We start from the raw sequence: 70,575 nt of genomic DNA, 5'->3' as shown, positions 1-70,575 counted from the left end.
TCCCTACTGTGCAGCTGTACTGTCTACTTTCAGAAAAGGTTTTTGCTGAGAGACATTCCACACAGTCATTGACGGAGAAAGACAAGGTGTAATTCTGAAGATGAGGATCAGCCTGGTGTTTGCCACTCTCTTGCCACTCTGCTTCACCATGTGGATGAGCATACGTGAGTACCTGAAAAAGTACCAGATTTTCGACTGAGCATAACTCTGAGTGTTTGGCAGGGTAAAATTGAGGTAATTTAATCCGTCCTTCTCTCCCTCTTTGTCTGTTTAGCGGATACATGTTGTTTTTCGGCAATCCAGTCCAGGATCCCAATGAAATATATCGCGAGTTATACATTTCTGGATGATCGCTGTTCAATCAAAGCCATTCTGTAAGTGGTCCTGCAACTTTACACCATATATTATTAAAACGTATGTATGTACATGTACTTAAAAGAAATTACATTTTAAAGGGTAGGTTTACCCATATCACAAGCTAACCCCCCCCCCCCCCCTCCCACTCCCCAACACATTTATTCATTGACCTCGAGTGCAGGTGTGCAGACAGATTTTGTTTTATTTGCCCAAGTTTTCAAATGCAGTTTTTGTCCGTGAAAATTCTGCAGGCACAACATACGAGGCAGTTCAGAGCATTTATTATGAAGGACTAAAACTTCTAAATACACCAAAAATGAATTTAGAAGTAAATGTAGACGTGGACAATCACCAAAATGTGATGTAAATTGATATTTAAGCTGTTATTTGATTTTTTGTTTATTTACCTTCAATTAATTCCCCAATTTGTTTATTTTACCATTTAGTTTTCCATTTTATGATACGTTTTTTTATTACTCTCATAGACTGAATTAAAACTACTGCCAGACATATTCAAAACTGATCCTCTTTCGACTGCTGTTTTCGTCTGTAGACACATTTGACAGTGACAAGACATTTAATTTCCTGTAGCTACTCCTGGTCTACCTCGAAACATTTTTTAATAGAATTGTATTTCACTTGCATATGAAGTCTAGTTTAAATGAGTGTGAAGCAACTGAGATTTTTTTTTCTTTTTTAAAATATTTTCTGTCGGTTTGATTATGTTAAATACTTTAAAGCAGGACTGAGGGAGAGGGCTGGTCGGCAGTTTGATACCGATCTGTTAGCTGAAGGCTAATAGTGACCGACGACAGTGGCCACTGTTGTGGAAGCAAAGCATATATGTAGACGATCTCTGTGCTCTGATGTTAATAAACAAAAGTCAAAAAATCGACCATATGACACATCTTAAATTTATGAGACGCTTTTGTCCAAAGTGAGTAACAGTAATTCACACACTGGTGGCTGCCATGCAAGGTGGTGACAAGCACATCAGGAACAGTTTGGGGTTCAGTATCTTGCCCAAGGACACTTCAACATCCAGACCAGGGAATCGAACCAGCTACCTTCCAATAACTAGATGCTGACTCTACCCCTGAGCCACAGCCGCTCCTTGATTTCAATAATGAAGCAAAAAAAAGGAATATAAAAGGTAAATATAGAAATAAATAAAGTTTGTGGAAATAAATAGAAGAAAAATGCAAGGAGATGAGAATAAAGTAATAAATTCTCAAATAGATAAATAAATAAAATGGGGAAATAAGTAAGAACTTCAATTAGTACAAGGGTTATAAATTCAGAGACAAATTAAAGCATGAACATCAATGTATGTTACATTTTATAAATTAATACCTACATTTATTTTCACTCTTAAATTTTAATTTTTAATTAAGTTTAATTTTGCAGTTTCAGTCCTTAAATGGAGTATTGAATGTTTTTTTTAACTACAAAATTTCAGCGCTGTGATATTTTAAAACCTATCCAAACAATCTATGTGCATGATAGGTGAGAAAACATGCTTTTCTTCAAACAGCCGTGAACCTCACCTTTCAGAAATTATTTGTCTGGCCTTCATAATAACAATGTTAATGAAAAGCATTACAAGACTGTTAACAGATACCAAACAACTGCAGGTTGCGCACAAAGCGAGGAAGAGAAATTTGCGCCGACCCGAACAGTGACTGGGTAAAAGAAGCCATGCAGAAGTTGGATGGAACATGGCATCGGAATGGACCACAGAGGTAAGGCAAATAAGGAAGGAGACAGCTGGGGAAGAAAAATCTAAAAATTATTTGTCAGAACTAAATAAAAAAACTGTTAGAAAATAAATTCACAACAGGTTTCGCACAAACACTGGAGGGACGATTTGCTCTGACCAGAATGGCGACTGTGCAAAAGAAGACGTGCTGAAGGTGGACGAGGAGGACAGAAAAAACACATTGCAAGAGAATGGACAGAACGACGAGGAAGCAACGAGCGACATCACACCAGCAACAGTCACGACATCAACACACACAACGCAGAGGTAAGGCCAATAAAGAAAGAGACAGCTGGGGGAAAGCATCATGCTTACATTGATGAACTACAGCTATAAATATGCAGGAAGTGATTCTGGAGAAAGATAGTTGATTGTTGAGTCTCATTCCAGCTCGTCAAATAACTAAACTTACTGTTGATGTCTTGGATCGAACCTGCCAGTGCTCAATCTGAATCCAAAATAATCGATCTGTTCTACGTATGTGTGAGTAGAGAGAATGGACAGAACGACGAGGGAGCAACAAGCGACATCACACCAGCAACGGCCACCACATCAAAACTGCACCTCACAGAAAAGACGAAAGTCCAATGGGAGAACGGGCCAAAGACATTTTGTCTGAGGATTCACAACACAAGTCACAGTTACCACAGTCAGCAAACATTGCTCTTTACCATTGTACTTCTCCTGCTGTACTGCATCAACAGCAAACACATGTGAAACAAAGTCAGGCTTTTATATATTTGTTCTGTCGATGATTAAATATATCATATATATTCAAACGAATGTTCACCATGCCTTGAGACTGGAGTTCAAATGTTAACTGTATACACTGTGGTTGGGTTAGTGGCTTTACTGTGGAAGTAGTGCAAATAATAAAGTATATTTGACATGTACACAGGTGACTTTCTGAATCTTTATTGAGAGACTGCTTTGTAAGAACCACGTTGTTATATTAACACTGGTCACTGCAGGGTGACTGTATCTTATAGAAAGTGTGAGTCCTGGAACTGAACAGTTCAGCATCATTACTCGTTAAAGTCTGATCTGTCGGTGCCCCAGCAGCTGAGTAGGTGGAGTGTGAGTCCCATGTACAGGTACTGTGTCCTCACCACCTGGCCCATGATTTGTATCCGACGTGTCATCCTCTCTCTTTCAACTCTTAACCTGTCCCATCCAATACGGCCACCGAAAAATGCCAGATAATAATAATAAAAAGTCTTGACTGTCAGTCGCTGTCTGCCTCTTATGATATGTTTGATATTATTGTCTTTCTGTTTCATTGCTGGGTTTACTTGAAACTGTGGGGCAGCCACCACATCCTGAACGCTCAGAGGAGGATGAATGTGCGCATGTGTGAGGGGCTGCATGTCACCTAACTCAGCAGGAGATTATAAGTGAGACTGTTTCCTCTCTTCTAAGAGAATTAAACAGCGTCTGAATTATCTTTTTTACTTGAAGCAATCGAGTAGCACTGGACATTTATGACAGAAGTGTTCACCACAAACACAAATCCTAATTAAAATTTGTGCACGAACTTAAAAATTATCAATTGCTGCAAAAATGGCACCTTGATGTTCTGTGTACTATAGAAAAGTCTTCAAGTCACATAAAACATGTTCCCACTGTGACTGAAAACTGAGACTGTTCTCTTAAATACCTGGAGAATGTAAATTCAATAGGTCAAGAACTCTTCCTACACACAGGACATGAACTCTGTACAAGATCCATTCACCCAGGGACACTTGTTGAGGGAGCAGTCTCTGTCTGTCTTTGATCCGAATCACCTGACTTCCTAAAGGGTCACCGGTAGAAAACGTCTCACAAAACCACCAGAACAGCTTCACAGGTAAATGTGGCTAGGATGAACTAAGTCATGAAAAACAAACGTTAACAGTGGTAAGAAACAACTGCACTGATGTTATGTTAAAGACGTGTGTGTATTGTGTTCTGGACATGTCTACTTAGGCCCATGTTGCCAAAAAAACAATATTAGTGCAGCTTTTAAGACTTTTAGCTGTTCTTAAAGCTGGTTTTGGTTAGATTGTAGAATAACTACAATAAAAAAACCAACTCCTCCATTCAGGCCTCCCACCACAGCCACTCCTCCAAAACACATGAACATGCACGGCATGACTACAACTGCCTTGTCGCTCTCGCTTGCCAACAACGAGATCTGTTTGTTAGTGGCTAGTTTGCTATATCCACCAGCTCTCTGACCTGGTTTAGCCTAATAAAAATAAATACATAAATGAATAACTCTGTGCCACAATCCTATAAACACAAGCAAAATAGCTATCATAACTGTAACCCAGTCAGAATCAGCTACCCTGCACAACAGTTACTCCTCACTGCTGTAGGTGTGTGCTTTGTGCTCACTGGGTTACAAGTCTGTTGCTGCCTGTTTGCATGTAACCATTAGTACTCTTATTGAAACCATATTTTCCTTCGTTTCAAGCCTCAAACTGAGTACATTGTCATTTTGCCATGCTTCACAGTTGGTTAAGACTTGAAAACCTGCATTGAAGCCACTGAAGAACAGAGGAGCCCCACAACAAGAATGTATCTGGAAGAAATTCTTCATAAAGTAAATGAAAAAATTGATCCTATGGGGGATAGTGATGCCTGAGACAGGGAATTAACCAGCTGTGTTTCATGAGACATCAAGCATGTTTAGCCTATCAAAAATACAATTAATCTGGAGTTTAACAGTAGGGCCTTCACACTGGCCAATGCTCAAGCCCTTTAGAAAATAGCCAGTCTTTAACTTTGCTCATGTAGGTCAGAGTTCATATATGAGTGCATTAAGAGACGGCTACCCCATTCTGAGTCCTAACCATCAATTTAATAACAGAAGTCTGGATGCAGCGTCGGAGGCGGAGCCCCTTGTATTTATATTGAAGCTGCTCAGTGGCGCTTGTGAACAAAAAGCTTGACTTCCCAGGTGTAAGAATACCTGGACTCTCCACATTGTAAGGCCCATAGAGTGTGTGTACCAGAGACGTCCGGCAGCCGAGACAGCTAACTATTGATTTAGTCCCTGGCTAACTTCAATAAACTAACAAATAGAAGTTATGAAAGTGAAACAAGTCATTTCTACAGAGTTTTGATAGTGAAAAAGTTATCCAATGTTTTACAGCCGCTTCTGTCACAGTGTAAGGTGATTATTTTCCATTATATCAGACTGACTTTAAAGCCCAGTGCTTACCTTATCCTCCATCCCTCCTACATCATCTAAGCTCTCCTCCGTCCCTAATAAGCAATGCTCTGGCAGAGCGGGGTGACATGAAATCAGATGGTGCAATGCTGCTAATCATAAGTTCCTTCTTGGTGGAAAAGTTTAAGATCAGTACTGTCCAGAGGGTTTAAAGCTCTCAAACAGCCAGAATTCACATGTCAACATTCACCAAAGTCCACTTCCATGTTGACTTTGCCTCTGTAAGCGAATCTAATAGTCACACTGAAACAAACTGATACACTTTAACATCCATCTAAAGTGATTAGCCTGAAGAAATGTCCACTTAATGTCAGATTTATTTATTCAGTAACGTTTCAGACTATCAAGGACTGTAAAACAAAGGCAATGAGTGGCTCTCAGTGTAAGTGCAAAGGAGAGTGTTAGGAGAGTACCTGCGTGTCTATGCATACACATGATGTGTTTTTGCTTCTAGGTGATGCTACAGGTTACATGCTGTGGGCAGGTTTGTGGTGAACTGTTTTTGCTGTCGTTGGCTTGTGATGGGTGAACTCTCCCTACTGTGCAGCCGTAGTGTCTACATTCAGAAAAGGTTTTTGCTGAGAGATATTCCACACAGTCACTGACGGACAAAGTCGAAGTGTAATACTGAAGATGAGGGTCAGCGTCAGCCTGGTGTTCGCCACTCTTCTCTGCTTCACCACGTGGATGAACAGCGACCATAAACGTGAGTACCGTAAAAAAGTACCAGATTTTTGTCTGAGCGTACGTCTGAATGTTTGGCAAGGTAAAATGAATGTAGCTTAATCTGTCTCTCTCTGTTTTTGTCTTGTTTAGCACATACGCCGCTAGTAATGTGTTGTGCGTATTGGTCCAAAACCAAAATCCCACTGACAAGAATTGCAAATTATACCATTCAGTCTGAAGGCATCTGTCCAATCGCAGCCATACGGTGAGTGGTCCTGATATTTTACAATGTAAATTGTACAATGTCTCAACTGAGAACAAATATTGACATGTACTCCAAAATACTTCATCCTGTACATCCAAAGCACAAAAATACATATTTTTGGCAACACTTTTTTTATTTTCCCTGTAGTCAGTATGTAGCCGTACTGACAGTTTTGGTTTGATTTTTGGTTGGAAAAGTGAGAAGATGTTGTCTGAGTTTTTCCAAAACCAAAATCCAGATAGGACGGATGCAGATTATACAGTTCAGATTAAAAGGCCTCTGTCCAATTAAAGCCATTGTGTAAGTGGTCCTGCAACTTTACACCATATATAATTAAATCACCAAAATGTGATGTTGATTGATATTTATGCTGTAATTTGATTAGTTTAGTTTTCCATTTTATTTATACACTTTTTATTACTCTCATAGACTGAATAAAACTACTGCCTATTGATTTCGACCGCTGTTTTGCTCTGTAGACACATTTTTGTGCAAAGTGACATTTCTAAGTGACAAGACATTTAATTTCCTGTAACTAGTCTACTTCAAAACTTGTTTTAGTAGAATTGCATTTCACTTGCATATGAAATCTAGTTTAAATGAGTGTGAAGCAACTAAGATTTATTTTTATTTGTATATATGTATATGTATTTTTGTGGGTTGCATTATGTTATATGTTTTAAAGCAGGACTGAGGGGGAGGGCGGGTCAGCAGTTTGAGACCCCTGTTTTAGGCCGATAGTGACCCAGGACAGTGGCCACTGATGTGGAAGCAAGAGATATATGTAGACGATCTCTGCGCTCTGATATTAATAAATGTCAAGTCAAAAAGTCGACCGTATGACAAATCATTTATCAGACGCTTTTGTCCAAAGTGACTTATAGTAATTCATACACTGATGGCGGTGGCTGACATGCAAGATGTCGACCAGCACATCAGGAGCAGTTTGGGGTTCAGTATCTTGCCCGAGTTCAATTCGACATCCAGACCAGGGGAATCGAACCAGCAACCTTCCAATAGGATAACACTGGCTCTACCCCTGAGCCACAGCCACTCCCTATCTTTAATGACAACCCCCTGATTTCAATAATGAAGCAAAAAAAGGAATACAAAAGGTAAACACAGAGATAAATAAAGTTTGTGGAAATTAATAATAAATAATAATAAATAAGAAGTTCAGTTAATACGAGGGTAATACATTCAGGGGTATGTTACATTTTATAAATTAATACCTACATTTATTTTCACCATTATGTTTTTATTTTTATTCAAGTTTAATTTTTGCAGTTTCTGTCCTTAAATGGAGTATTGATTGTTTTTTTTAACTACACATTTTCAGCGCTGTGATATTTTAAAACCTATCCAAACAATCTATGTGCACCATAGGTTCTTCAAACAGCTGTGAACCTCACCTTTCAGAACTGATTTGTCTGGACTTCATAAAAAAAAATGTCAATAAAAAGTATTACAATACTGTTAACAGATACCAATCAATTGCAGGTTTGTAACAACGATCGGAAAAATTATTTGCTCTGACCCGGACAGTGGCTGGGCAAAAAAGGCCAAGCTGAAGGTGGACAAGGAGGAGAGAAAAAACAAATTGCCAGAGAATGGACAGAACGACGAGGGAGCAACAAGCAACATCACACCAGCAACGGTCACCACATCAACATACACAATGCAGAGGTAAGACCAGTAAAGAAGGAGACAGCTGGGGTGAAGTATCATGCTTACATTTATGAACTACATCTATGAATATGCAGGAAGTGATTCTGGAGAAAGATAGTTGATTGTTGAGTCTCATTCCAGCTCGTCAAATAACCAAACTTGTTGTTGATGTCTTGGATCGAACCTGCCGGTGCTCAATCTGAATCTGCAAAAAACGATCTGTTCTATGTATGTGTTAGTAGTTGGGAGTGAGTTTAGTAACAAGTACCTGTTGGTCAGCCATTAACATCTGACTTCCTCACATGTAGAATAGATCTGCAGCCAGCATGGACTATTTTTTCTAGAATCCCTAGGGTAGCTTCAAGAAATTATTTGTCAGAACTAAATAAAAAAAATATATAAAAACAGCATTACAATGCCATTAGCATTTCACAATTAATTGCAGGTTTCACACAAACACTGGAGGGACGATTTGCTCTGACCAGGATGGCGACTGCGCAAAAGAAGACGTGCTGAAGGTGGACGAGGAGGACAGAAAAAACACATTGCTAGAGAACGGACAGAATGACGAGGAAGCATCGGGGGACATCGCACCAGCAACGGTCACCACGTCAACATACACAACGCAGAGGTAAGGCCAGTAAAGGAGGAGACAACTGGGGGAAAGCATCATGCATAGTATGAATATGCAGGAAGTGATTCTGGAGAAAGATAGTTTATTGTTGAGTCTCATTCCAGCTCATCAGATAACTAAATTTGTGGTTGATGTCTTGGATCGAACCTGCCAGTGCTCAATCTGAATCCAAATAATCAATCTGTTCTATGTATGTGTTAGTAGAGAGAATGGACAGTACTACGAGGGAGCAACAAGCGACATCACAACAGCAACGGCCACCACATCAACATACACAACTGTTACGTGTGCTTCTGGTGTGTGTTCTGGACACGTAACAACAACGCAGAGGTAAGACCAGTGAAGAAGGAGACAGCTGGGGGAAAAAAGTATCATGCTTACGTTGATGAACTACCCCTATGAATATGCAGGAAGTGATTTTGGAGAAATATAGTTGATTGTTGAGTCTCATTCCAGCTTGTTAAATAACTAAATTTGTGGCTGATGTCTTGGATCGAACCTGCCAGTGCTCAATCTGAATCTGAAAAAAATCAATCTGTTCTATGTATGTTTTTAGTAGTTGGGAGTGAGATTAGTAACAATTACCTGTCGGTCAGCCATTCACATCTGACTTCCTCACGTGTAGAATGGATCTGCAGCCAGCATGGACTATTTTTTTCTAGAATCCCTAGGGTACCTTCAAGAAATTATTTGTCAGAACTGAATAAAAAATGGTTAAAAACAGCATTACAATGCCATTAGCATTTCACAATTAATTGCAGGTTTCGCACAACGACTGGAGGGACGATTTGCTCAGACCAGAATGGCGACTGTGCAAAAGAAGACGTGCTGAAGGTGGACGAGGAGGACAGAAATTACACATTGCAAGAAAATATACAGAACGACGAGGAAGCAACGAGCGACATCACACCAGCAACGGTCACCACGTCAACACACACAATGCAGAGGTAAGGCCAATAAAGAAAGAGACAGCTGGGGGAAAGCATCATGCTTACATTGATGAACTACCTCTATAAATATGCAGGAAGTGATTCTGGAGAAAGATAGTTGATTGTTGAGTCTCATTCCAGCTTGTCAAATAACTAAACTTACTGTTGATGTCTTGGATCGAACCTGCCAGTGCTCAATCTGAATCCAAAATAATCAATCTGTTCTACGTATGTGTTAGTAGAGAGAATGGACAGAACGACGAGGGAGCAACAAGCGACATCACAGCAGCAACGGCCACCACATCAAAACTGCACCTCACAGAAAAACCGAAAGTCCAATGGCAGAACGGGCCAAAGACATTTTGTCTGAGGAATCACAACACAAGTCACAGTTACCACAGTCAGCAAACATTGCTCTTTACAGTTGTACTTCTCCTGCTGTACTGCATCAACAGTAAACACATGTGAAACAAAGTCAGGCTTTTATATATTTGTTCTGTCGATGATTAAATATATCATATATATTCAAACGTGTGTTCACCATGCCTTGAGACTGGAGTTCAAATGTTAACTGTATACACTGTGGTTGGGTTAGTGGCTATACTGTGGATGTAGTGCAAATAATAAAGTATATTTGACATGTACACAGGTGACTTTCTGAATCTTTATTGAGAGACTGCTTTGTAAGAACCACGTTGTTATATTAACACTGGTCACTGCAGGGTGACTGTATCTTATAGAAAGTGTGAGTCCTGGAACTGAACAGTTCAGCATCATTACTCGTTAAAGTCTGATCTGTAGGTGCCCCAGCAGCTGAGTTGGTGGAGTGTGAGTCCCATGTACAGGTACTGTGTCCTCACCACCTGGCCCATGATTTGTATCCGACGTGTCATCCTCTCTCTTTCAACTCTTAACCTGTTCCGTCCAATACGGCCACCGAAAGATGCCAGATAATAATAATAAAAAGTCCTGACTGTCAATTGCTGTCTGCCTCTTATGATATGTTTGATATTATTGTCTTTCTGTTTCATTGCTGGGTTTACTTGAAACTGTGGGGCAGCCACCACATCCTGAACGCTCAGAGGAGGATGAATGTGCGCATGTGTGAGGGGCTGCATGTCACCTAACTCAGCAGGAGATTATAAGTGAGACTGTTTCCTCTCTTCTAAGAGAATTAAACAACGTCTGAATACTTTTTTTTAGTTTAAGCAATCGAGTAGCACTGGACATTTATGACAGAAGTGTTCACCACAAAAACAAATCCTAATCATTTTATATTGTGCATGAACTTAAAACAGATATATTGCTGCAAAAATGGCACCTTGATGTTTTGTGTACTATAGAAAAGTCTTCAAGTCACATAAAACATGTTCCAAGCTTGCGCCGGCCCACTGTGACTGAAAACTGAGACTATTCTCTTAAATACCTGGAGAATGTAAATTCAATAGGTCAAGAACTCTTCCTACACACAGGATATGACCTCTGTACAAGATCCATTCACCCAGAGACACTTGTTGAGGGAGCAGTCTCTGTCTGTCTTTGATCCCAATCACCTGACTTCCTAAAGGGTCACCGGTAGAAAACGTCTCACAAAACCACCAGAACAGTTTCACAGGAAAATGTGGCTAGGATGAACTGAGTCATGAAAAACAAACGTTATCAACAGTGGGAAGAAACAACTGCATTGATGTTATGTTAAAGACGTGTGTGTATTGTGTTCTGGAGATGTCTACTTAAGCCCATGTTACCAAAAAAACAATATTAGTGCAGCTTTTAAGACTTGTAGCTGTTCTTAAAGCTGGTTTTGGTTAGATTGTAGAATAACTACAATAAAAAAAACAACTCCTCCATTCAGCCACTCCTCCAAAACACATGAACATGCACGGCATGACTACAACTGCCTTGTTGCTCTCGTGTGCCAGCAAGGAGACGTGTTTGTTAGTGGCTAGTTTGCTATATCCACCAGCTCTCTGACCTGTTTCAGCCTAATAACAAGAAATGCATAAATGAATAACTCTGTGCCACAATCCTATAAACACAAGCAAAATAGCTATCATAAGTGTAACCCAGAATCGGCTACCCTGCACAACAGTTACTCCTCACTGCTGTAGGTGTGTGCTTTCTGCTAACCGGGTTACAAGTCTGTTGCTGCCTGTTTGCATGTAACCATTAGTACTCTCACTGAAACCATTTTTTCCTTCGTTTCAAGCCTCAAACTGAGTACATTGTCATTTTGCCATGCTTCACAGTTGGTTAAGACTTGAAAACCTGCATTGAAGCCACTGAAGAACAGAGGAGCCCCACAACAAGAATGTATCTGGAAGAAATTCTTCATAAAGTAAATGAAAAAATTTATCCTATGGGGGATAGTGACACCTGAGACAGGGAATTAACCACCTGTGTTTCATGAGACATCAAGCATGTTTAGCCTATCAAAAATACAATTAATCTGGAGTTTAACAGTAGGGCCTTCACACTGGCCAATGCTCAAGCCCTTTAGAAAATAGCTAATCTTCTACTGTATAGAGTTCATATATGAGTGCATTAAGAGACGGCTACCTCATTCTTAGTCCTAACCATCAATTTAATAACAGAAGTCTGGATGCAGCGTCGGAGGCGGAGCCCCTTTTATTTATATTGAAGCTGCTCAGTGGCGCTTGTGACCAAAAAGCTTGACTTCCCAGGTGTAAGAATACCTGGACTCTCCACATTGTGGGGCCCATAGAGTGTGTGTACCAGAGACATCCGGCAGCCGAGACACCTAACTATTGATTTAGTCCCTTGCTAATTTGAATAAACTAACAAATGGAAGTTATGAAAGTGAAACAAGTCATTTCTACATAGTTTTGATACTCTAAAAGTTTTCCAATGTTTTACAGCCGCTTCTGTCACAGAGTAAGGTAATTGTTTTTCATTCTATCAGACTGACTTTAAAGCCCAGTGCTTACCTTATCCTCCATCCCTGTTACATCATCTAAGCTCTCCTTCGTCCCTAATAAGCAATGCTCTGGCAGAGCGGGGTGACATAAAATCAGATGCCACCAATCATAACTTCCTTCTTGGTGGAAAAGTCAAAGATCAGTACTGTCAAGAGGGTTTTAAAGCTCTCAAACTGCCCAAATTCACATGTCAACATTTACCAAAGTCCACCTCCATGTTGACTTTGCCTCTGTGAGCAAATCTAATAATCACGCCGAAACAAATTGATACACTTTAACATCCATCTAAAGTGATTAGCGGCAAGAAATGTCCACTTAATGTAAGATGTATTTATTCAGTAACGTTTCAGGTTATCAAGGACTGTAAAACAAAGGCAATAAGTGGCTCTCAGAGTAAGTGCAAAGGAGAGTGTTAGGAGAGTACCTGCGTGTATATGTGTACACATGATGGTTTTTGCTTCTATGTGATGCTACAGGTTACATGTTGTGGGCAGGTTTGTGGTGAACTGTTTTTGCTGTCGTTGGCTTGTGATAGGTGAACTCTCCCTACTGTGCAGCTGTACTGTTTACTTTCAGGAAAAGGTTTTTGCTGAGAGATATTTCACACAGTCACTGATGGACAAAGAGGAGGTGTAATTCTGAAGATGAGGGTCAGCCTGGTGTTTGCCACTCTTCTCTGCTTCACCACGTGGTAGAGCAGCGATCATTTATGTGAGTACCTGAAAAAGAACCAGATTTTTTACTGAGCATACATCTGAGTGTTTGGCAGTGTAACATTGAGGTAATTTAATCTGTCTTTCTCTCTCTCTTTGTCTGTTTAGACAATTTTGACTGTTGTTTGAGCTATTCCCGGGCCAGAATCCCAATACAACAGATTAGCGGTTATACAGTTCAGACATTTAAGACAAAAATTTTCTGTCGAATCAACGCCATTGTGTAAGTGGTCCTGCAACTTTACACCATATGTTATTAAAACACGTCTCAACTGAGAACAAATGTCGACATGTACTTCAAAATAAATTATATTTTTTAAAGGGTAAAGTTAAAACGGCCATACAGTAAATGTCTGTGAGAATTCTGCCAGCACAACATATGAGGCTGCTCAGAGCATTGTATATGAAGGGCTTGAGCTTCTAAACGCATCAAAAATGAATTTAGAAGTAAATACATTTTTGCATTTTCAGTCCTTAAACGGAGTATTGAATGTTTTTTTTAACTACACATTTTCAGCGCTATGATATTTTAAAACCTATCCAAACAATCTGTGTGCATCACAGGTGAGAAAACAAGCTTTTCTTCAAACAGCCGTCAACCTCACCTTTCAGAAATTATTCGTCTGGACTTCATAAAAACAATGTTAATAAAAAGCATTACAAGACTGTTAACAGACACCAATCATTTGCAGGTTTGAAACAACGAGCGGAGGAAGAATTTGCGCCGACCCGAACAGTCGCTGGGTAAAAGAAGCCATACTGTTGTTGGATGAGAGATCGCATCAGATTGGAGGCCAATAAAGAAGGAGACAGCTGGGGGAAAACGATCATGCTTATTTTGGTGAACTACCCCTATAGAGATGCATTAATTGATTCCGGAGTAAGATAGTTGATTGTTGAGACTCATTCCAGCTCATTAAATAACTAAACTTGTGGTTGGTGTCTCTGATCGAACCTGCCAGTGCTCAATCTGAATCTGAAACTCAATGTGTTCTACGAATGTGTTAGTGGAGGGAATGGACAGAACGACGAGGGAGCGACAAGCGACATCACACCAGCAACGGCCACCACATCAACATACACAACTGTTACATGTGCTTCTGGTGTGTGTTCTGCACACGTAACAACAATGCAGAGGAAAGACCAGTAAAGAAGGAGACAGCTGGGGGAAAGCATCATGCTTACATTGATGAACTACCTCTATAAATATGCAGGAAGTGATTCTGGAGAAAGGTAGTTGATTGTTGAGTCTCATTCCAGCTCGTCAAATAACTCAACTTGTTGTTGATGTCTTGGATTGAACCTGCCAGTGCTCAATCTGAATCTGAAAATCGATCTGTTCTACGTATGTGTTAGTAGAGAGAATGGACAGAACGACGAGGGAGCAACAAGCGACATCACACCAGCAACGGCCACCACATCAAAACTGCACCTCACAGAAAAACCGAAAGTCCAATGGCAGAACGGGCCAAAGACATTTTGTCTGAGGAATCACAACACAAGTCACAGTTACCACAGTCAGCAAACATTGCTCTTTACCGTTGTACTTCTCCTGCTGTACTGCATCAACAGTAAACACATGTGAAACAAAGTCAGGCTTTTATATATTTGTTCTACTGATGATTAAATATATCATATATATTCAAATGTGTGTTCACCATGCCCTGTAGTCTTGGATATCATTGCAATTAATAAGGAAACAACAGACACACAGCTCAATAAAGATCACAAATCTAGACAAAGATGAACAGCTGGACAAACACACATTCAGAGTCTATATATAGAGTTCAAATGATAACCATATACACTGTGGTTGGGTTAGTGGCTTTACTGTGGAAGTATATAAGACATGTACAGAGATGACTGTCTGAATCTCTATTGGGAGATTTGAGCGACTGCTTTCTAAGAAACACTTTGTTATTTTAACAATGCAGGGTTATTGTATCTTATAGAGAGTGTGATTCCTGGAACTGAGCAGGTCTCAGCGTCATTAATCGTTCGAATCGTCACAAAATGTGGAAAAGCTCAAAGGGGGGTGAATACTTTTGCAAGGCACTGTATCTGGTGCCCCAGACGCGTCCTCTCTTCTGTGACCCATGATTCATAGCCGATGCGTAGCCCTTTGCCTAATGTCATCCACTCTCTCTCAACTCTTAACCTGTCCCGTCCAATACAGCCATGGAAAAATGCCAAACGATAATAGTGAAAATAAAAAATAATAAAAAGTTGACTGTCAGTTGCTGTCCTTCTCTGTTATGCTCAGAGACTTATTGATAAAGTATCTTTCATCTAATCTATGTTACATCAAACATGTCAACATTTCATCCAACGAACTGTGACGCACACAACAAACCACAAAAACCCCTGAATGTGAATGTCAACAACATCACAGCACACGAACTCTGAAGTCGGACAAGTTGTGCTAACAAAAAAGAAGCATCGCAGAATGAATTATTCCGTAATAATTGTTATATTTTATAGTAAATATATCTCGTTCTACTCTCTCGATAACCCTAACCCCAATATTCTCTAATGGAAACCTGTAGGTCATCAGCCGAACAGTTAAAGAGTCATTTGCTCGGTGACACAAGGGCAGTTTTTTTTCTCCCCTTCTCAGCCCCCAAACGGAAGCAATATTTAAAGGTGATATTTTAAGATGCAAAGTACGTGTAACACATAAGTTCACAAACAGTTAAATGCAGAAAAAAGGCTCGCACGTTTGTGCCTGGTGTCTAAAAGTGGGGCACTCTTTTATATGTGTGTGTTTATTTTGATATCATCTCCTCTCTGTTTCAGGGCTGAGTTTACCTGAAACTGTCAGGGCGGCCATGGTGCCACAGCGACCACATCCTGAACGTTCAGAGGAGCATGAATACGTGAATGTGTGAAGGGCTGCATGTCTGTGGTCAGCGATTTAGCAGAAGAGTATTATCAAGACTGTTTCCTCTCTTCTAAGAAAATGATGCCCGAAGCAACAAAATGCCAAAGCAGTCATGTAACAAGCAACATGTATGACGGATGTGTCAACCACATACACGCCATTTGTATTGGTGCATTTGTACCAATGCAAATATGCCGCACTTATTTATTTCAACAGGGAAATTATGATTAGTCATGTCAAATGTGTTGCTTGGAGTGATAAAGTATTTTCCGACTCTGTAGTTCCAAGACGTTTGCTCATTTAGCATCTTTCAGCTGACTGTTTTGGATTTACAGCCCTGCAGCTTTAATGTCTTGGTTCCTTCTCTCTGCTCTTATCTGCCCCGTTTCCAGCTGCATCAGTCAAAGGAAGCTCTGATGAAAACACTGCACGTCATGCTACCATCCCTGCAACAAACAGCAGACACAGAAAGTGAGCAACTAGCTGGTAAACATAGCATATAGCAGCTAAAGAGCCTGAAATTAAAGCCTGAAGAGTTGGTATAGAGTTAATAATACATTTAGATTGATCAGGTGGACAGAAACAAAACTCCACCGACGTTATAAGAGAGCGAACAAACTACTTAAAGCAACATTAAGCAGAACATGTTGTGTGATTTGGCCCTCCTCACAGGTTTTGAGTGAAACACCACTGTTGTAAACACAAATCCCAGGTGTGTAACAGGTTGTCAGACGTGATGTAGGTGCTCACTCAAAACAAAATCATTATCCCAAAACAGTGTCATGTGTTGAGAACCTGTATGTTGAAGTAAACATGTGTGTAACGCTGTGATAAGTTCACGTAGTCCAGAAACAAGTGACAGACAGAGACACGAGTCATTATTAGTCTTATTATGAGACACTGAACCATCAAAATGACTGAGGTAACATGATGTCTCCTTAAAGCCTTTTAATTAAGGAAACTCTTGGTGGTCTTGGCGCCTGAAATAACTGCCCGTAGGCGTTGCCAAGATCAGTGGAAAGATTTGCTCTTAAAGGACTCTGATGACTGTCCTTGAATTCTCATGTTTCTCCATGTCTGGTGGATGAATAAACACTGAACTTGTAATGTGGTTATGGGTTGTGTTTACTGCACTGCCCCCATGTTGCCGTAAACAGTCATTAATGCAGGTTTACAGATTATTTTGGTCACATATTTATTTGTTTTTTTGTATTCGAGGGCAACAGTCAGGAGGCAGACAGGAAATCGGGGTAAGAGAAGGGTGTGATGTGCAGCAAAGGTCGCCAACTGAAGCTGAGGAGACTTATTTAGTGAAAAATAGAAATTAAATGATGAGGACAGATAAACCAAAGGCCAAGCTCCCACAACGTATAGACTCAGGGGGAAAAAAGTTTACAGTGAACACAGTTGTGTGCAGAATATATGTGTATTTCCTAAACTTCTGTGTCTGTGTGTGGGGTTTTGTGTATGTGTGTGCACCGGAGAAGTGTTTTGTGGTTAACCCACCAGGAGGAAAGTGCAATACCACAACGCTTCTCTCTTCTCCACACAGCATCACGCTGAACCTCACTCACTGGGGGCATGGGAAAAAAAAATCATCTTCCTGCCACTGCTAGACACACACACACACACACACACAGAGAAATATTCCCACCCCACAAGTCCCACGTGTAACTGTTGTGACTTCACCCATTTGAAGTAGTCGAAGGTGGCAGAAATGGCACAAAGCAGAGCAGAGGAAGTCCCACAATCCTTTGCAAAAGCGACGAGTCACCAAAACAACAGATGTTTGAGTTAACATCAACTCGATATAACTGTGTTCTTGAATAGCTGATGCAATAATTGCCCTAGAATGACACCAGACGTAGCACGTGGAAGCCAGGCCTAAAGACCCCGTATGCTACACCCATACACGTTTATATCAACGCGCATTCACACTTATAACTACACTTTCTTTTTTCATCACAGCCTAAGTTGTAATTCACTTTTGCATTCATGCGTTCAACGGCTCAGTCATACAACCTACAACAACGGTGGGCCACCAGCGTAGGGGCGGGGAAAACCCATTGCACTGTGGTTCGAGCGAACGTTGTACCGACCTCAAACACTCTCCACTCTCAGCCCCTCAAACCTCCTCCAGCTGTTGCACTCAGAGACCAAGCTGTACTTTCTCTTTCCGCCCACGCTAAGTAAACACCAGTTTGTTTCTTAAGCTTTTTTTTTTTTTAATCACACTTCATGTATTAGCGCCACCCAATGATGGAAAGACACTAACTAAAAGCCCCTAAAAGCCCCCCCCCCCCCCTCCAGCATGAAGCCCACCATGTCACAGCATCACAGTGAGGGGAGATGGAAAATGGCGGCCACCAGAAAAGTTGAGAATCACTGAACTCTGTGAGTCACTTGTGGTCTTCAGAACAAGCCTATACTGTAGACTTATGATGTAACTGAATGGTGTTTTGGTGTTTGCATTTCATTAAGTGGTTTTAAGTCTCATGAGAGTGCCATTTAAAGGTTGTGTGTGGTTGGAGAGCACGTCTGAGATTACCGAGCGAATTTGACATACTAACTGGTGAGACTATAAAACAATATATATATTTTTAAATCTTCCATTTGATCTAGATATCATTTAAAATACCATATACATCACTTTTGTATACCGGCTTTGAAAAAGTAACATGAACACCACGAGGCCAATGTTTACCATAGAGTCTGATACACAAATTCAACATTATTTTTCATTTACAGTCACATTCCTTATTATTGTTATTAATAAGTAGTTCTTTTTTTAGTTTACAATAATAGTTTTTAAAGGAAATGTTTGACCCCTGGATGTTTCACAGGTGTGTGCGACCCCTAGTAGGTCCTCAGAGTTACTGCAGGGGGGCCGCAAAAAAAATATGGTTTCATATTGTTCTTAAAGGTTTGTTTTTTTTCAAATATTTAAATATCCCTAAAATAAACATCATTGCCATGAATCCAAAGTATTATTTTAAGGAAAAAAAACAGTCCATGATCCCTAAAGCATCCATGTGAGCAAGCTTACCTAACTGGACACCAAACATAACGGCTAACTAGCCAGCTAACTATTATTAAAACATATTGGACAGTTATCTGTGTCATTATCTCAAGTGTACAGAGACTATTGTTTGCAGCATTGGACTGTTTAGTAATTTAAAGGCAGAGATTCGGAAATGCTCACAAACCACGGGAGCAACTGCAGTGGGTGAAGCTAATGTGGCTAACATTATCCATGCTACAACCCCTGCTGACATTATTGTGAGGGCCTGTGCAGTTTGATGTGCAACTATTTATATATATGTATTTATCAGCTCAGGGGTCCTTGGACTGAAACATGTTTTTTATTTTAAGTATTTTTTGGGCCTTTATATGGCAGTTTAAGAGGTGACAGGGAACAGGATGGGAGAGAGGGGGAGCGACACGCAGCAAAGGGCCCCAGGCCGGGACTCGAACCCAGGGCCGCTGCAGCGAGGACAAAGCCCCTGCACACGGGACATCCACCCCACCAACCGAGCCAAAAGGCACCCTGGATTGAAACCTGTTTACATTTCCTGGTTCAATTAATATTTAGTATTTCAGAGCTGCTGTATATAATGAGATTACAGTGTTTACAGAGGTATGTAGAGCAACTTACTTTATATGTATCTATTTCAAGTATAACTTAAAGAATATTGCTTTGGCCAGTGGTGGAAAATGTTGCACTTCTTCCTTCCACTGCCTTTATTTGACAGCCACAGTTACTTTATAAATACAGATTTTATGTAGAAATGATATGATGGACTTTTTATATTAAACTTCCCAACAGTATATAAGACAGTTAGAATTAGCCCCACGTCAATGACAGTAAATTGTGCCAACTACACATTAATGCATCATCAATAATGTAAGATGTAATAAGAGACACTATTCTGCATTCTACATGAGACATTTTAAGTGCTGTTGCTGATAATGCTCACAGACTTTTAGTAATATTCTCTGAGCGCGACAGTCTGGTGGTCCGAGGCTCCGAGTTCTTCCTCCACAGCGGGCTTTGTGCTCACCCTCTTATAATCCTCCAAGAATTTTTGGGATGCTCTTCAACTAAAAAAAATTCTCCTATCTTTCACTCTTCTAAGAGAGATCGTGGACTCAGTTATGTTACCATGGTGAATATCTGTGTTTTGAAGCCTTTTATGTGGAGATGAATCGCATAAACAGATGAGATAAGGAGATGGTACTTCTGCATGCTGAGACACAGACTTTAGCGCTTCTCCGTACGCGGACTCCCGATAACTATTCTGCAACTCGTAATCATTAAAACTTAGGCATTAAAATGTGATTATTTTTTTTTATTAATATCACTAATTATCATTGTGAAATGAAAGCAACATATTATTAATAATCATACATTCATACAGAATAGAAAAAGGACACATATAATGAACATTTATACATAAACATTTGATAGACATCATGTAATGAGGTAAAACATTCACCGAAAATATGTATAAAAAAAAAAAACATTCAAAGTCTGTGGAGCTCAGAGAAATTGAGCACTTAATTTAAGATCCATAGTGGCGTCTCTTCGTATGCAGGTGGATGCTGTGTCAGCGACGGTGTGACCTGTGCTGCTGACTATAGTTCTTTCCGTCGATGAACGCCATGCTGGTCTTCGTCCACACTCTGTCGGGGTCAGCGCAGATTCTCTTGAAAGTAATCGTGGTAAATCTGTTGAAAATTGACAGATTCAGTAACATGCACGTACAGAAGTGTTAGTCTAAAAAGATGTTTTTATCAGAATGTCATCAGAAACTTTGCATCTAAATCAGACAATGAACAGATTGAGGGACTTACACCACTGCGTGCATCGGGCATTGTGGTCGCACTTGTACGTAGTATCTGATCAGATTTTCCCGGCGGACTTGAGTATTTGAGGTGGTTAGGCAACAACTGGCTACCGCACCTTTGGACAAAGACACAAGGGTCCATTAGTATCATCATCTTCTCCACAATCCAAAATGAAATGATCCATATTAGCAGTGAAATATTGTAGAAATTACCACACACAAATACAAAAAAATGCTCTTAATGCTCTTACCATTAGATGAGACTGTTGACGCCATGATGGCTACGAGGAGGAGGGAGACAAAGGCAAGACTTGACATCGCGGGTCTGTGGCTCAAACAGATAATGTGTTAGTCTGCACTGCAACACCTTTATAGCCCCACCACCGCAGTCGATACCATCATTTAAGCCGTCTGCAAGTAGAGCACGCTGCACCCACAGATACGCACACGGCTGGAAAACACAGTGCTCGTTTCCTCCTACAGCAGCTCACCGGTGCGGTCCTTGCCCCTCCACTCACTCATCGGCGGTGGTCTGAGGGTGTCAGAACATGTTCCACTTGCAGGCGGATGTGGTCTCTGCATGTAGTATGTAGTAGATTCAAATTACTGTGTGGAAATTACCTGTAAAAGCGGTAAGGGTGATACCATGGTGTCAAACATGCGACCCTTGATCATCATGGTCAGTAGAAATATTGTCATCCGTTCGGCGAAACATCATTTCGAAAGGGATCGAGTTCTGTCAGCACTTTTCTACAAGTTTTCCGGACAGCTCTCAAGATGTGGATGACTCAAGAACCCGATTAGGTTTCATATGAATAAATAAAAAGAGATAACTGAACACTTGTCAAACTCAACAGAACCTGGAAACCTTGAGAATCTTAAAAGAAGATGCACATATTATGCAAAGGTCACGGTTCATTCCGACAGTATGTGTATTCTCACTTTCTAAAACAGTAGCTTTCTACTGTTAGGGTTTTTGAGGTGAGCTGAGGTGCACTCATTGCTGCAACCACAGTGCATGCAGGGGGAAAAGGAGAGACTCTTCTTCTGTTCTCAGTCAAGCAGACGAACACATGCACACATACACCAAACCATGTTGCTCTGCTCCACTATGAAAGCACATGGTTTGTTCTCACGTGTTCTGTCATGCAAGAGGGGGAAGCATGGCAGCGCAGACGCATGTTCTGAAAGTTCTGACTTGTCCCCAGTTGTTTATTCACGGCTGCCTTTGGTTGTTATATCCGGTAGGCTAATTGAGAGACACAGTGCCAGTTAGACACTGAAAGAGTTATCTTGATACTTGTGTGCCCATGTGGTACACTGTAACGGCTAAACAACTAGGTCACCCAAATCTTCATCCCCAAAGAAAAGCCCCTTTCGATTTCCTTCATGGGACTTTCAGAAAGAACGTCCTCTTTATCAGCAGCTCACAAAACTCACTCACGGCCATGTTGAGCGAGACAGTGTAGTAGTTCACTGAGCGGTAGATGGTATTTTACTTCATTTACGACAAACGACGACTTTCTAGACTTGATAATGTATCGTTCAAATCGACAAACATCGTACATGTCATTATTTGTCTCTCTCCATTCACTAACATACAAAGTTTTTCTGAAGTAAAGTCCCATGAGTTCTACCGGAAGGAGCCCGACTTTGACTCTCTATAGCTTTGAGGTACTTGAGAGGTACAGAGGCTTTGTCCTCATTGCAGCGGCCCAGGATTTGAGTCCTACATGCGGCCTTATGCTGCATGTCATCTCCCACGTATCATCCCATTTCCTGTTCTCTCTCTCAAGCCTGGAATAAAAAGCCTTGAATAGGCCAAAAACAATAAAAACAATAAGTGATAATCAGCCCTTAACTGCCCTTGCAAGTAGAAAACACATGTAACTAAATGACAAATAACTTACCTAATCTCCTTATCAACAAACAAGAGGAAAAAATAGACCACTTCTATATACAGTCCAATTCAATGCTGCGTCAAAATTTTCCCCACAAAACTCACTAAACAGGCTTGTTCCTGGTTCCTCACAGATAAACTGAGCACACACACACACACACACACACACACACACACACACACACACTCACACACACACAACAACATGCCGCTGCTTGTTTGTTGGAAGTGGAGGGAGAAGGCTGCTGACATCTCTCTGCTCCAATCCAACGGGAGAAATCACCTCGAACTGACCAATCAGGAGGCCCGACCTGCTTACACCTACTTTAACCACACTAACAGTACACATACACAAATATAATAGCTATTAAATAATGAATTAACTCTATATTTATCAGTAAAATAATGTCTGGAGCTACTGTAACTATTAATATGGGTGCAGTTGTCCTCAAAGTCCGACAGAGGGCGCTACCACGTTCAACGACGTCTGTCAGCAGAGGGGAAGGAAACATCCAAGATGGCTGCAGGTCAGCTAGCTAGCTAGTAAAAAGACCGGTAAAAGTTCGTATTTTATTTCACATATTACGTCAGAATTAACCAGGACCAACTTTATTTTGCTTCAGCATACTGTGGCTCATCCTGTGTTTTTCTAAAACGAAACCAAATATGTCATGTTTTATTGATAAATGATGGTCTGGTTAGTATAAGTTCGATGCTAATGTTAGCTAGCTAGGTGGTAAAGTTTTGTTTCCATAGCAACGTTGTAATTTTCATCATAGCCATATTTTATAGTCGTTCCTGCTGCTTTGATTCTGTTATTAATGTTGTAATGTATAGTGTAATGTTCAGCTTAGCTACATTTAGACAATGGCTTTACTTATTGTATATTCTGCCTTGATATGTAGGTTGTAGCTGTGGTCAGACTGTGTGAGAGCCCGGGCAACGCTGACCAAAACCACATGATGGAGGAACACACCGACCAACACCAAGGATGCTTCACTTTATTCCAGGCAAGTTTTAAGGGACTTTAAAAACAGTATGTGACTCCCAGAATTATCTATACTTGTGCTATGAAATATGTTAAAGCACAACAGAATATAAACTACTTGGTATCTTTTAGTTTGGCATTCAGAAGACTTTAACTAAAGGGAGAGCTGTATGTAAATGTAATGCCTTAATGTTTTTATTTTATTGGAAATAATTAATAGTGAGGCTATGAATGTTGATTTCAGTTGAGGTACTTTCCTGTGACGCTCATAAGAGACAGTCTTGTTGAAATGCTCACAACGTAGTGCCAACGCTGCCAAAAATATCCAAAGATGGATACATATCGATACCGAATATATGAAAACATTCGAAACTAACTTTTTCCGTATAAACACTCCAGTACTGGCTGGGGGGTTTTTTGTGCTCCCCTTCCACTCCCACATAGTCTTACCATCTCCAGAGGTAAATTAACTTACATGCTGTTGTTGTTAACTGGCAGTGCACAAGTCTTGGTTTATTTTTGTTTTCATGAAAATCTGAAATTTTATTTTCCCAAGGTCGTGTCAATGTTTCCCCGCGGTATTGACGATGGTATTGAATATTGACTTTTTTGAAGGTATTGTATGCGAGTTACAAATTCCATTATCCTGACGACACTACCATAACAGGATGTGTTCATGATATGTCTATGTCATGTTGTTTGTTATGTTTGTTTAGTGGCTTTGAGAGTTGTGACTCCTGCCCGCCATGAACAAACTGGAAGTGTGTGACATGATCACCACAAAATCTGCGAAAAAACTGTGTCTTTTTAGTCAAAGTCAAAGTGAACTTTATCGTCAATCAGACCATGCAATTAGTGCAAGTAATTACACAGAGGATCGAATTGCGTTTCCTACATACAAACACACAACATAAACATAATAGTGCACACAGATATAAACACAACACACAACATATACAAACAGTGGGCCTATACATTTTACAGAATAGAATATTCACAGTGTGCTAGAGTTTGATTCAATTTCAAGGTATGTTACAGAGGTGCAGAATAGCAGAATGGAGTTATGTAAACATGTTTGATATTGTGCATATAGAGAGCATAGTACAGACATTGAGTTTAAATTTTAACATTCAGTTGGTGTTTGTGGTTGCCGGGGTTGTCATGTTCATTGAATTTTCTTGAGTGAGTTGAGTAATCTGATGGCCTGTGGGAAAAAGCTTTTGCTGAGTCTGGTAGTCTTGCACCGCATGCAGCGGTAGCGCTCACCAGATGGTAGGAGGGTGAACAGTTCGTGTGCTGGGTGGGTGGGGTCTTTGGTGATATTGGTGGCTCTCTTGAGGCAGCGGGACGGGTACAGGTCCTGGATGGATGGTTGGGCTGATCTGCTGATCTTCTCTGCTGTCCTCACCACCCTTTATAGGGCCCTTCAGGTCAGCAACAGGACAGCTGCTGTACCAGACTGAGAGGCTGCTGGTAAGGATGCTCTCAATAGCACCCCTGTAAAAGATGGTGAGGGCAGAAGGGTGGAGATCAGCTCTCCTCATCCGGTGAAGGAAGTGGAGGCGTTGCTGTGCCTTCTTGACCAGGGAGGTGGTGTTGGTGGACCATGTCAGGTCATCTGTGATATGCACCCCCAGGAACTTGGTGCTTTTCACAGACTCCACAGCCCTTTCATTGATGGTGACCTCCTCTCTGTAGGCTGAGTCGTCATCGTCGCTGATGAGGCCCACCCCTGTTGTGTCATCTGCGAACTTGATGATGTGGTTCGAATTGTGTCTGGCACAACCGACATGTGTCATCAGTGTGAACAGCAGAGGGCTTTTACCATTAGAGCAATCATTTCCTCTTCTTAAAGCAGCAACCATCCATGATTTTCTAGAACATATGTATCAAATGATAATGTGAAAACAATCTGACAAAGTGAATGAAGGAGTTTGTTGTGAATAAAAACAGCAAACAGAGAAAGTTAGTGACCATTTGGTGAAAGCTTTAGTGGAGCATTAAGCGGCTAAAGGGCCTGATACTTCCCTCAGGAGTCTGTGAAGAGACTCCGACTGAATGATAATGTTGTTCTGTAACTGCTGGATGTGGAAATAAACAAAAGTTTGAAGGCACTTACATAAGAACAGAGAAGACTCATAGGCGATGACGAACATTGTGTTGTGTCATTTAATTTTGAGTAGGTGCTGAGATTTGTTTGTACATTAGTTTGTGTTGTTATTTCTACAAAGTAGTTTGTGTTTTATTCATATTTGTTTCCTTTATGAGTAGTAAGTCATGAATTGTACAAAGACAGCACAGAGGGGCTCGCTTTCAATTTTGTGAATGAGTCTATTCACAAAGCTATTGAACTATGAACTATTTCTAATTCCGCTGAGACAAAGGGATGTAAATGACTAATATAGTATAATATTAATCATTTATGCAGAACATAAAGTGGATAACAGTCGAGAGAGCTACTTCTGCAGCAAGATAAGATGAACACAAAACTAAAATGAGGAATTCAACCCTCCTGCAGCCACCGTGTCTTTGAAGAAGTTATCTTACACTCGATAAAGACTGATGGAGCTGCTCCGTTGGCGTTTGAAATAACAAAGAGAGTGGTACTTTTAATGGATCCATTATGTTTAGTTGACTCTATCCTGTCCCTCTGTGATGACAGTCTGTTATTATGACTTACTGATATATGCTTTAGTTGCGCCGCAGAGTGCTGAGGTCTGCAGGGCAATCATTCACTTTAAGATTGTTCTACCAAGTGTTGTACTGTATTGTTTTATCATTTGGCAGTTGGCTGGAGCCCATAAAGATAATGATATGAGAGAAGTCATGGCCCAGCACAGCAGGCTGCCAGGATTGTTGAATCTGATCTTTACACATTGACAGACATTACAGTACTAATATGGTTTAATCTGTTAGATTAAAAGCCTTGAGGCAGGATAAAAAATTGTGAATGAGGTCCCTAAAAAAGGAGAACTTTCTTTTACATTCCCCACTCAGTAAGTGCATACCCTGTTGTGCAATTGTATCATCATTTTAGTGAAGCCAATCACACTGTTCATGCTTCCTTCCTCATTTCGAGGATCACTTCTGCTTCCGAATAAAAAGGAATTTTAACGTTTTGATCGAGAACTCCAAATCCAGTAAAGTCATGCAGGGTATCAGCTGACACTGTCAACAGCCTGCTGTGTAAAGCTGCATGTTTTGAAAATGCATCAGTGCAAATTATTTTTACGTACAACTTTTTCTCAGCACGGCACCCGTCTCTTATACTTGGCTCAACTGAAAACCTGTAAAGTTTTGGGGTTTTATCTTGCAAAAGTTTTGACACTGACGCTAAAAGAATCCATCCACAGACAGACAGACAGACGTATAAACTCCTGACAGAGTACTCAAAATGGCACACACAGTCTCAAAAACTGAAAACGTTGCCAGCCCGAAACTGTCACGGCTGGTTAAAGGAAATCAACTTTTTTAAGTGCAACTTTTGAAATGGCAGTTTGGTGAGAAATAAACCAAGACTGCACAGGCGAGGAAGGAGAAGAACTGCAGAGAAGAAGTCAATATTCTGAACCCATCTTTTCAGAGGTTGAGAAGGATTGTTGATTGGTAACAATAAGATTTCCTCACCAGGTGCTGATTGAGTGAGATTTATAGATCAAGACTACTTTCCAGCAGATTAAATGATGTCTTAACTCAACGTTTTCTATACAATGAGTCTTTGTTATACATAACTAACCTCCTCGTCTTTAGTGTAACTTGCTCAAAATCTAAATAATTTGTGCCTTTGGGTGAAACAGTGACATGCAGTTACTTTCTTCCTTTTGTTTGTCATAGGTACATTTTACCCTTTGGCATCGCAGACAAACACTTTTCAACCTTGCAAGCTTCTCAGAAATGAACTTCTTATGAAATTATTATTTTTGCATCATCAGAGCATGCTGAGAGAAGTCTAAAATCACAAGTTCTGCTTTTTGGAGGGCCTTTTCTTTTGATGCATCACTGTGAGACATGAGGAGGGCAAATTAGCTAATTCAGTCCGCAGGTTGTTAGCCTCTGACTGTCATTTATTACTGTGCACTAACTTTTTAAAACATGTTTAATCATTCATTGAAAACAGAAATAACCATGAGTGGTTCTGTTAACCCTGCCTAGTAAACTAAATACTGTCTGGCTACATACTGAACTCTGTGCCAGATACTTGTAGGTGGAGATGAGTTCCAGTAATGCAGCTCTTACTGGATATGGAAAGAGATCTACAGCAGTCACAGATAACTTATTGGTCCTTTAAGACAATTAGTTTAACAATAAAATAAAATGTATACCTATACAGTATATTTGCATTACTATAAAACATTCACAGTGTATGAAGGACTATTTAAAGCAGTTTAAAGCCTGACAGATAACTGGATAACTTATTTTAAAGCTACAAGTTCACTGAAGTCAAGAAAAAAAAACAACCTCCTCATGCAGTTTGTAGTAAATCAGAGATACATTTCTTCTTGCAAAGTAATTTTTAATTTCTTATATTTTCTGAGTTGTCTGAATCATAAAGGTCTCCTCAAACAAGTTGAGGCTTGTAACTGCAGTGAAGGAGCATGCAAGGACATGTGACCAAATTTGGGTGGAGGATGTCTGGAAATTTGCGGTGGAAAGCTTCAGAATCTTCTTCCTTCCCCTTTTCTTGCCCCTGCTCTGACCGTTGAGAGCGAGCACCAGAGAAAGAGGAGGGATGAAAAGAGAAAGATGACACATAGGGGAGAGTGACCGGCACATGATGCCACTTCTGCATTATTGCTGACATCAGCAGGACTTTACCAAAATGCCAGTCCATGCGTGGCCAGGGTTTGTGTTTCGATCCCTTGCACCGGCTGCTAGGGTGTGGCCGATAGACAATGGCATCTTTGATCACCTATGGCTTCTGAGTCTTTACATCGTAACACTGTGATTTAAAAGGCCCCCGACCCGAGAGCAGAAAACAGTAGTATGTCTCCATGTCCTCTTTTGCATTTTCTTAATAAACCAGCTCGGTTTGACAAACTCAAGACAGTGACATTGTTGGCAGCTGTATTTCTTTCCTGCGGTCTGTTGTTAGTGTGTTTCTCTCAATCATACTATTATTATTTGCATTTTCTTAGCATAGTTTCCTCAGTATAGCTAGCCAGCTAACTTTGTTTCAAGCTCCTGAGGCTGAACACAACTTAATGACACGCATGATGTGGTGCAGGGATGAAGACACTTTTAAACCCAGACCAGTTAAACCCTGCTGGGTGTAATGGGTCAGAGCGGCAGAGGTGTGTTAATGGGCAACTAATACACCAACTAAAATTCTGAAACACAAGCAGTTTCACAGAAGATATCGTCAAATGCAAACTGTATAAACTTCGCTGAACCCGATCGGCTGCGTGTTGTGTGTCTTTCAGCAAAATACTGAACCCAGATTGCACGCAATTGCTGTTCCATTTATGTGTGAGTGGATAATGTTGCTAAGTTGAGCTTCGTTTATTAAGTTTAACAGCTGGTGCTCTATTTTCCAGTCAGGTGCCATTAAAACCATTGCAGAAGAACAAGATGATGTGATCAAACTAGAGCCAGTCATACCTCAGATGGTCCAATAATTGGAGTCTCCTTATCTCTCCACACAAAGTCGAGGTTTCTCTTCGGTTCAGCAGAAGCTTCAGTGGATGTTTATGTCACACGCCTCATGTACGTCATTTTTTATTTGTGATTTAAAAACCTTTTGCATTAGTCAGAGATCTTGAAGAATTTGAAAACAGTAAGCATAGAACAAACCTGTTGATAATCTGTTATATCATTCGGTGAAGGCAGATTTATTAGTCTGCTGTTTGTGAATTAATGTATTTAACGTCACTTGGCACCAACTGATAAAGTCACTGAAAAAGTTATAAAAGTGAATCCTTAACATGCAGCCTGAATTTCTGTAAATGTCTTAGTGAGCTCAGTCAATGAAATGATGAAATCACAAAAAGGAAGTGGAAGATTACAGTGTCACCAAACTGCGTCCTTCACTCCACCCCGATGCACACACACTCTGTAGAAAGCCCGGGAGACGATTCCTCCGGTCAGTTTTTCTCGGTTCCTCTTTTGTTCGTATAAAATCAAGAGGTCTGGTCAGAAGAGATCAGTCGTCTCCATCTGCCAGATCAAGCAGTCATCTTCTGAAAAAGACCCTCTGAAACATCTCACGCAGTAACCATGCAGCTGTGCATCAGAAGACTGGCATGCCTGGCTCTCCTCGTCGGGGTTCTGGCGATGGCCGCAACGGCTGATGGTAAGATCCACACTGGAGCTTGTAGCTTGCCATGCACATTTGGAAACGCATTTTAATTATATTTATTTAGATTTGATGCAAGAAATGAAAAAGACTCGTGCTCATAATGGTCAATTCTTGTTTCCCTGCAAAACAGACGTGAAAATCTCCAACTGCTGCACTGAGGTCAGCATCGTGAACGTCACCGCTCCCATCCTGGGCTACAGGATCCAGAGGAAGAACCTCCCATGTGTCCGCGCTGTCATGTAAGAATCACCTCCTTGTTTGGTTAAACACACAGCAATTGTTCAAAACTTTGTACAGTTGAAGTTTGAGTTTGAGTTTGTGACTGAACTTTTCTTTTTATCCACACAGTTTTGAGACCACGGAGGGAGACGTCTGCAGCCACTGGAGACAGGACTGGGTGTTTGAGAAGATCAAGGAGCTAGAGTGAGTAGGCCTCTGTCATATCACTTGGTCTCTAGTACAGACAGTTTGATGCACAATGTATTGCAAATTCTCTGGTACGTCACAAACAGTTTTTTCTAACAGTTATGTCTTCTTTGTGTGTTTTACAGGCAGGCCCGCAAAGCAAGGAAGAGCTCTACTACTGCTCCCTCCACTCAAACCTCAAGCTCGTAGAAAGCACTCCTCCCCACCATGAAAATCTATAGCTGACTGTCTTGTAGTAATTTAAACTATTTAAAATGCTTTAAAATGCTTTCTGATGTTATTCTGTGATATTTATTATTTATTGGCAGCAATATTTATTTGTCTTTCTATTTTGCTGAGAACTTCATATCTGTGTTAAGTTTATATAAGGCTTATTGGAGATAAAGGATGCACAGTGTTCTTTATGTCTGTTGTTTGCTTGAAGCAAAATAAATGTTTTGTCCTTTATGCACATGTGTTGTTGTCATTGCTTATCAGAGGCAGCTGTGCCTATCAAATGTCCATCAGGACCAAATGATGTAGCTGACAGAGGTCCAGATTTTACAGATCGATTCTGCCATCTAGTGGTGAGGTGGAATCACTGCAGGAGAGTTTTTGGTGAGAGGAGCTTGTCACCCTGTCTGACTGGAGCACGAAACCCCCTGTGGTGCTAATATGAAATAGAACGAGAGGCTGCCTCCCTGTCAGTCCTGTCATGCATTTGCATGAGCTCAGGGGGGCTGGACAGCTTCTCGAAAAGTTCTCAGACACCTTCCAGCAGATGTGTTGGCAGCTAAGTGTTCGTCACGCAACTAAAACATGCACCATGCAGAGCCACAGTCTACCCAGCTTGCACACATTGTGGACCATGTGCATTTTGATAATGCAATAAGGGGCTCTATGTAGTTTTGGAGGAATTCATTACAATTGAGAATTTTAATACTGATTATTGAGGTAATAATACAAAATCAGGAATATGTATATTTTTCCATAAGTGAATAAACAAGGAAAATAAGGTCTAGAACACTGTTTAAAGCTAGAAAGGTGGCAGGGTCCGCCACATGTAAACAAAGTAAAACTGCATGAAACTTTGTTGTCCTTTAAGATCAGTTTGTTTATGTAAACAAATTTGTTTATTTAGTTTGTTAAGGCGGAAAAACAATTATTCAATGAAGATTCTCTTTTCTGATTAAAATTTCCTCCCAAAACTTCAAAGAGGATCCAGTGATGAGGATCAGAGTCAAGAGTAAAAACACAGGTTATTCCACTGACATGACTTTATTTAGTTTAAATAAAAATGTATCCATGTGCAATTTGGATTATTATTATTACAGGTTATAGGAAAATATGTCATAAGTAAGTATGGTTTAAGGAAAAATCACTTTTTATTCAGCATAAAAATGTATTTTAACAGTAAATTTCTGTGGCACCATATAACATCACATGACTCTTAAATAAGTGAGTGTTATAGTTTGATTAAATAAACTTGGACAACAATAATGGAGTTTGTAAGTCACTTTATTGGTTTATGAGAACTGCACATAAACTTGATTAAACAGAAGATTCATAGCAGGGAATAAAACATGATGGACTGAATATGGTCACATAAACATTTGCTAAGTGGCTAAGCACATAATCTACATCAATTTTCTCAAAGCTGTTCCTCTAAAGTTCCCCCTAAGTCATGATTAAATGGAGTCTCAGGGCCAAAGCTGCATATTTTTTAAGCGAGTCAAAGTAATTAGCATTTCCTTGCCTTCTCAGAGATAATATCCCCAACATGACTGGATTATAGTGGGTTCAATTTCTCAAACATTTGCTCAAATTAGCATTTTTTTTTTTTCAAATATGATTTAGCTTAAAATCTCTGAGGCCACAGCCTGTTTTCTTGCTAATAGAAACTTTCAGTGCCGTTCGGGAAGGTCTGTTTGGTGGTGAAGAAAGATCCACTTCCATCACTGAACGGTGAGTTCACGGTTTTCTTCATCTGATTTTCCCCTGCTGCAGGGCCGGCCTTGGACATTTTCTTCAGTTTTGAACTACAAAGACGAGAGGATTTTTTTACTCACAATGCCCCCAGAACAAAATAAAAAGCCTGTTCACACGCAGAGCTTGGCCTGATTTTAAGCTCAGTGTTGAAACCGAAACTGGTTGGTATTTGAAAAAAGTGAGTGGGAGTCTCGTACCTGAGTTGGTCCAGGATTATTCTCACCCACTCATCCTTGCGAGTCGCACATACCTCAGCCCTCCTAACCGTGTAGAAACTGCAGTGGTGAGACAAGTTATCATTATCATTAGACACACAGAGAACATTATATTTCTCTATTCAGTGAAGGATGACAAGAGTAAGTACAACCCTGATTTTACCTCATCAGCTACACATGTCAATCAAGTTGAGACAGGGGCGACAGAAGATTAGGAAAGTTGTGAAATATTCAAAAAAACATCTGTTTCAAATATTTCTAATGATTCATTAGGTGATAGTATCATGATTTGGTGGGAAAAGGTCGTCCTCGAAAGGCTCAGGGTGGGGCGAGATTCACCACTTTGTGAAACACATGATTGTATAAGGGATATTACTACTTGGACTCAGGGTTTGTTGTTGGTCCCAACTTTTTCAGAATTCAGATTTTAGTTTGATAAATGATGTATACTACAAGTTGATACCAGAGTTTCAGTACTGATAGTTAAACAATGCTTCAGTAATCGCTATTTTGAGGATTACAAAAACTGTTTTTGTCTTTTGGAAAAGATAAGCCAAGTTTATCTGGTGCATGAATCATTTGTCCTTCAGTCACATAATGCAGGATTACAAGAACTTTACTGAAGTTAAAGTCAAATCACATGATTTATATAAATAAATATCAAATTGAAAAAAGGAGGTGAAACGAAAGTTTCTGACCAAGTATTCAGTTCTAGTTTTTAGCACTGACAATGCTGGTACTTTTGGTTTCAGGGCTTCAGAGGAGCGTCACAAAACAATCTGTCAAGTGGGACTTAACATTTTGATTGGTTGCGCCTGATAGATCAGATAAAAAGAAATGTTTAAAAAAAAAAGCCTTGTTACCGCAATTTCTTGTCTGGAGCCCTGGGTTTGATACCAAGCTCTGTTGTGTAATCGGATATTGACAATCTTAAACACGAGACAGCTTGGATACAAATAATTTATAAACATAATTTATGGAGATGTGGAGCAGACACACGGCTGCCTGTTTAGAGTTATGAAAATCAGAAAGTTCTGACAGCAAAGTGTCGCGGTAGACCGGATTGAACGGCTTGTTTTTAATTATGGCGAGAAGTTCAGAAGCAACAACATGTTTTCCACTAAATATCGCAGTGCCCTCTGAGTTTTGGAATGAATTAAATTAATGGAATCACTTCTTGAACCCCTCGTGAAGGTTTTACGTGCTCCGACAGTGATTCAGATATCACAGTGCGATCGGGGGCCGGCAGGGTTGGAGTTCTGATGGTTTCGTAGGTAGAGAGTCTTACATGATCGCCTCGATGCGGCAGTTTTCTTTGGTGGTTTGTTCTCTGTAGCCCTTGATGCGCTGGAAGGGTATCGGCTTCCTGTTGTATGTCGTACAACAGGCTCTGCCGTTGATGGAACCTGCTGTGTGCTCACACGAACACACAAAATGAATCAACTAATCAGAGTCCTCATGTCGTTTATAACGTATAATGTTCTTAACGAGAAGTCTAAATGTGATGAAACACACTTACGGGCAGATGAAGCTGGACTGAGCAGACCCAGTATGAAGCAGATGAGGACGGCCGCACTCATCACTCTTATGGGAGTCATGTTGACAGCACGAAGATCCAGCAGAGAACTTTCTATGTCGCCCCTGCACATATATAAATACCTTTGGTTCTACTCGTGTTTGTTTGTAACCTGTGGCTCGTAAATTGAGGACAGGAAGCCCAATATTGCATCATGGCAGCCAATAGTTGCAGACGTGTGCACTTTGAAATTAAGCCTCCTGTATGCCAACACCTACATATCTTTATGTGGGTTTGTTTGAATATCACTGTGGAACTGATGCATCACGTTCATATTGTCTCCGTTGGACTCTCATCTATATTTATGCTCTCTGGGTTAATAATCATGCTGTGAAGCATATACAGCCCAGCAGATTCTAATCATCACACATTCCCCGCTTCGCTTGGAATTCTCCAAAGCTTCAGTAAATTGCTTCATATTTAGCTCTCAGTGCATATGCATGCATAATTACAATTACATTGAATCTGTCACACTAAATATTGCCTTCATAGATTTTCTAGTGTTGACAGAGGTGACTGTAATATCCATTGTCATAATTTGACATTATATAGCTTAAAGCTGGGGTCGGGGTGTTTTACATAATCAGCAATCTTGAGATTGTTTTGTGGTGAGAACTGATGGAGTGTGAGAGGCTTGTCAAAACCCCCCCACCTCGTTAGCATGACCTATTTAGTCTGCAGAAAGCTGACAACTCCAAATCTAGCTCAGCTGACCTAGATAGGCGCAACATCTTCAAGTTGTAAACGCACGATAGCGTAATGAACATCTAAAATTCTACGCGTACGAGCTGTAAATGACTGAAAACTGACACCTTCGGCGCCGCTGAATACTGTGAAAGTGACGTTCATGAATGGATTCATGACTGCTGTGCAGTCATCGTGGGGTTTCTGTTACACTGCATACAGTGTGTGAATGCATCTTGCCAGGCAACACGTACAACTAAACTGATTTTTCTAGCAAGCTGTTCAGAGTGACTGATTCCTGAAGGAGACGTCTATTTCTGTTGCCCTCTCTACAAGGAAATCAAGCGTGCGAAGGTCGGTAGCAGAGTAGGGCCGCTACAGCTGATGGGGGATTCAGGGTGTGTTGCTCAAGGGCACTTCGGCAACGCAGATGAACGCTGTCAGAGCATGGAGGCCGTGCTGCCAGTGGAGTGAGTCTCCACCACGTGAGCTGTGATTAATTGTACTATAAGTCGGTATTATCGTCTCCAGAGGCCTCAGACACAAACTGAAATGACTCAACCTCGTAGTAACTTTTCTCCCCTGAACTGAAGGTATGTCTGAGTACACAGTCACCCATTAGAAGTAATTACATGGCAAATATTTGAGCTGAATTGACAATTTACTCCTACTATTGTGTCTTTAATGAGTAAAATGTGTCTTTCTGTGAGAATAGCTCATAATGAAACAAACCCAGGTGCCTTTAACACGTCCTCAACTCAGTTGTTTCTCTTTTGTATTGTTTTTATCTGTTATCACCTTGTCCGATCTCGGAAGCCTGAGTTAGTTTTGACTGTCTTGAGCTTTTGAGTTTCAAAGATCATGACTCATTTATGCCCTCGCGATGACTTGCCCAACTCTGCGCCCTCCCTGAAACCTCCTCAGTCCTCCCACTTGGCAGTCAGGCCCACTCGCTCTTAATTTAGCACATCACACAAACTCATGCCACGTTTGATGATGTCCACGAGCAGTTCTTGCCGCCTTCACCCATCGGGGGGCAGTGTTGCTATGGGCCGCTGATGGATGTCAAGCACAGACATGATAAATGGATGTGAAGTGAGTGTCCCACACAAGCCGATTGTCCGTCATGACAACAAAAGGGGGTTGCTTGTCATATGTGAAAAGAAAATCAGGCTTCTTTTTTATTGTTCTCTCTGTAGAGTACAATGGTTTTAGCACTGGTGTAGTAACAATACCTATAACAGTACAAAAGGGATACTTTGTGAGAAACCGAAATATCTTTTACCAGAGGGAATTCTATTTAAATCATGTCATAAACACGGCGTGTGACAAAGTTTTCACATGTTCAGGGGCAGTTTATCTCCTGGCTTCTAATTCATCCTCTTTCTCATGTGTTTGTGTGGCCAGACTGCTGATAAAGAGAAAGGTAACAGGATAAACTGGACAATTGTCCGTTTGACAGCCTAATCCCTACTAATCCTCCGTAAAACACGGACTCTTATCATCGGCCTGTCTTCCTCAGTGAATCACTCACAAATACACCTTCCTGTGAGGCTACAGCGCTGCGTCAAATGGTTATTCTTACGTTTCATTTACTGTTTGTTTATATCTCACAGTAAATCAGTCTAGAGCTGAAACGATCTGTCAATCGATTATTCAATTAACTGAAAAATCATTTTAATAATCTCTAATCTTTTCAAGTAAGGGTTCACCGAAATATCAGCAGAGATGCAGAAGGGACAAACACACTGACTCTGGTAAAAGTAGAAGTACAGATTCAACTTCTTAAAGAAAGTACAGGCTCTGAAATTAGAATTATTATAATTATAAGTATAAAAGTATAAATTAACCCCCTGAGAGATATTTCTAAAAGCAACTTCTGTGCAAAGCTAACTGGACCTCACATCATATAAATATATTTCAAAGAGGGGATGTTTTGCTCCTCAGAATCTCAGTCTGTGAGCTCTGTTATAGGTTGATAGGCTGATATCAGTCTTGGGATGTTGGGAACAACACAAAATAAAAATTAACCATAGTTTTCCCTCGGATGCATCAAAACTAAAGCAACGAGCCTGTTTGGAAAATGTAAGGAGTTTAAAGTAAAGTTTGTTGTGTTAAAATGTTGGGAGGAAAAATAAAAAGTTGTAGTACAGACACCTGAAAAACCTCATTCAGTACAGCAACAGAGTATTTGTACTGTGTTTCTCCTCGCCTCTCTGTATCGGGTGAAATCCACCATGTGAAAGAAGATAGTGCTCTTACAAAGATGATTTAAAGAAAGGGCTGAATGAGTTCATTTATTTTTTTTATAATGGATATTTCTTTGTGTCCTTGGCACAAAAGGGGACTTACAAAACAAAACAAAAAAACACAAGTTTCATTATCTGCCGAATTGTTATTTTAATCATCAGTATTTCACGATTGGTGCGTTTGTATCTTGTAAGTATAATGCCTGCCAAATATTCAGTTCCAGCTTTTTAAATGTGATGATTTTTCTGCTTTTCTCCGTTAAATATTGTAAAATAAATAATTCTTGGACTGTTGGTCCAAACAAGCAATTTGAAAATGTCATCTCAGAAAATAATTGGCAGATTATTGGTGAGAATGGTCATTAGTTGCAACCCTAAATCATTAAGTCCAACAATAATGAATACCTTAAAAAAAAAAAAAAACATCTCACGAGTTACCAAAGAGGCAGATAGGGTTGATTAAGTGGAGATATTTAGTCGACAGGGCTTTGGAAAAAAAGAGAAAAGCATCAAATCCTCGGCCCTGAGAATCCAGACAATGACTTAGCAATTTAATTATTTTTCTTCTTTTTGGCCACTTTGGGCAGTCTAACAAGCTGTAAGCACAACATTGACAAATTATCACCTTATCAACTCGATTGGGTGACGCGTTAGCAAACAGTTGCCTATTACACATCCAGCAGACACGAAGCCTCATTAGCATTCCTCCAAAACGCTCCCCAGAGCCGAAGGGAAACAGAGTCGGTGAGGATTCTCTGCTGGTTCGCCACCACGACGGATTCCTTTCACATCACTGTCATCCGACCCGCTGCTGATATATAAATCAGTGCGCATCTCTTGTTAAAAAAGTCATAGTTTAATGTTCTGTTTAGTGGTTAATCAGCTAATTGTCTGAACACTACTTCACAAGAAACTCCTTACAGCCTCTCCGGCTTTGTCCCTCTGATCTGTACAGAAGCTGCTGCTTCATGATCAAAGGCAAACATGCATTTTAATCGCACTTCATTATTATGCTGTTATTTTGCCGATTGCAACGTTTTGGCCAGTGTGTTTGCTCGAGGGCGGGTGTGAAACAGACTTTTTCTCCTGCCGGGCCCCCTTCTCCTCCCTCTCCTCCCTCTCCTCCCTCTTTTTGGACTCACACTGGTGGATGGAGGGCAAGAAAAGAGGGAAGGGAAGGGGAGGGGAGGGGAGAGGAGAGGAGAGGAGGGTGAGGGTGAAGAGAGGGGGGGGTCACCATTGAGTTGTCCACCCACACAAGACCCCCTCTGGTCACCTGCGTGGGTTTGGGCCAAAAGAAAAGGCGAGGATGCGCGCGCACACACACACACAAGTACACACACATAACCGCGCGCACACAAAGAACACAAAAACGACAGCTTTCTAACCCCGAATGTCAAACGCGGCAAAGGAGCTCGGAATAAAAGCGGTTCAAATTAGCACGGAACTTCCTCAAAACTACAGAAAGGGTCACTGTCGGTATCCTTAAAAGCTCCTCACAACAGAGGAGAGTTTAGGCAGCGAGCGAGGCGGCAGAGAGATGAAAAAGCTCTCAAAGCACTTGGCTGTGGCGTGATCTTCAAAAACGAAAAAGAAAGAACAAGAAAAAGCCTAGTTTATCATAATTAGCATTGTTCCAGTCTGTCAAACCCGTGAGGCATGGAAAACAATGCGCTCTTCAATATTTTATTGGGGAGTTATGCTAAATTACTTGATGTATAATTATGTGAGCCGGGCAGATTCTGTCCTCACCGTCTCCTCCTACATCCCATCTGCCCTGTGTGTCCAGAGTGTGGGTGACTGAAGTAGCTGCGGGGGGCGATGAGGAATTATTGTGGAAAAAAGATTATAAGACAACTTGTGATGTAACGGTCTGAGTTGCACTTCTGCCGCTCGGGCCGACATCCGTAACATCCGCGGCCTCCGAGAGAAACGAGCGGTGGAAGAAGAAATGAGGGGGAAAATATAGAGTTAAAGGACCTCCGTGACATCAGGAAGCGCCCCGAGGTATTTCAGTCTGGCAGAGCTCAGTCCTGGCTACGGAGACTCCCGAGGATACAGTGAGCCAGAGGAGGTGAGGAGAACAGAGGGGAAGAGAGCCGGAGTGGTAGAAAGGAGGAGTATTTTTAGGGTGGTCTGTTATCTGCAGAGACGAGGGCGTGCGGTATCACAGCCGGGTCACATCGCTGAGGGGGGAAACAGCGCGGGCCTCTCCGCCGAGACGGCAGATAAGGAGGCACAGAACAATGAGAGTTCTCTCTGTCTCTCGAACGGTCCACGGGAAAAAAAAAAGACACACTCGCGCGCAGACCACATCCACAGGAAGACACGCTGCAGCTCCACTCTCACACATCCTCTCACAGACACTCAGGAACCCGCAGACATGTTCGATAGATCAAATCAGGACGGGAGCCTCCACAGGTGACCCGAGAGAGACTCGCTGCTCTTTTGACTGACAGAAAGACGCTATCGTAGAATCTCTTTAATCAGCCGTTTGTCTCTGTTCTTCTTCCCTCTCCGACTCTTTCTATCTCTCCTCTATTGTCGCCCTCTGACGATGTAAATGCCAGCAGAACAGATGGATGGAGGGAACATCTCATCACTCTGACACCGTGTTTATGCAATCGCACACAAACACGCCACACAAACACACACACACACACACACACACACATATACGCTCTGAAAGCAAGATGCTGATGAAGATTTCCTCAATCATCAAAGTGAGCACTTGATGCACACACACACACACACACTTTTGGTGTTTTGGTGTTTTTGATGAAACCGTCTGTTCGCTTCTTCCTTTGTTTATACTGAACGCTCAAACACACGCAGGCACACATGAGTTGTAGTAATTCGTCAGACTAGCAGCTGTTACGGAGAGAACCGGGTACTAACGAAAAACGCCTTGGACATGCTAATGACGCTTTGTCGACCCCGTGGAGCTAAACGAAACACACACACACACACACACTCTCACGCGGTACAGATTTAGAAAATCTGACTATTATCTGTGGTACAACCCAGAGAATATCAGCCTCGTCACATGAATATTAAATGGTTTTAGCTCCCAGTGCGATAGAAGCACTCTGTGTAGGACTGCACGCCAAATGAAGCCCTAACTCGCTCCAGGAATATCTTAGCCAGGCTTTGAGGGAAGATCCTTTTTCAACACCCAACACCGCCAACCCCCCCCCCCCCTGTTTCACCACCGCCACCCACCCACCCAATCAAATCCTCACTGGCAGTGCGCTGCTCCTCATCTCTCTTCTCTGCTTCTTTTGTTCATCTCTCTCAGCCGCCCACGCACCTACCGTCCCTCGGGCTTTTCTCTTTGCACTCCCGCACACATGCAGGCATTTACATTTGGCTACTTCGTATGTACTTTGCTTCATTTCTTCCCCGTCCGTTCCATTTTCTCCACCGTTATTAGCCACTTGGAGATGCTGTATGTGTAATGAAGGCAGGTTCACGTGTGCGCACATACAAATAAAAACAGACCCAGGGCCTATTTTTGGTGCTTTATAATACAGATGTGTGGGCAGCGGCCATCTGGGGCCCCAAAGGGAACAAAAAGTAAGTGTGTGCGTTTCTGTGTGTGTAGATGTGTGTTTGTGTTGTGTAGGGCCATGGGCCAAACTTAAAGTAGGGTTTGAAGCCGGGGGCCCGTTGTTGGAGACCCCCCTCCGGAGAGCTGGGAATCTCAAGGGAGAGTGGGAAAAACATCCCGACGGTCATCAATCAAAACTTCTGTGACACAAATGACCAGAAACAACGGAGCGCTCTCCATCCGTGTCACCGTGTCACCTCCGCCCCACAGCCATGTCCCACCCACCTGCGCCGCTGCCCTATAGGCCCTCGCCGTACGCCGCCCAACGCGATTGGCCCGCCGGCCCCCGAGCGAAATCGTGATCCCATCTCGGCTAATTGGGTCTTTGTGATTGCGCAGTCTGTCGTGGCGCTGTGGGAGAATGAAACGTGAAAACGGTATTATGGTGGATGGGGGAAGAGTGGCAGGTCGAAGCGGGGAGATCGTTTTTTGGCGTCTCAAAGCGCCAGATGCTCTTCCTGGGCCCATTATGATGCCTTACAGGGGATCGAGATGGTTTCGACGTAGCAACTGCGAAGACACAAAGCGAGATGGAGACCGGCCGAGTGGAGGCTCACACCAGCACATACATGCAAATGCGGGCGCACACATACAGTTCCCTATTTAAAGCCTTGAAATCAACCACACTTGCTGTTCGCTGCACTGCGTTGGTGGATTTTCAACAAAGGTTACGAGACCTCATCCTTTCGTTCGTGTTAAATAAGCACTCAAGAAAAGTGGAGCACGTCTCTGTTTCACCTTTTGTGCGTAAGTTGTACAACATATCGGGGGGAAAACCCCCTCCGGATCAATGTAAATGAAAGTATTTATGTCTTCAAGCTGCGCCTCCATCGAGAGTGATTGTTCACGGCGTCTTTGAGAGACGGGAGCGTGTAGGAGGACGGGTCATGAGCCCGCTCTTTGTTTGCTCCAACACACTTCTGCACGAGGCCTTTTCCTTCATAACCGCCTCGCTAATAAAGAATAAATCTCTCCCCGATTTCTTTATCACATCCAGCTTATCGATGAAAAAAAAAATGGCAAAAGTGTCGTGGACAGATGGCGAGGGAGTGATCGCAGCTCCTTATGCTCATCTTATCATCCTTAAAAATATCCAAACAGCCCTTTTCTTTTGTAAAGATCCCTGAGCGTTCATTGGGTTTCTCCTCCTTCCCCCAGCATCCATCAACAGGTGGCGCTGTAGTCACACTCTTCGCCGCTGTGCTCCTCAGGACAAAGAGCCTCCAACCAGCCTCGGATACCAAACAAATTCGAGCAGTTCAGCCCGTTATCAGAGAATTTTTTTGACAGATTCATGTTTGGGTATTCATGTGACGGGCTGCGGCCATTTAGACGTGACGTTTAATGACCCCCATGCCTGCTGGCAGCCTGCAGGGTTATCACTGCTAAATGTCACCTCTGACGTGCAGCAGCGGCTCTCTGGAGGAGTTGTGCATTTGTTAACTTTATCTTCTGTTATTTATTTGGATTACGGTTTCTCAGTGTGGTTCTGGACTTAAACAAAAGGAGAAAAGTCAGCATTATTTTATTCATTTGGGGTTATTGCAGTCACAGAGTGCTGATACTCATCCGCGTCCACTGTTTTAATCCCCTGAGCCTTCAGATACATCTACCAAATTACATCCACTGTTTTTTTTTAAAAATCCATGTCAGTGTCGTTGCTTTTCACTTTTTTTTTTTTTTTTTCCCTTTTCGGATAAACACGCCGTGGAGATGAGACGCTGACGCTCGTATGGACCACAGCACTGTAATGTCATTTGGCTCATGTCATTTGAATTACCATTAAGGGAAGCATCTGAGTGCGAGAGACCGCCCCAGCATCCGCTGCTGCATCCAACTCGCTTTCACACTTGGGTTCATTCACACACACTTTTCCCACCGGGATGGAGCGGCTTCAGCCAGCGCGCAGAGCCAACGGGGAGCACACACGCTTTCACGCGGCACACATGGCTGCGAATCTGAGGCGAATATTTTCCACGTTCGTCTGGATAATAACACTCGTCTCAAGTTCCAGGACCAGGATTTATCCTCCAAACGAAGGTGAGTGCGGAGGGTGGAATCGTCCGAGCTGCGCGACGCGTTCACCGTATTCGTTTTTTTTTTCCCCTTTCCGCTCCGGCGCGGCTTGGAGACGCCGCGGCTTGCGCTCCGTGCGCGTCCGAGGATGGTTAAAGAGAGCGGGGCGAAAATGTGCATGAAACTGCCAGAAAAGTTGGATTTTGCGGGGAGATTTTTACAGTTGGTATTTGTGGCGGAGTTGTGCATCCCCCCCCCCCTCTCCTCCTTAAAGGAGTTCACCTGCAGGTTCTCTCATGCTGCTGTCACGGAAATCTCGAAATTCTTGGATATTTCCAATAACAGTTTAGTGTGAAAGACTTACCTTTTTATTTTAAGTTAAACCTGCAAACTCATACTTTTGTTGTTGTTTTTGTACGCATAAATAAGGTTTAATGCCATTAAATCAATGCTTGAATTTTGTTTTTATATACTCTCTATCATGTATGTTATTATTTCAGTAGTTAATAATAAAATAAGTCTTGTACTGCAGCAGATCAAGTGAGATAAACATCCTCATGACTCCATATTCGTCCCAAGCTCAGCAGCCATTTATTTAGTGGTGGATTTGTGCTGTTATTGAGTCTTTCCAAGTAGAAAAAAATGTACCTCACTCCTCACTGCTAGATGATTTATATCACTGAGGCGCTGTAGGCTGTTTGCCCCTAAAACCACCTGCGTGTGTGTGTTTATGTGTGTGTGTTTATGTGTGCATTTTAGTGACCCTGCTGGATACCAGGACGGTGCCAGGAGAGCTGAAATGGGCAGCCAGTCCTTCAGAGGGAGGGGTGAGTGGGAGCTCTTCTTCTTCTTCTTCTTCTTCTTCTTCTTCTTCCTCATCTTCCTCTCTACAGACACATTGTTTACAACCTGTTCTCTCTCTCTCTCTCTCTCTCTCTTTTTTCGAAAACACACACACACACTGTCTCTACTGTATCTCTCACTCACACACACACACATGCGCATGCTTGCACACTCTCCTCGGTCTGGAAACTGTAAAGAAAATCATCCCACAGATTTTTGAAATGTGCTGTTGTTTCGCCGATGCCTAACGAGAAGTGCTAATATGAGATTGCTGGCGCCGCGTTTGGCACGCGGGGAGGCATAAACCAGCTTGGTGGTGGGTGTCATTTTTAAGGGAGTCTTACTACCATGCAGTTGCCAGAATGAATCCTGGAAATATCTATTTTATATCATCTTTTTGTACTTTTTTGTTGCTGGTACATCGCGATCTGCCATCTATTTGCCCTTCCTCTTCCTCCCTTCCTCTCCTCCTCCTCTCCTCCTCCTCTCCTCCTCTCTCTCTCTCTCCCTCACTCCTGCCCAGTCTCTTTCTCTCTCTTCTTTGTTGGTTTAGGAGTTATTGGTGAACTTGACTCTTATTTCTTTAGTCACCATGCTCTCATTCTCTCACATGCTGCTTGATTGACGGGGTCCTGGTCTGCACGCACTGAGCTTTTGATTACAGGCAACTCCCCCCCCCCCCACCTTCCGCATCAGCTACACACACACACACACACACACACACACAAAGCACCATCTCTGTATGGCATCTCTGCAAGTGTAAAGCTTTTTTTTTTTTTTTCCTCTGACAGCTGTGATTTCGGTCGGCTGACAAAGACTCTAAAAGAGACCAGACAAGGAGGCATCTTACCCTATGACAGCCTTTCTTTTTTTTGTTTTTACACATCCTGCAAAGACACACATGTATGTTGCATACAGCAACACACAAACACACACAAAGACATGACCATGTGCTCATGCGCGGCGCTCATGCGTACAAGCTCTTCTGTGCACATACATGATTTTTAAGGCAGATAACGCTGTTGATATTTGCAAATGATCATTTTAAAAAATCTTAACTGTCAAAAAATAACAGTAAGACGGTAAGATTTCAACACATAACTTCACTGGAAATTAAAAAAGAATGTAAAATCAATATAAAAAACATAAAAATGAAGAGAGATAAAGAAAAGATTAGATCAGATGTACATGAAAATGAAGCCGATGTCACATTTAGTTCACTCTTTTCCCCACAATTTCCAACATATAGCCCAGTAATCGTTCATCAATATATCTGTGATAAGCCAGCATCAGCCAATAAGATCAGCTCTGATGACATATCGATCAGGCTCAATTAGACACACACAGACCCCCCCCTCCCCCAACACACACACACACACACACACGCACTCTCTCCCTCTCCCACTCTTTTTCCCTCTTTCGACACGCCGCATTTAGTGTGTATACGGCTCTCACCAGAGCAGATTATTATTCAGTGGCAATAAAAAGCCAATTTGGAGTTGGGAGGCTCAGCGGTCATTTGAAGGGGTCACAGTACAAGGCAAATAGTCGGCTCTATTGAGATGGATGGTGCAGCGAAGGTTGAGCCCGTTCCACTTGTATGGAAATGCGCCTGTAAAAAACCTTGGAGTCGCAACAAATCTGAACCACTGTCCGCGGCAGAATATTGATGCGAGAGTGAATGTTTGCCGTTGTGGCTTTCAAACGACAGGCGTGAATTAGAGGAGAGGCGCCCGAGCATCTGAAATGTATTTGGTCTTGATTTTTCTGTAATTATGAGTGCAAAGATTTCCTCAAGTGGATAGAAAACGTAGATAATTCTGAGCACGTGAGCACATTCTTGTGTCTACGCGGCCTAAAGATGAGAGTTTACCGAAGTTTAGAGTTAAACTTTGTGTTATGCCATCGGTTTGAGTCCACGCCAGTAAAGTGAGAAACTTCCTGAGACTTTAACCTCTCTGTATCATCATCACACAGAAAGTTTTGGATTACATTATCGTCTTCAGCTGCCAGCAGGGACTGTTTTTAAACCCTCGAATGTCGGTGCGTTCGAGAACTCGTCAGAAACTCTCGATCTGAAACTTGAGAGTCAGCAACCTTTTCAATACAAGACGCCTCCACGTTCACATTATCCTTTTCACAACATCTGTGTGTACTTGTTTGTGTCTCAGGTTCATTTTTTTCTGACATCACTTAAAAACACTTGGCAGCTACTTTAAGATTTCAAAGTTTGCTGCGTTAGAAAAAGTTTTGACCTGCTCTTATCTTCTGAACTTCTCGATTTAGTGAAAAAAAAGATGATTAATGATCACCTTACTGACTTTTTCTACAATTTGATTTACATATTGTTGCATGAATTGAACCACTGGATGTCTGGAGATTTACTGTACATTTTGCAAAGTGGTGGCTTCTCATGTTAAAGGAACAGTGTGTTGGGTTTTATGGCATCTAGCAGTGTATTTGCAGATTGTAAACAACTGAACACACCGCGTCTCACCTTCCCCCCACGGCGGTGGCTGAAAAGGCGAAAGACCCTCTTTAGAGCCGGTGTTTGCTTTGTCCACTCTGGGCTACTGTAGAAACATGGTGGACTTGCTCCCTCAGTCAGACAAACAGACAATGATTCTTAGTTTAAAGGGGCTCTGCGGAACTCGTGTGTTGAGCTGGAAACTGGTTGTTATTGTATATTCGAGGACTCCATTCCAACTAACATTAGCTACTGTTGCTCCGTGTTAGAAGAGCGGAGAGACGCGCTGAGATAAGGAACTCGAAGACGTACGTAAAGTCAAATCCTTTGGACTGTTGCGGAAAATTTGACCCAAGTCCTTCATAAATAAACCAACAGTCCAGCAGCATTTAACAACCTTAAAAAACTAATTGTCAAGAAGAGAAGGACGAGGAGGGTCTCGTTTTTTTGCTCACATATGGTCGAGAAAAAAGCGATCAACACATGTAATTGTCACATACAGCCCCTTTAAGGTTGTACTCTAAGATTATATTACATTTATCCCAAGAGATCCAATAAAATCCTTCACACTGGACCATTAAATATGCAGAGTTTGTTAAGAAGCTAAAATTGTGTTAAACGTGTCATTGGACGCCCTCACAGGTGTGTATTACAGTTGCATGTGTGTGTTTGTTCGCAGTGGGAGGAGGTGAGTATTATGGATGAGAAGAACATCCCCATCAGAACGTACCAGGTCTGCAACGTCTTAGAGCCCAATCAAAACAACTGGCTGAGGACGGACTGGATCCCGCGGTCCGGCGCTCAGCGGGTCTACGTCGAAGTCAAGTTCACCCTGAGAGACTGTAACAGCCTGCCGGGGGTCACCGGCACCTGCAAGGTACAAGGAACATCCTCATAATGTCACGACAGAACATGATGCTTGTTGTTTTATTTAAATTAGACGACAACAAGGATTTTTCTTGACAAAAGGCATAATTTCTTTAACATGTTAACTTTGAGGATAATTACTTAATGGACAGACTGCAGCTAATGGAGCTTTATTATATATTACAGCTGCTGGTTATTCAAGCACAAACCCCCCTTTGACTCATTATCATATTAAGAGAAAAGATGAGCGCTGATGATGATAAATAGACGCCTCGGTCTGACTTTTTTTTTTTTCCCCCCCGTCCCTTTTGTCTTGCAGGAGACATTCAATCTGTACTACCACGAATCAAACGAAGACAGAGAGAGCTACATCAAAGAGAGCAGCTTCATTAAGGTGGACACTGTGGCAGCAGACGAGAGCTTCACCCAGGTAACACTAAACAACTGAGTCAGGCTTTGACTTCTTTATCCTTCCTCCTCCGCTCCCTTTAATTTGCTCTTGTCTTGAAAATAAAACCCCCTGCGGCACTTAGCTGTGATTTTTCCTTTTCTATTTTTTTTTTTACAAGCGCTTTTATCTCAGATGTCCATTCTGCCATCCCAGGAATGTTGGCAGGGTGCTCCTGCTTAGTCTTTACGAAAATTACTTGTGATTTTAGCGTTGTAGGCACTACAGCTTATTTTACCTTTTGCAGTCAATAGAAGTCGATCTGAGCGAGAGCCAAGTGCTGAAAATGTGAAGATCAGCCATGGTTCAGTAGCAACTCCCACTTTAAGTTAAACAGGCAAATTGAATTAATAAGGGCTGACACAGTCTACTGCACATTTTCTTAATGTAGCTTATTTGTCTTTTCCATCCAGGTGGACGTAGGCGACCGCATCATGAAACTGAACACCGAGGTGCGAGACGTAAAAGTCACGACCCGGAAAGGTTTCTACCTGGCTTTCCAGGACGTCGGCGCCTGCATCGCTTTGGTTTCCGTCAGAGTTTTCTACAAAACCTGCCCGCTCACCGTCCGCAACCTGGCAACTTTTCCCGACACCGTCACCGGAGCCGACACGTCTTCCTTAGTGGAGGTCAGGGGCTCTTGTGTCAACCAATCAGAGGAGAGAGAGGAGCCTAAAATGTACTGCGGCGCAGATGGAGAGTGGTTGGTTCCTATTGGCGGATGTCTGTGTAGCCCAGGATATCAAGAGAAGAGCGGCACGTGTAAAGGTAAGTGACGCTGGGTGCAGCAGAGCCACTGTGTATTAATTAATTGTTGTTTTGTTTTTGTGGCAGTCTGACTCATCTGTATTGGCCTCACACTGTAAGCTCTCTGTTCCCCTTGTGTTGCCACTTCTGAGTCCCATGTCTCTGTGAGCAACAGTCACCAGCGCTCTTGTTAACACTAATTCACTCCACTGTTTTCCATCACATTCGCTAATGATGGAACGCGACAAGAGATATTTGGTTTTTGTGTGTGGTGATTAACACCTGTTTGATTGTTCTGTGGGTTGTTTTAATTATCTTTAAGGATTTTGTGTTGTGGAGTTGTCACCATCTTAAAGGGGAGAGTGCATTATGATCCACAGCGCCTCAACTAATTAATGTCTGTGAGTGTTTGCAGAATTATAATGAGTTGTGTCAGAAATCTCTTCTTGTTTTAAGTAAGCTGTTAGCACAAGACTATGTTACAGACTGCGATGACAACAATCCCCCTTTTTTAATGGTTAAAATTAGCTACACATTTTCAATAGTCAAACATATTTGAAGGGAATAAGTATTTTTGACTGCGGAACGGCAAAATCTCAACATTCACATCCAAATAAAAAAAGCAAAATATACCTGGGCAGCCTTCCCACGTAAACTATATGTGTGGGAAACACTGCGGTTATCTGCCAATAATGAAACTATAGCCAATAAATTGCAACACGATTGCAATTTACGATTCAGTTCCACAGGAATTCAGAGAGGAGGGGAAGTAGTCTACAAGTTTTAACTTATTAGAGTTATGGATTATTAAATCATCCACCTCAGCCTTTCTTACCCTCAGGTTTGCATAAACTACAGATGAAGAACTTCTTGTGAAATACAAAATGTTAAATTATTGGTTATCATATTAGTATCCACTGTAAGAAGTAATTCATTATCAGTTGTCTTACATCTCTAGATCAATTCAAGATGCTCGGAAATCCACTTTGCTATACTGCAAAGATTTAGATGATAACATTGATGCCACATATCACATCTCTCCGCTCAGTATGAATATGGAACCAGGAGATAGATTCCTTAACACAAAGACTGGAAACAGTCCACTGACCAGCATCTCTGAAGCTCATTAATAAACCTAGTCTATCTTATTGATGCTGCACATGTTGCCTGGCAACCTCACAGTGAAGACAAGACTCCGGAGAGTTATTGCACCCGGTCAAGAGTCCGACACACTTCACAAAACCATAATATGTCATTTTTACACGGTGTTTTCTGTATTGATCGAACACAAAAAAGATGTAACATGTTGATGAGAGAGCTTTAGAGATGCTGGGAGGTGGACGAGCTAGCTGTTAGCCCCTGTTTCCAGGCTTTATGCTAAGCATCCTCTAGCTGTAGTCTCATTTTTAACAGACAGTCATGAGAATGGTATTGATCCTCTCATCTAACTCTCTTGGAGGAAAGCAAATAAGCTTGTTTCCCAAGATGCCAAACTATTCCTGTAAAATATTCATCTGTGCTGGTTGTAGGAGATTGCAGGAACAATCATTAAATTTTTAGCAGAAGCTCTGCAAGGCATCTTGCTCGGGAGTCTGTATTTTCTGCTTCTTTTGAAAAGTAATCCCCAATAACGGCGATCACATTATATTACTGAGTGCAGATATACTGTTATGTCATGAAACTTTAATAACCTCGATCAGTCTATACTGCATCTTTAAATAAATCCAAGATGTAAACAGTTTTTTATAAGTCGTGCAGTATCAGTAGAAGCTCACAGGTCTCAGTGTGAGGTGTGCTGACATAACAACAGCCATCTGGACAAAAATGTCTCCCTATCACTTACAAATCTGGTCTGAACTTTACAGTAACGAATGGGCAAGCTGTTCACACCTCTCCCCAACATACATGTGGCGTGGATGACGTGTAATGTTTGACTGTTGTGATAGTGAGGGCTACTAAATGCGCGCGCTTGTGTGAGGAAAGCGGGGTGTAAGGGGGGACAACAGACTCGGTGGAGACATTTTTACAACATGGCCTCACTCCCCCTATTCAGTCACATATGCAACAGACACACAACATGTTCATTCACACACGCACACACACAGATGCACACACACACACACACACACACACACACACACACACACACACGCACTCATGCAGATGGACAGAGACCAATAGAGAAAAGGGGAGAGCGACTCACTGATCTGCTCCCTCAGTTTTATTTATGAAGCCTATCCCAGCAGGCTAATTGTATAACAAACAGACTCATAATTCAAAGGGAAGAGAAGACAGGCTGAGAGAGAAAGACAGAGAGACGGACATAAAGAGAGCGATGCAGTCGGTGCCAGTTGGCGATAAAGAGTGAAAAAAAAAAAAACTTGACTTTTTTTTATTCTCTCGCAATAAGAAGAGCAGCGGCCAAATATCTCCGTGTGACAAATGTTCTCTCGAACCTCCACCCTGCTCGCCCTGTTTGTTCTCCGTGAAAAGAGGAGGAGGTGTGCGGGGTGGTCCCTGAGGCCTGAAAGATGTTCCTCCTCAACTAGATTTAGGAGGGGACCCTTGACTCTGTTGAACCTTTAGCAGATGTGAAGTGCCATCTATCTATCTGCGGCTCTCCTTTCTGTCTCCCTCGCTCTCGCTGCCTGTCAGGCGCTGTTGGCCGGGCTCAGCTGCCTCAGTGGAAATCTATCAAAGTCCGGGTGAATACCGAATGCCGCTCAGCAAAAACTCTGACCCTGCAGTATTGGATAGACGCCTTAACGCTTCTCCCATCTTAAGTTTGGAAATTCGCAGGGAGGAAGGGAGGGGGGGGAGGGGCCGAGCGTGACGGAGGGAGAAAGATAGATCTGCGAGGAGATTTAGATGACCTGGCTCTCCTCTCGTCAGCGGACCTTCTCCACTCGCGTGCCTTCATTCAGACAGTGTGACGCGACAAAGACGAACGGACAGAAACTGAGTGAATATACAGTCGATTGGGCAGAGACACCTGTGATTAGAACTCAGTTCATACTGGACAATGCAGAAAAATCCTATATCTGTACTTTATGCACCAAAACCGTTGTAGCTTAAAGGAACTGTTCAACATTTGGAGAATTAGCTTCTTCGCTTTCTCTTCAAGATTTAGATTAAAACGAGGAAGTCACTGTCCCACATGTAACCCTCCGCGTAACAGCGACTTGTTGTTCCTTCACTTGGTGTTTTGGACAAAGCCAGTTTCCCCTCCATTTAACTCTTGGCACGAGTATGTCCCTAAATGTCAAACTGTTCCTTAATGTTCATCTACGAAATACTCAAAATTATAGCTAAATAAGTCTGAAGCTCCTCGTTGACAAAACTAAACGACTGTGTAATCGCACAACCACGTGATGACTAATAAGAAAATGACTAATGCCGGATTAATTGTTTCAGTCATTTTTCCACGCAGAAATGTCAAGTTTTGGCCGGTTCCATCCTCTAAAATGTGAAGATTTGCTGCTTTTTTTGATCATTTCTGACAAAGTGGTGTAAACGAAGAGTCTTTGTGTTCGAGTTGGTTTGGATCAGATTTGGTTCAGGTTAGCTGTGATGAGTAGACAGAATGATTAAGTAATTAACCCGGAAAATCAGCAGATTGATCGATAAAGAAAATGATTGTTATTCGCAGCCCTAATAGAAGTTAAATCTATCTAACTACCAAACGATATACCATTCCCTGGATCACTGAGAACCTTCACAGACTACCAGAAGCTGCATATCAGAAATTTGGCTTTTTAAAGATAACATTTTAATTAAATATGTTTTAATAGTTTTACTTTACGAAAGGCGAAAATCCCTCTCGACATGCACAGTTTGCTTCTGCGTTAATATTTAACGTCTGCCTCACACTGTTGCTTCTCTAATGCACTTCGGCATTCCCAAAAGCTCCTGTTGAATTGAACTTAAACAAGAGTAGACTTAGCTAAAGCAGGGAAATGTGAAAAGTTCATTCTCAGTCTTGACACAGAGTAATGAGCATGGAGAGGATGAGAGGAGAAGCTCTGGAGAGGAAGAAGGGATTAGATGTTGAATGGGCCGAGAGGGGGATTGAAAGAAGGCCACTGACAGCAGAAGGCATCAATACAGAGCTGCCCCTCCCCCCGCTGGGGGTCCGTCACCGGGTGCAAAGGGGACGAGTAGAGAAACACAAGAGAGAGGGAACTCCCCCTCTTTTCTAAACCCCTGGTTAAGACCGAGGTCATGACTGAGCCCGATGAAGACGTCAAAAACTCTGACTGACAGCCGCACACACGCACACACACACCGACACGGAGAGTAGCGGCAGAGTGCAGGGTCATGACCGAGGTAGATGGAGACGTCAAAAGTTTGACAGCTGCGATCCGTCTGGGAGGATCGGAAACGAGGGAAGAGAGACAACAGAGAGAATTCGAAATGCGAGCGGACAGAGAGGCGTAATGAAAGCGGAGCCTTCTGCTTTTTGTTTCACTCTTCTCTCCGCTGGCCTCCTTTTTCTCTGTCGTCTGATTCTGCCTCGATTCTGCTCACTGCCTGGGAGGGTTGGAATGTTTGTGTGTGTGTGTGTGTGTGTGTGTGTGTGTGTGTGTGTGTCCAGAGAGATTTCATGCCTGTGCTTCTCTCCAGCGCACCTGCAGTGTCTCGTCAACAGCAGAAAGCGTTTTTGGACGAGAGTGATGAAAAGACTGAGGAGAGAGAGAAAGACAGCCAGAGTGAAAGAGAGATGACAGAAAGAAAGAGTGAGCGGATGATAGAAAGGAGTGCGTAATCGCTGCATTCAGTCCCTCTAATTATTGCATCGCGTTTTCTGGACTCTGGACATGTTGGACTGCTGGTTTAGTGTGTGCCTGCGTATATGTGTGTGTGTGCACCGTATCTCTGATTGTCTGCCTGACAAAGCCCTCCCTCCCATATACTCGCAGTTTGGAGGTCTGCCCGGGAATGCCTAGAGAAGAGTGTGGTGGGGCAAACAGAGAGCGAGGAGAAGTGTGTGTTTGTGTGTGTGTGTGTGTGTGTGTGTGTGTGTGTGTGTGTGTGTGTGTGTTCACACGTATGGCAGGTGACAAAGCCTGCAAAGGAATGGCACAAGTGATTGTGTGAAGCAAGCCAAACTCAGGTGGGGGGAATGGTTTGCATTCCACCATCACAATCAAAGAGTGTGTTATTTTCTGATTGGATGTGTGTGTGTGTGTGTGTGTGTGTGTGTGTGTGTGTGTGTGCGCGCGCTATTGTCTCCATCTCCCAGGTTGTTCTTAATGTAGCGGAGGTTTGCCAGCTCCACCAGTCCGTCTGTAGCTCCCTGGCATCGGAACAAGCTCCCGCTCTCCCTCTCCGGCTCTCCGTCTTGCTCTCATTATCCCTCCTTTCTCTTCCCTAACTCTTCTCCCTGATCCACGGTCAGGGGTAGTGTGGGGGGGGGGGAGTGCTGCTGCTGCTGGTGGCAGGGGGTTCGGGGGTGGGGGGGCGGTTGATCTGAGTGCGATGGGGAGGAGGGTTATTGTTGTTAGAGCCCCTTTCACATGCTAATGTCCGGGCAGGCGCGCACACAAACACGAATCCACACACATTTTCTCTTTAAAGCGCCACTTTTTTTGTGAGTATTTAAATTTAGACAAACGTAAAGCCGCGGCTTCCACTGAGCGCATTCCTACAGTCTTTAAATGCAAAGTGATGCGAGGAGCTGGTGCCGCCGCGAGAAATGAGATGAATTAGATAGCAAGCTCTGCAGGATTGTGAGTTTTTTTTTCCCCTTTTGGATGAAGACATACAGTAGGGAAGAGATAAGGATCACCTCTTATCTCCTGCCGGTTTGTTGGTTTTAATTAACAGGGCACGACCCCTGTGATTAATAGTGTCCCGCCCTCTCGCGTGACAGTCTATCAATCCGTCCATCCATCCGTCAATCCGTGCCTCCCTCCCCTCCATCCGTCACAGAGACAGGTGTCAGACTGGAGCGGTCGGGGGTACTTCCTCCGTCCACACCCCTCCGCTGGGCAGGAACAAGGGATGATGACAGATAACACGGGGTCAAGGAGAACACACACACACACCCACACACATACAGTGCGCCGACGAGGCTCTTAGTTGGATTCGCGGCGAGCTGCATTTGCATATTAGGTAGCAGAAGAATGCATATGCAAATGCCGACAATGCTGATAGTAATCAAAGGGCACCTTTCCCTCCGCTTCTTCTTCTCCCTCCTCTTCCCTCGCTCCCTTTTTTGTCTCTCTTCACCTCTTTATCTCTCTTTATCGCTGCTTGTCTGTTTTTTTTCTCTCTCTCTCTCTCTCTCTCTCACTTTCTGCCCCAGTCTTCCCGTCCTTCACAATCTCGTCACTTTCTCCCACTTGTCTCAAAACAGCTGATTGCGGTCTATTCACTCCCGCCGCTAACCGGCTAAATGTGAACGTGCTCATAAGCGACATATCTAAACAATCGTTCGTCTTATCTCGTCAGCGCCGTGTGTACGTTAGCGGCGCCTTTTCAGGTTTACCGGGCGTGCTCGGGCTCTGCGCGGGCCCTCGGTAGCGCAGGGTTAATGTCGGGTTAATGACACCCTCATGAGCTCTTATTCCAGGTCAGCTGCGCTCACCCCCTCCTGTCGAGTCCGCCGCTAAAAAAGACACAAAAGACTTACAGACAACAGAGAGAATAGAGACATGAGAGGGCACTGAAGGAAGTTTATGGCTTCAGATACTGGCTCCTTTTCTTTCTCTCCCTCCTCTGTGTTGGAGACAAGGATAGAGGATTTGGTGGGACAGAGACAAAGGCCTGTGTTACCCCCTGGCAGAGCCTTGTTCAGCCCTATAATCAAGTCCTTAGCAGGTCAAATACTTTCTATCTTCCTCCCTCTAATTCCCTCTCTTTCCCATCTATGGCTTACACTGATGATTAAAAAACAAAGGAATGTGCGCCACAGCAGGCGAGATAATACTCTATTTTATCTCGGATTTGATGATATCGGCCGACACATTACGATGAGTCATTCACTAGATGAAAGCCAACCTCATCAGCTGCAAATGTGTTTATGGATTTACGGATTTTTCCAAAATGCGCGGTTTTGAGCTTTGTTTGCATCGACACCGAGCCATATACGACGCTCCGAAGCTCGCCGGCAGGTCGACGCTCGGGGATGGAGAGGGATGTACAGAGCTGCAGCACCAGCAGCGAGAGAGTTATCAGAGACACAGAGCCAGATAAGTAGAGGTCGAGGAGGAAGTGAGCAGGGAGCGAATGAGGGAGGTTGTGAAAAATGTGAAAGGGAGGGCAAATGAGTGTGTGAAAGAGCAACTCTACGGAGGCTCACACAGATGGGGCAGGATGGTCGGTGTGAGTAGATTACAGAGGAAGACTTCCTCCCTCTCATCTACTGATGAGAGTGTCATAAAGCACCATGACACACTCGAACACACACACACACACACACACACACACACACACACATCATTCCCACATTCCTACCCACTCCCACTAGGATGTCTTCATCTCCCTTGGAAATTTGAAGGGGTTGGAAAAAAGCGGGGGGGGGGGGGGAGAACTGGGAAGAGATGGTGGGATTGAGGAAGGAGGATGAATAGGGTGTGATGATGAAAAAGAAGGTGTTGAAAAAATGATTGCCACTAGAAACAAACGGAGGGTTTCCTCCTGAAATTAAAGGGAGGAAAAAAAAAAAATGGCAGTAACCAGCCACGCTTTGCCATCTCTTTTGCTTCACCAGTGGATGTCAAGCAGTATAATTATGCACTCATTTATTGTATTGTTACTCTGTCAATGCTTGAATTCCTTGGTATACAGAGAGAAGATTTCTCTCCCTTCACTCCCCCTCTGTCTCTCGCTCACCCTCTCTCGTTCTCTGTTTCTCCTCTTTCATATATTTAAATGTCAATTATATTTGTGTGGGCTGCCGGCACTGTGGAGTTTTGATGTATTCAGTTCTGGTGTTTCTGGTTTTCTGTGTGTGTGTGTTTGTGAGTGGGAGCTCATCACTAAGTGTTCTGTTAGGTGTTTCTTTTCTTTGCTCATCAAAATCAAAGATAAAAGAAGTCAGAGTGCCCCTCCCCCCTCACGCTAGATCTATTTCTCCCTCTGGATGTGTCTTTACAGTTGTTTATCTTTTGGGTTGAAACGCAGCCCGCGTGTTGATTAACTTGTTGTCCGGGTCGTCTGAGCCGTCAATACGGAGGACAACTGAGAGTGTATCAGGGGTCGGGGGTCAGCTGGCCTCGAGTCGATGCTGACCGCCCGGCTCGCAACCCACTTAAACTGCTTTAAACTCACTAATAACAAAGTTATCTTGTGTTTTTTTCTCATAAAATATTTGGAGTATTTTGAACCAGCGTTTTATCAGGAGGGTAACGTGACACTGGAAACCTGTACCGTCACCTGTGTGATCGTGCACTTTAGAGCTGCAACTAACGATTTACTTTCACATTTTTGACTAATCCACTGATTATTATCTTTCCTAATGGATTATCATAATTCCCCTGAGCCCATGTTGATGTGTTCAAATGGCTTATTCTGTGCAACCAACGGAACACCAGAGACATTCAGTGAACTACTGAAGTTAACTTCTTCCTTCTATCCCTATAAAACATTGTAGTATTGGTGGGGCTTAATTTGCAACCGCAGATGAAAAAGAAAAACAGAAAATCTTTACATTTTAGAAACTGAAACTAAAGATTTTTGGCATTTTTACTATAGTAATTACATAAACAATGAATCAATTAGCTTAATGGGTTCTCACTGACTTCCTCTCACATGGTAATGAGCATAACATACAAGTATAACCTTCACCTGCTCATCAAAATATTACTCATTAGCACCAGTAGTGGTCAAAACTTTAAACAAGCTCTATGAAGAAGTGCTTTTTAGTCTGTAGCATGAGCTTTGTGTCAGCGTCACCGGTCTTTATTGACATTTTTCTGGTGCTGGCGTACCTGACTAAGCATTGTTCTTTATTGGAATTTTATTTATTGGACCTTGTCCTCCTCTTTTGTCCCTGTCCCTCCGCAGCCTGCTCCGCCGGTTTTTACAAGGCCAGGTCCTCAGACGCAGGATGCTCCAAGTGTCCTCCGCACAGCCACTCGCTCAGAGACGGGGCGACTGTCTGCGACTGCCACTCCGGATTCTTCCGCGCTGACAGCGACCCTCCCTCCATGGCCTGTACCCGTAAGACCATACACACACACACACACACACACACACACACTAGTAAGACAATACATAAGTGAACACAGACCATATTTGTGTGCAATGCTTGCAAATAAAAGCAAAAAAAAGCACACTTATTGTCTCCCTACCTCTCTATCTCTACAAAACAGAAGGAGACACAAACTTGTCTGAATGCCACCCCTGTTTCATGATCCCATTACTTATGACTAAGCCACCATCTACATCCTGTCTGGGAGTGATAACTAAAGACATTGAGAAGTGAATAAATGTCCTCTCTCTCTCTCTCTCCCTCCCTCCCTCTCTCTCTCTCTGAGTAGGTTCTGTGTGACAGACTTCGAGACCTCGGTCTGTGTGTCATAAACTTAATTATGCCTATATACAGCACATGGTTTCCTTGGCCTGGGAAAAATGAAAACGCGCGCGCACACACACACACACACGCACACAGACACGCACACACACATACACTCACACTCTGTCTGTCAGACACGCGCACACAAAAAAGAAATACCGCAGAAGAAAACATCCAGCCCATCAAAAACATCTCTGAACAGTATGGTTTTCAGTCTGATGCCAGATGTCTACATTTCAGCTCGTGCCAGCCGCTCAAAGCAGCCCCCTCCCCCACACACCCCGTATGCTTCAACTTCCTTTATGTGCTGTAGATAATGTAAGCTTGGTTATCCCCGTCTCTTCCTCAGAGCCCCCGTCAGCTCCGCAGCAGCTCATCTCTGTGGTGAACGAGACCTCGGTGGTCTTGGAGTGGTCCCCCCCTCGTCGCCTGGGAGGACGAAGCGACACCAGCTACAGTCTGGAGTGTCTCATTTGTCAAACAGGCAGCCACAGTCAGACAGGAGGCAAAGCCCTCCCGAGGAATCGCAGCATCTCCCAGCCTGAGGCTCAGCACAGTGGTCTTGGGATGCAGTCAGACCAGGGGATTGTTGGATCTGAAGTCCAATCAGGAAGAGGAGTCTTTCAGGGCAGACCAGCACCAGGAGATTACCCGAGACTCAGCTCCAGCTCCAGCTCTCAGCTCTGCCTGCCCTGTGGCTCTGACGTGCTCTTCTCTCCAGGCCAAGCAGGCCTGAAGACCACCAGGGTGGTGGTGAGCGAGCTCCGGGCCCACACACACTACACCTTCATCGTGCACGCACGCAACGGGGTCTCCCAGGCCAGCGGTGCAGCGGGGTCGGCCCAGAGTGTGTCTGTCACTGTCACCACCAACCAAGCCGGTGAGAAGACATGTCTGCGTGTGATGAATGTGCTTCACTGTTGCAGCAACACGGAATGTGCTTATAGATGTTGTCAGTAAGTGGGTCAGCACAATGCAAACTGCTGTTCACTGCACGTGGGCCCACAGGGGAGCAAGGCCCCATGGGTAATGTTCAAAACCATGGAAGCATGATACCAAATGAACCAGCCCTGCATGAAGCTCCATACTCCATACACACCCTCAACACTTAAGGGCTGAAAAACGGCTATCTGTGAAGTGCTTTAGCTTTCAGAATAATACATATTCTTCACCGCAATGCTTTACGTATATATTTTTTATATATATTCTTAAAGGGGCATTATGTAGTTTTGAAGAAGAAATTCAAACAGAATTTTGACATTTACTATTAATGAGGTAATGATACAAACTCAGAGTTATATATTTTTTCCATAAGTGAACAAACAAACTGTTCTCAGAGGAAAATAAGATCCCAGAAAACTGTTTGAAGCGAGAAAGGTGGCAGGGTCCGCCACATATAAACAAATGAAACAGTAAGGAATTGTGTTGTCCTTCAAGGTCAGTTTGTTTATTCAGCTTATTCAGTCACGGAAACAAAGAGAGTGCACCTTTAAGATGCTTTCATATAACCAACTTGAGCAATGTGTTTGGGTTTGAAATATATTTTCAGAGAATCGTTAAAATTTGATGAAGAAAAATGGACTAAATTCTTTCTGAAAACCAGCTCTGCATTTAAAGAGACCTGTGATACGTTTGCATTACATCTGACGTGCAGTTAAAATTGATTAGCACAGCTTTTCTGGAGCATAAACAAGATGACCACATTACTGGGTAATACTGCGTAACAGGACTGTATGTTGGAAACAGTCTCCAGATGTGATGTCTAAGTGATGCTACAGGAGAGTTTAATAGAAGAAAACTGAAGTTGATCAGTTATGCAAGGGCTCATCCATCATGGAACAGGCAGAGACAACAGTCCCTCCACTAACAACGGCGTCAACACAATGAAACGCAGCTACAGGACATTTTTCTTGCTTTCTCTCAACTACTATCACTGTCATAGCTGCCATAGTTATTACTCTGTCCTCCTACACCTAACGACAGCTGAATTAATTATAGGGGTGTGTTCAAGAGGATGTCAGAAAGCTTTGTGGGGAAATGTAAATCACTTTCTTAAATACAAATGGACCGAGCTGGCTGAGGGGAAAGCAGCAGCGACGTAGTAAATTACAACGCTACATGGAGAAATTGTCGACACATAACAGTGCGAGTGTACCGAGGGGTGGGATTTTCCTCGTGTCAGCTTTTTGACCACGGAAGTGTTCGAAAAATCACCCAGATTTTACGGCGTGTTTCATTTTAGTTGTGAAGGTGTCAGCTGGTGTGTGGCGCTCCTCACACATGCTCCCCATTAGTTTTTCGGCGCTTGCTTTTCTTTTTTTTTTTCCCTTCTCCGCACGCTGTTACATCTCAACTGTCGTTGCTTTGAGTCTTTGCTGTGGCATTTAGGAAACGGCACACCTGCTTAGTTCCGGGTGCCCCGGGGAAATAAGTTAGCCGTGTGTGCACAGCATGAGAGCTGTCTGGAATGTGTCAGGTCCAGCCTGCACCACCATATGGCCCTATATCATGTTATGAACAGCCACAAAGGAGGACAAGCGCTATAAAGGGCTGGGAAAAGTAGGGATGTAAGAGGAGAGAGAGCGGAGAATGAGGCGTGTCTCTGTGGAGCAGGAAGGAATGAGATGTAGGTCAGTTCTCAGGTGCACTGGGTCAATGTGATTGTTGACAAACACGCATCATAGATACCTTTTAAGTTGTGTGCAGGGCTGGAAAACTAATATACTGTAGACGGTATCTTATTTGCAGCATCAGAGAATACACAAAGTTGTGCTATTGTCACTGAATTATCTCTCCCCATCTCTCCTCTCAGCTCCCTCTCCGGTGTCGTACATCCAAGCCACCGATGTCACCAGGCACAGTCTGTCGTTGGCGTGGCAACAGCCGGATCGACCCAACGGGGTCATCCTGGAATACGAGGTCAAGTTCTATGAAAAGGTGAGCCGCCCGCAGGTTAATGCGGCTCGGGATGCCGTGTGGAATGTCAATAAATTGGCACGCTGTTTGTGTTTCACTGATGGCGGAGATGGATTTGCAGTCAGGCTCTGAAACGCGTCCTCTCTTTGTGTCTCGTCTAATCAGGATCAGAGAGAGAGGTCCTACCGCATAATGAGGACCTTCTCTCGGAGCGTCGATGTCACGGGTCTCAACCCCCTCACTGTGTACGTGTTCCATGTGCGTGCTCGCACGGCGGCCGGATACGGAGAGTTCAGCACCCCTTTCGAGTTCTCCACCAATTCGGGTATTGTGACGACAACCTTCAGTGGTTTTTTTTTCGACGATGTGTGGAAGTTTTATGACGCCGTTCACAACTTTTGTTGATCGCTGACTTTTGTGTCCTTCCCCGTTAGATCCCTTCCCTCTGATTGGAGAAGGAGTAAACTCAGCCTTCCTGCTGCTGTCTGTCAGCGGGGTTGGAATTTTACTGCTGATATCTGCAGCTGTTTTCATCATTAGCCGCAGGTACACACACACAAACACACACACACACACACACACACACACACACACACATAAGCATCCATACAGTCAGGCACACCTATAGGCTTGTTAGGCTGTCCAGAAGTTTCCTGTCAGCACATCACTGACGTCAGTGTGTGTGCCGCCTTCTACCTTAACTACTGCTTTTTGAACTACCCCAGTCCACACAAACAACACACACACACACCTCCCCTGCTATTGTGTGGATAAATAATGTGTGTGTGTGTTACCTGGAGCTTTTAAAGGGGATTAGAGTGGAGACAGTGATAATCCCTTTGTCCCTGACTTGTCATTACTGTCTCTTCAGCAGCACAGCTTGTGTGTCAGCTTCCGCCGGCGCGTGCACACACACACACACACGCAGAGAAGCACAAGCACGCGCGAGTGCCCACACTCACACACACCTGCTCACACACAAAGGTGTTTTTGACAGTTTCTTTGTTTAATGGAAAACACCTTTTATCTTTCTCTACCTGAGGCATCGCCCCTCCTCCCTCTCTCCCTTAAACGCTTTCATCTGCTCGCTCTGTCTTTCCTGCAGCCTCTCTGTTCTCATTGTCATCGCCTTCCATTGCGGCAAAATCCTGAAAAACCCCAATGAATGCGCGGCACTACTGGGAGGAAAAATAAACACATTTTTAAAAAACAATGTGACGCGTATACCCCTTTGTCTGCTCTCTTAACTGCAGAAAGAAAATCTCAACAAAAACACGTGAGAAGTGAAAAGAAGCGCGCTCTGACAGGCCGCCGTGTCTCTGTCTTAAATGTCCATCATTTCTTTTGTGCCATCAGGAGGAGTAAATACAGTAAAACAAAGCAGGACTCAGAGGAGGAGAAACATCTTAACCCAGGTACTGCACACACACACACACACACACACACACACACACAGATTTACTGTACTGTTCCAAAAAAGAGCAGAGAGACAGATGGATGCTCAGTTCGCTTCTCTTCAGTCCACCTGCACACATCATACACACATACTGCCAAAGACATTTACATAACATATGCAGCAGTTACACAACTCATACTTCTCACCCTCCTCTGCATCCCTCCCTCTCCTCCCTCGTTTCCTGGCCTCTCCTCCTCCTCCACCTCCTCCTCCTCCATTGGCAGGAGTCAAAATCTACGTGGACCCGTTCACCTACGAAGACCCCGATCAGGCCATCCACGAGTTCGCCAAGGAGATTGATGTTAGCAGTATTCACATTGAGAGAGTTATTGGCATGGGTAAGCTTGGCATTAATGCTCACACACACACACACACACACACTTACCCACACACACATGCTTACTTGGCGCTGACGCTGCTGTTTTGTTGATGTGTGTAGGAGAGTTTGGGGAGGTGTGCAGCGGTCGGCTGCGCGCTCAGGGAAAGAGGGAGATCTACGTGGCCATCAAGAGTCTGAAGGCGGGTTACTCCGACAAGCAGAGGCGGGACTTCCTGTCCGAGGCCTCCATCATGGGACAGTTCGACCATCCGAACATCATCAGGCTGGAGGGCGTCGTCACGAGATGTGAGTTGTGGACAGAATCTGAAAGCTCTCAGTCGTAGCGTTTGGGTCCCTTGCATGTTCACATTGAGCTTCGTATCTCTACCTGTTGCAGGTAAGCCGTTGATGATCATCACAGAATACATGGAGAACGGATCCCTGGACGCTTTCCTTCGGGTACACGTGTTTTATTTTCTTATCCAAAACGAAAAAAATCACATAAAATGCTCTTACGCCACGTTAACCTGCTCCTCTTCAACATTTCAGAAACACGACGGCCAGTTCACGGTCATCCAGCTGGTCGGCATGCTGCGCGGCGTCGCCTCGGGCATGAAGTACCTGTCGGACATGAGCTACGTCCACAGAGACCTGGCAGCTCGGAACATCCTGGTCAACAGCAACCTGGTGTGTAAGGTGTCCGACTTTGGCCTGAGTCGGGTTCTGGAGGACGACCCAGAAGCTGCCTACACTACGAGGGTAAGACACACTCCCACAGAAGTAATTTATACACACACACACTCGCTCATGATGTGAAAACACAATCTGCTGTTTGCTTCTCTCCTGATTCCAAATTCATTATTGCTCATTACTTTAATTAAACATCCACAGCCTGTTGGAAAAATACATTTATAGACTTTTCACAGGCTTCAATCAAAGAGTAAAACTTTTTCGAAAAAAAGGGCAAACAGTCAGACACCTTTCACGTCCCCTGTTTTAGGAGGCCACAGGGACGTATCTTTCCCCCGGAGGGAAGATCCCCATCAGATGGACGGCTCCAGAGGCCATATCCTACAGGAAGTTCACCACGGCCAGCGACGTGTGGAGTTACGGCATCGTCATGTGGGAGGTGGTGTCGTACGGAGAGAGACCCTACTGGGACATGAACAACCAGGACGTGAGTCATTTCTGTTTCGTCTCACCTGTGAGTCGCCTCAGAGACAAAAGCTCATTTCTGAAACCCTTTGCATATTTAAAGTAAATGTCAAATCAAAATACTGGATCACCTTCATTATTATTATGTAACGCAGTCAAGGTATGAATGATTTAGATCCAGAATATGGATGACTCTGCCAAGAGTTCTCCACGGGCTGTTTTCTGTAAACCTCCCGTTAAACCACACGATCTTAAAGTAAACACAACGTTGACACAAACCCAAATTGTTTTCCATTGCTGTGTGTTTTGGAGGTACGGCACGTCAAAGAAGGAAGCAGCTCTTTAAAATCTAATGAATGTTTACGGTTTGAGTAATCACTTGAAGATTCACCTTCACTTTCTTTTCCAAATAAGTGGTTTATGTGACAAAGTCAGCACCAAGCGGGGATTTGCTTAAAAGCTGTGATTACTCATGTTGACGCCCCGAAGCACCAGCGGCGTTCTTTGTACTCTAACATGCTAATAAAACTTCTTCTCCTTATTCTCCATCTGTCAGATTTTAGCCACGTTAGTGACTAAAATATTTTCATAACTCACGGAGAAGATGGCAAAAAATATTTACACTCGAGCTTCTCGTCGAGTCAGACAACTGTTAATCCATCAACATCTGTGTGCTGTGAGGGATTCAAGTTAAACTTTAGCTCCCAGCTTAAATTGACCTCATTTCAGCAGACAGATAACAGTAAAAGGCAACACTTCTTCTGGGTATTTTTAAGACGGGACTTGTGGATGGAAAACAAACCATTGTCTGTGTGAAGTTCTGAATCCTGACCTGCTGTCTTTGACCTCTGCGCCATTCAAAAAAAAATTGTAAATTTAAATCATCTGCAGAAAGGGCGCCGAGCCAAGACTTTGCTCAGCAGTCAGAGGAGGTTTTATTGAAGTAAATATTTAGACTTCATTAAAAAAAGACAAGAAATTGCAGCTTAGTGTTATCCCTCTGCCAAGCACGCACTATATATAAATTAAGGGCCACTTTAGTTGTTCTGAACAGTTTTTCGAGATCTGAGACAAAAATCCTATTTCAGAGCAAATTTGCAATCGCTCTGCTATCAAAGCTCGTTAAGTCTGAGTGGGTCAAGGAGCCGCGCTGGCATATGGATATTTTCAAACATGATTGATTTCATCTGCGGCTCTGATGTAGTCTGAGAAAACTTTCCTGAGGCGCCGATCTCCGGGCACTTTATCCATCTTATTTACTTTCGGGGCGAACAAGTTCACGCTGAGCTGCTTTTTTTAGAATCGCTATGATGAACCTGACCAATGCTCACGAATAAATACAATCGAAGCATCTTCACTCATAATTTAGTGTATCTCCTGAACCACGACCCAAGTTCCATAGCACATACTAAGGCAGGGTTTGAGTACGCAGTATTTTCACGTCAGAAACAGAGACTGATTCGTCCAAATGTTGCAGCAGAGGCTGACGCACAGCTCACCAAGACGCCTCTTGGATGAGAGGTGAAACGTCTTCAGGAAATTGAAACCAGTCCAGCTGCCTACGATACCGCACTTAGAATTAACATGACCTGGACGACTGAGAATCTTCACCAGCACGGCGATAAATGAATGTTTCTTCAGCATCAGAGTGTTCCAGTGACAGTTTTCTGTGCATCCAAGAGTGGAAAACATGAAAACACACACCGCTTATAGCTAACTTAGGATGTTTTAATGGTGCTAATTAACCAAACTGTCAACAAATACAGGCTGAAAATGAGTCTTAAGTTGTAGCCGATAGTGATTTTACAACCGACTGACTCTGTGACGATATTATACGTCCTCTTTAAGAACCTATAAAAGCTTCCTAGTTTACAACCTGCAAACTCATACTGTCATTCCAAAACTGGGACTGTAATTATTCCCCAAACAGAGGTGAGACAAAGAATAATAACAGCAGTTACAAGAAACCATGAATATTAACCATTTTCATGTTGCAGTATAATATTCCTGTCTGACACTATGGCTCTGTTGTGTCTGAGTGGGGGGGGCGCACAGTGTCAGACTTTGAAAGCCCCTGACGAACAGTATTGTCCCACAGAATAATGCACAAAGGAAATGGAGGAGCCGCTCACAGCTGCAAAAAATTGAAATAAATTGCAGATGGTGGCGAGACGGCTCTGGAAAGATCTCGGGAAAACAACAAAAAAGTAATAAATCTTCGGCAAAAAAAGGTTTTTCTTCCTTTTTTGTGAAATTTAATTGGCAGTGGCGCTTCAAAGCGGCGGCTTGATTGATGTCTGCTGGCACACGCATTTCATCATTTCCTGTACAGAACCGTAATGGACATTGATTTATTTTATTCGAGCTGCAGACGGGAAAAACTGTGGCATTAAGAACACTAGAATACTAATAGTGTACTGTATGGAAATGGGGTAAACACTTATATCGCTGTGACATTGTCTATTTTTTCTCGGGTTGTATTGTTTGGTTCGTTAGTAGTGACACGTCTGAGGGCTAAACAAAGGAGACTGGACTTGCTTGAGGTTGATGAAGACATTTTACTTCCCATCTTAAAGGCTTCTTCACTTGTTACAGACTGGTGGGGAGTCCCTGGCACTTTATTCTTTGCCACCGACCCCACAGAGTCGTTAATGACCCCACGGAGAATAAATTGCCAGGGACTCCCCGTCAGTCTGTCAGAACTGATACGGCTTCCTCACAGGCATTACTGAAGCATTTCTACCTGGTTCCAGGTCTTTGGATCTAGCCTGATGATAAAATCAATCCTCCACCTGTGTCCCTCCTTCAGGTGATTAAAGCCATCGAAGAGGGCTACCGTCTCCCTGCTCCCATGGACTGTCCTGTGGTGCTGCACCAGCTAATGTTGGACTGCTGGGAGAGAGACCGAGCGGAGAGACCCACCTTCAGCCAGATTCTCAACATGCTGGATAAACTCATTCGTAACCCAGGGACTCTGCGCCGCACAGGGGGGGAGAGGTACATGCAAATGCAGGAACAGTGCTTCAGAATCACAGACTAATGCATGAATATCATTTTAATAAAGCCAAACATTCATACAGTACTCACACCCACACCTACATTCTCCCAGCCAGATTATTAAGCCTCCATTGCACAGTTTCCCTTTAATTATGATTTCACACTCCAGTTTCACCACCAACCTGCCTCCTCTCACCGTCTCCTGTGTGTTTTTTTTTTTTTTCCACAGACCCACAGCCACCATGCTGGAGTCAGGGTTGGCGTCAGAGGTGTGCGTGTCGGTCGTACCGGAGGTGTGTGTGCCCGAGTGGTCGGTGTGTGTGTGGCTGCAGTCCATCGGGCTGGAGAGGTACAGAGACACTCTGGCGGCAGCGGGATACACCAGCCTCGACAGCCTCCTGGCTCTCACACACCAGTAAGTGCACCTACGTGTGAAAATGGATGAAAGTGAGATTCACTTTCACTCATCGCATTTATTAGTGCAAAAAAAACAAAACAGAAACAGAATCGTGTCTCTTTTGGTGGAGAAAAGATCCAAACACCGACTGTATTGTGTGGTGTTATAGTCGCACAAACATAATTATTTGGACTCATATAAAAGAGAGAGATAAACCGTGTTTCCATTAAACGTTTATACCTGTATCTTAGGATTTAGTATGCTTAAACGTGTTGCAAGAAGAACTTGTTATGAAACAGCCTCAGTTTGATATGAATGCCACTGTGTGACTATATATAAGCAAATAACACAAAACAAGAACATTTGCTTAAGTTAGTGTTGCCACAACAAAAGCACGTGCTCGCCACATGAAGATCTCGTGGTGTTGTACTGCTTTTGTCCACAGGGGGCGCCAGAACCCACACAGAATAAAAGTTCCCTGTAGCGGCTTTAAACAAACCGGTTCATGTGAAGAACGAGCGACTGAGACACCGCGTCTGCTTACCTTCTCACCTCAGCATACCTGACTAATTGCCGCGTGTGAAAGGAGGAGGATTTAGACTGCGATCCAATAAGCACACTGAAACTCTTACAAGATGTCAGTTTATGCCTTAGAGCACTTGCACTATGTAATTACACAAACATGTTGGTGTGCTCTAATCGCCCCATTTAGTGAGTAACGTCAGCTGGTTTCTCAGCGAAATGCTCCTTTAATTACAGGATAAATCTAGTGTTTGTTTCATCTTTGTGCAATTCTTCTCAAGACCCCAAAAGCCGGGCGACGAGTTTACCCGACTGAATGGTGTTGTCTGATGTAGTCACGGAGCTCTTTTGTCTTCCGCGATCTGTTAAAGACGCATTTAAAGAATCACACCGACGCTCGAGTGGCGTATCGCTTAATTGCAGCGAATGCGGTCCCTGCTGCATTCTGGCGTCGCTGAGCATGCTCGGGGATGTGGTTTTTCTTGTTGCCTTGCTTTTGCTCTTTTAAGTGTTTTTAATAGTTCTGAATGACAGTGGAGCTCCGTGGCACAAAGGCACAAACTATAACAGGCTTCGGCTGCACAGACAGCTTGATAACAATGGTTATAGCTCGACTGGTAGAGACCCAGTTGGCTATTAATTGTCACGTCGGTGGCTAAATGTGGCCTTGAGCCCCCAAATAGCTATTTGTCTTGGGGATTAGAGTCTCTTTGGATGAAAATGTCTGCCAGTTTTTTTTCCTGAAATTGGTGCTGATGAAGAGAATGATCCTCATCCAGATTCATGCTTTGAATACGTGTTGTTTTTTCTCCGTGTGTGAACATGCATGTTTGTGTCTGCGCCCACAGGGAGATGGACAGACTTGGAATAATCACACCGTCACACCAGGACATACTAATTGCCAGTGCGCAGCAAGAAATGTTGTCTCAAATGCAGCACATGCAACACACAATGGTTCCAGTCTGAGCCGGAGGACGGATACAAACCCAGAAGAATTTTTTTCATTTACCTCATCCATGCACTTTAGAGGGACCCTGTCACCGGTGGGAATACGACGAGCGGAGCGAAGTGAAAGTACGGAGCGAAGGGAGGAGAAAAGCAGCACTTTTTGTGAACTTCCATACTGTGGAGTTTTCTGAAAACCCCCCGATGCGGATGCGGACGCGGCCGCGGATAGCATTAAGCTACGGCGAGCTCAGACTGAAGCCTCATCCTCTTACCCCGTTCTACTTCTCATTATTTTATTATCTGTTTCGTGAAGGCTGACATGTTAAGGCTGTGCATAAGCAGAATGGCTTTCAACTTTTACTTTTTTTTCCGCTGCTTCGGGCTTGACTTGAACAAAATGTGTTTTGCTCGTGTGTGTGTGTGTGTGTGTGTGTGTGTGCGTGTGCGTTGCGTGACTGATTGTGGAGTCTCCTGTCAAGACGTCAGCTATCTTTGATTATTCTGAATATGCAACGTTACAGAGAGAATGAGAGAGAGAGAGTGTGTGAGATGAGCCGGACAGAATGTATCATTACGAGCTCTTACCTGTTTCACACTAACAAACTGTATGATTTGCTGTTTTTTTTTTTTTTTTATTGTCCTTTTTTTTTATTCTTTAATTGTACAAATTATTGTTTTTGTCGGTTTTAGACATGTAGAGTAGAACGTCATCCATCTGTGTCGGTCGTTTGTGTCTCTCGTTTGTTTGGCTGAGAGTTAGAGTTACACGAAGCATTTTGTTTTATTTATGGTCTTGTTTTTTTTTTTTTTTAAATCTAGTTTGTACATTGTAAAATAGAAACACTGAGGAAATATTGTAATGATTTGCCATATTGCATTGCAATAAATCCCGAAACTCGTCCCATGTCCGTAGGTTTTTAATCTTGTTTAACTCAAACTTCTGCAATCGCAGTGTGTTTAATGTAAAGTTTGTGCTGTAATGTAGACGGAGCGTCCGGTGGGGCCGCGAGCGTTTTCATATTTATGATGTCTGAGTCTGGCAGAAGAAGAAAGTGTCCTCTGAGAGCTGAGACTTAGTCAGAGGTGGCTGTAACAAGGAAAACAAGTCCAGAAGAACACCAAGCTGAAATGCTGCTGGTGTCATCACACTGTGCTGAGAGCGAGAGGACGGACAGAGAGAGAAGAAGAAGAAGAAGAGGAAGGAGAAAAAAGAAAGAAAGAGTCGCAGCGAAGAACTGAGAGCTTGAATTAAAAGGAGAGAAAATTAAGAGTGGGCTGTCACCATGAGCGTCTGTGTGGCATCATGTTTTTCGCCGGCTAAATTGGGCTGAGTTTGCAGCGCATAGTTGCCGAATCAGCAAACATCTGTCTCCCACACTACCACACACACACACACACACACACACACACATACACACCAGGGAGTTGATTGGAGGAACGTTTTGATACATAAAGGAAGAGAAGATATGATCTGGATTCTGGCAAAAAAATGTCAATGTTTTTCCAGCCTAATGAGCGCTGCCTGCACACACACACACACACACACACACACACACACACACACACACACCACCCCCTGCCTCACTCATAATACATCCAAATCACACACAGCAAACAAAATGCTGATGGTGGTTAATGAGGCAGATGCCTCTGAGTAAGAGACAGAGAGAGGAGGAGAGACGGAGGGGGAGTCGGCTCGGCTCGGCTCGGCTCGGGGCGATGAGACGGGCCGCTTCTGTCACGTAGTGACACGCTGACGACACAGCGAGCAGGTAGCGTTTTGTGATGATGCATCACACGCTGAGCCTGAAAGTAAGAGAAAGGCATCTGTTTGTGTGGAAAGAAAACTGCGAGCAAACGGTGGATAAACTCACTGTGACTGTCTCAGACTGCAGAACGTCTGTCTGCTGCTTCTGCTCCGGGCTGATCTCTGCTGGATGGCTGACAAGAAATTAGTCTTAATTATTTTTTAGGTGAGGTGAAACTGCTCCTTTTTTTTCATAATCTGAGAATATCAGGAGAAAGAAACACTTTGCACTTTTGAGTTTTTCTTGCCATTTTTTGTCAGCAATCAAATGGATGTTTAAAGCAACATTAGGTAACTTGTGTAGCTTCAGTGTGTCGGATCACGGCGTTACACACGTTTACTTCAACACGTAATATTGTTATGATGT

At 43.0% G+C, this 70,575-nt stretch overlaps 5 protein-coding genes across 10 annotated transcripts; 3 read left to right on the top strand and 2 right to left on the bottom strand.

Annotated features, from left to right (window-relative positions):
• Window positions 1-65: 65 nt before the first annotated feature.
• Window positions 66-3,079, top strand: LOC115572223 (fractalkine-like). Of its 2 annotated transcripts, none has more exons than XM_030402085.1 (5): window positions 66-164; window positions 275-374; window positions 1,992-2,099; window positions 2,198-2,383; window positions 2,608-3,079. In XM_030402085.1, the coding sequence occupies exons 1-5, from the start codon at window positions 101-103 to the stop codon at window positions 2,831-2,833; spliced, it is 684 nt and encodes a 227-aa protein (XP_030257945.1). In that variant the 5' UTR covers window positions 66-100; the 3' UTR covers window positions 2,834-3,079. The 2 variants fall into 2 exon arrangements, with proteins under 2 accessions (XP_030257945.1, XP_030257944.1); XM_030402084.1 differs by having other exon boundaries at window positions 2,605-3,079.
• Window positions 3,080-5,963: 2,884 nt separating this feature from the next.
• LOC115573086 (uncharacterized) lies at window positions 5,964-10,180 on the top strand. The gene is made up of 5 exons (XM_030403711.1): window positions 5,964-6,036; window positions 6,147-6,261; window positions 7,762-7,947; window positions 8,375-8,560; window positions 9,735-10,180. The coding sequence occupies exons 1-5, from the start codon at window positions 5,964-5,966 to the stop codon at window positions 9,958-9,960; spliced, it is 786 nt and encodes a 261-aa protein (XP_030259571.1). The 3' UTR covers window positions 9,961-10,180.
• A 10,367-nt stretch (window positions 10,181-20,547) lies between these two features.
• On the bottom strand, window positions 20,548-21,347 carry LOC115572951 (monocyte chemotactic protein 1B-like). Its single transcript, XM_030403479.1, has 3 exons — window positions 21,124-21,347; window positions 20,880-20,988; window positions 20,548-20,753 (listed from the first exon to the last, which is right to left on the bottom strand). The coding sequence occupies exons 1-3, from the start codon at window positions 21,188-21,190 to the stop codon at window positions 20,633-20,635; spliced, it is 297 nt and encodes a 98-aa protein (XP_030259339.1). The 5' UTR covers window positions 21,191-21,347; the 3' UTR covers window positions 20,548-20,632.
• A 1,826-nt stretch (window positions 21,348-23,173) lies between these two features.
• LOC115572948 (ephrin type-A receptor 4-A-like) lies at window positions 23,174-69,309 on the top strand. 4 transcript variants are annotated; one of them, XM_030403475.1, is made up of 20 exons: window positions 23,174-23,299; window positions 23,678-23,782; window positions 43,559-43,626; window positions 46,789-46,986; window positions 47,296-47,406; window positions 47,838-48,192; window positions 57,181-57,336; window positions 58,041-58,571; window positions 60,504-60,628; window positions 60,773-60,932; window positions 61,042-61,153; window positions 61,964-62,022; window positions 62,288-62,401; window positions 62,503-62,688; window positions 62,780-62,841; window positions 62,932-63,141; window positions 63,383-63,559; window positions 66,347-66,534; window positions 66,764-66,949; window positions 68,302-69,309. In XM_030403475.1, exons 2-20 carry the CDS (start codon window positions 23,764-23,766, stop codon window positions 68,417-68,419), a joined length of 3,135 nt encoding a protein of 1,044 aa, XP_030259335.1. In that variant the 5' UTR covers window positions 23,174-23,299; window positions 23,678-23,763; the 3' UTR covers window positions 68,420-69,309. The 4 variants fall into 4 exon arrangements, with proteins under 4 accessions (XP_030259335.1, XP_030259333.1, XP_030259334.1 ...); XM_030403473.1 differs by having other exon boundaries at window positions 23,185-23,333; XM_030403474.1 differs by having other exon boundaries at window positions 23,187-23,327.
• ccl20l (C-C motif chemokine ligand 20-like) lies at window positions 31,961-34,289 on the bottom strand. Of its 2 annotated transcripts, none has more exons than XM_030403477.1 (4): window positions 34,184-34,289; window positions 33,953-34,070; window positions 32,647-32,724; window positions 31,961-32,499 (listed from the first exon to the last, which is right to left on the bottom strand). In XM_030403477.1, exons 1-4 carry the CDS (start codon window positions 34,260-34,262, stop codon window positions 32,352-32,354), a joined length of 423 nt encoding a protein of 140 aa, XP_030259337.1. In that variant the 5' UTR covers window positions 34,263-34,289; the 3' UTR covers window positions 31,961-32,351. The 2 variants fall into 2 exon arrangements, with proteins under 2 accessions (XP_030259337.1, XP_030259336.1); XM_030403476.1 differs by having other exon boundaries at window positions 33,953-34,073; window positions 34,184-34,286.
• Window positions 69,310-70,575: the final 1,266 nt, after the last annotated feature.

This window comes from Sparus aurata, chromosome 21 (genome assembly GCF_900880675.1).
Source record: "Sparus aurata chromosome 21, fSpaAur1.1, whole genome shotgun sequence".
NCBI lineage: Eukaryota > Metazoa > Chordata > Actinopteri > Spariformes > Sparidae > Sparus > Sparus aurata.
Note: the sequence above shows the minus strand (reverse complement) of the source record. Positions and strands in the feature narration are given on the sequence as shown.

Bases quoted from the DNA above. Each gene is read 5' to 3' on its own strand.
- LOC115572223 (XM_030402084.1), top strand. From the start codon at position 101: ATGAGGATCAGCCTGGTGTTTGCCACTCTCTTGCCACTCTGCTTCACC. The intron at 165-274 runs GTGAGTACCTGA...TTGTCTGTTTAG, and splicing joins CACCATGTGGATGAGCATAC to CGGATACATGTTGTTTTTCG. The intron at 2,100-2,197 runs GTAAGGCAAATA...AATTCACAACAG, and splicing joins CATCGGAATGGACCACAGAG to GTTTCGCACAAACACTGGAG.
- LOC115573086 (XM_030403711.1), top strand. From the start codon at position 5,964: ATGAGGGTCAGCGTCAGCCTGGTGTTCGCCACTCTTCTCTGCTTCACC. The intron at 6,037-6,146 runs GTGAGTACCGTA...TGTCTTGTTTAG, and splicing joins GATGAACAGCGACCATAAAC to CACATACGCCGCTAGTAATG. The intron at 6,262-7,761 runs GTGAGTGGTCCT...AATCAATTGCAG, and splicing joins TGTCCAATCGCAGCCATACG to GTTTGTAACAACGATCGGAA.
- LOC115572948 (XM_030403472.1), top strand. From the start codon at position 42,667: ATGGAGCGGCTTCAGCCAGCGCGCAGAGCCAACGGGGAGCACACACGC. The intron at 62,842-62,931 runs GTACACGTGTTT...TCAACATTTCAG, and splicing joins CCCTGGACGCTTTCCTTCGG to AAACACGACGGCCAGTTCAC. The intron at 66,950-68,301 runs GTAAGTGCACCT...CTGCGCCCACAG, and splicing joins CTCCTGGCTCTCACACACCA to GGAGATGGACAGACTTGGAA.
- ccl20l (XM_030403476.1), bottom strand. From the start codon at position 34,262: ATGACTCCCATAAGAGTGATGAGTGCGGCCGTCCTCATCTGCTTCATA. The intron at 32,725-33,952 runs GTAAGACTCTCT...TCACCACTGCAG, and splicing joins TGCCGCATCGAGGCGATCAT to TTTCTACACGGTTAGGAGGG. The intron at 32,500-32,646 runs GTACGAGACTCC...TCGTCTTTGTAG, and splicing joins ATAATCCTGGACCAACTCAG to TTCAAAACTGAAGAAAATGT.
- LOC115572951 (XM_030403479.1), bottom strand. From the start codon at position 21,190: ATGTCAAGTCTTGCCTTTGTCTCCCTCCTCCTCGTAGCCATCATGGCG. The intron at 20,989-21,123 runs GTAAGAGCATTA...CTTTGTCCAAAG, and splicing joins GTCAACAGTCTCATCTAATG to GTGCGGTAGCCAGTTGTTGC. The intron at 20,754-20,879 runs GTAAGTCCCTCA...AATTTTCAACAG, and splicing joins TGCCCGATGCACGCAGTGGT to ATTTACCACGATTACTTTCA.